The sequence below is a fragment of the Ascidiella aspersa genome, chromosome 4 (genome assembly GCF_963924565.1).
Source record: "Ascidiella aspersa chromosome 4, kaAscAspe10.2, whole genome shotgun sequence".
Taxonomy (NCBI): Eukaryota; Metazoa; Chordata; class Ascidiacea; order Phlebobranchia; family Ascidiidae; genus Ascidiella; species Ascidiella aspersa.
The window spans coordinates 7430302-7491678 of record NC_139450.1 but is presented as its reverse complement, the minus strand read 5'-3'; the positions used below and the strand labels follow the sequence as shown (position 1 = coordinate 7491678).

At 38.8% G+C, this 61377-nt stretch overlaps 2 protein-coding genes across 2 annotated transcripts; both read left to right on the top strand.

Moving 5' to 3' along the window:
* The first annotated feature begins 20644 nt into the window (after positions 1 to 20644).
* LOC146146934 (host cell factor 2-like) lies at positions 20645 to 39119 on the top strand. Its single transcript, XM_083387290.1, has 21 exons — positions 20645 to 20804; positions 22037 to 22185; positions 24142 to 24302; positions 24880 to 25085; positions 25445 to 25668; positions 26263 to 26410; positions 26768 to 26932; positions 27662 to 27785; positions 27995 to 28052; positions 28430 to 28517; positions 28737 to 28816; positions 29761 to 29985; positions 30345 to 30438; positions 30836 to 31067; positions 31382 to 31564; positions 33039 to 33245; positions 34497 to 34941; positions 35634 to 35926; positions 36503 to 36657; positions 38022 to 38079; positions 38369 to 39119. The coding sequence occupies exons 1-21, from the start codon at positions 20645 to 20647 to the stop codon at positions 38400 to 38402; spliced, it is 3489 nt and encodes a 1162-aa protein (XP_083243416.1). The 3' UTR covers positions 38403 to 39119.
* An 8520-nt stretch (positions 39120 to 47639) lies between these two features.
* Positions 47640 to 56223, top strand: LOC146146933 (uncharacterized). The gene is made up of 5 exons (XM_083387877.1): positions 47640 to 48447; positions 49239 to 49351; positions 50139 to 50844; positions 53055 to 53073; positions 56136 to 56223. The coding sequence occupies exons 1-5, from the start codon at positions 47640 to 47642 to the stop codon at positions 56221 to 56223; spliced, it is 1734 nt and encodes a 577-aa protein (XP_083244003.1).
* Positions 56224 to 61377: the final 5154 nt, after the last annotated feature.

Genomic DNA, 61377 nt, shown 5'->3' with positions numbered 1-61377 from the left:
AACAACCTGACTGACGTGAATTGGTTCGGCATGGTTTTCTTAGCTGCCCGTTCGACAGTTTAAAAGTTAAACCTGACCAGTCAAGTAATTTTCGATGAGCGACGATTCAACTCTTCAAAATTATATGTCAAATACTGAAATTGGTAAACATATAGGGTACTATTTTAATCAAACAACCCTTGTAGCGAACAACTGTTCCACAAGCAGAAATAGGGAAAAAATAACCAAATTTGACAAAAAATATTTAATGAAAACACTCTAATGACTTGGGGCCAAGCCAGATAATTTGACCAAAATACTTAAACTGACGTATTTAGAAACGGCAACTTAAATGTTTACAACACTGGTGTTCGTCGTAAACAACGCTTATATTAAACCAACTCCAAAAGCGTTTAGGCCTTTACTACTTCCTTTTCGATGTCTGCTGACTATTTCCCGCATCCTACTGCAAGTTGCGCGCGGCAAACCAGTGTTTATTTCTATTGTTGTCCAGTCGTGCTGTCGGAACTAGGTATGTTTTGAATTACAAACAAAGCGTAAGCTCCGACACCTTGCAGGTTTTGCTGCGCGATTCGTCAATTGAAAACAACAGGCATCAGCTAAAATATAATTTGTTGCAGGCGTTTCCTACACGAACTGTCTGGTCGTTTATTTCATGCCACAAAACCTAATTTCAAGCCACAACAACACAACTCCTTTTCCACAGGTTTAAAAGTACAATAAAAATCCTAAACACCTCAGTTTAAATACAGTATTACTACGGGGAAAACCATGCTCTTAAAGCTGATATATTCAAACATAAAGTACATTGATACAAAATGCTGTGAAATTCAAAGATGAATGCCAACGATAAAACTCTCAAGAAAAAAAAAATACGAAATAATGTGTTTTGCCGCGTTAACCTCTGTAAAACAATAAAGCTTTTCCTGCGTATTTAAAAAAAAACACGAAACACAGTGACCTGCGAACGCAACGTGCGCCGCTACTGGTACATTATCAATCTGTCGCAAAAAGCAACAAAAATCACCCAAACGCGATTACACAAACAAACACCGGACTTTTGTTGTCGCCGCCCAAAATAAGCGAACATCGTCCGATAAAAATCTGCATTCACCGGGAAAAATACGCCGGGCTTCCAGCCTTCAACAATTCGCAAATCGGCGACATGCGACGGCACGTTCACTTGCGCGCGCAAATATTTGCCGAAAGAGCGGGCGGAAAGTCTTATATCGACTCCAAAGCCAGACCCCAGCCTTTTTTCCCCGGCCCAGACCCGAAATGAGAATATAAAGCTGCCTTTTTTCCCCGGCCTCACTTTGCCCAGTTCGCCCGCTCGCCTTTTTTCACCCATATACACATGGCCAGGTGGAATTACTATAGGTCCGAGTATTGGATTTTCGGCCTATAGAAAGAGTAAAAAGGGTTGGAAGCATTGCATTGCTTATACACAAAGAGCGTTCTCAATACCAGGTGCGAAAATGGCGAAAAAGAAGCCCAGGGTTGGTTTGAACTTCATTCGCACTGATATAGGTCTGTCTGTACGATAATATCGGGTCGAAGCCGATAACCGATGATAAGTTGTATAGTATCGGTACCCGTCCGTTGTATTTGTGTATATCTGATCTCAAATTAATTGAATCATCCAGTATTGATTTCGGACTGTGCTTATGTTACTTAGTTTCTTTAAAATTAGTAGGACACCAATCTAATTAAACTAAACTACTCAACGGTACAGCAAATTATGGTTTAACAAAACGCCTTTGAACTTTTAATTTCGTCTAGTGACAACAGTAACGACGTTATTAGGTATCGGATCAAACGAGCTATACGTCTTTATTTGCGGGCGAGAGTTCGAGCCCCACCGAAGCACGGTTTTATGAAACATCTTCTGCATAAAAATCTAGATTTAAGAATATGAGCTTTCATTCTGAATGGAGTTTGTGAATAGAATGAAGTAATTTAGATAAATTACTGAACTTTACAAAGAACCAATCGCGCTTTTGTTTGAAACAAGGGAAAAGTATTTACTTTTTTTCTCAATGTATGTAATATCACTTTTACGAGATTAACGTATGCTTTTTACACCTGTCATGGTATAATAGTTTGGATTGGTGCAGGTGGAACTGAAAAACAACTTATCTTGAATTGTAGTAGTGCTAATCAACAACTGGCTTAGAATTGCCATTGCAGATATATCTCGCCTGGGGCCAATTAACGCCTCAAATTAACAACGCCGCGAGGGAATTTTGCCTGCTGGAAATTCGCTGCATCGTTAGCATTGCGGATTAGCGCGTGTTGCTACCTCATTAAAGCAGTGGTTTTCGTTTTTTTCCTTGCAACGCACCGAATGAAAAAAGTTTTTTTTACTGATATTTATTGACTAATTTTGTTTGTATCACAAACAAATATAATCCAAGCTCCAATTTTTCGTAATCATGGGTTTGAATGCACATGTCAGGGGATAACAAAACTGGTAAGAATTTCAATACCGAAATTAAGTTGAGGTATAACGAGACGAAATCATTGAGCTATACGCCCTATGGAAGGAACACCTATGCGTCGCGACGTACCTACGGTTTGAGACTCTTTGCATTGAAGATATGAGGACACAGAAGTATTGTCGAGCTTTTACTACAACTGTTAGCCACTTGGTTAATTGTAATATGTGCGAAATACCACATATTGTTAAGACATTTATTTTGCTTTTATTTTCTTCAAATGAACATATCCTTATTCATGCGCAGTATTCTTGTTAAGTTCATGCGCAGTATTTTCATTCATGCGCAGTATTTCTTGTTACAAGGGCATATAATTTTAATTTCTTATATGTTATTATTATTAAACACAAGGCAAGCTGAAATGGGCATTTGGCCATGTTTTGCCATGAAAGTAGAATTTTCCAACTGAAAATGTTAATTTCTCAGAAAAAAAGGAAAAACAACAATCAAAGATGAATAATCACACACCAAAGCAAAACAGACCTAATAACCTGGAAAACATGACCTTTGCACGTTAAAATGACTTATCTGACGAAATAGTAATGACGCCATTTAGTGTCAGATCAAATCGGCGTAGTTTTACTAACAAATGGGGTAACGATATCGGAATTCAACACCAAGTATCAGACATCCATATACTCCGACATATACCTCGCGACAATATCGGTAATTAGAATTGCAATGAAATATAAAGTGACGGACATCTCCTACCTTGGCCAACCATACGCGGTGCTTCAACGTGAAATCGGCGTTCGACGAGTGGACGGCGGTAAACCACTTTAAGGCGAAAGCGCAAACAAATGATAAGAAGAGGAAACTGTGGGGGGTGCAGCACCAATTATGTCAACTCGACTGAACCAATTCTTCCCCGAAAAGGGAAAACGCGCGACCGCTGTATGCGGTGACTACCTGTGTAGGTTCCTTTGTCCGTTTCGGAAAGAAGCTCCATTGCAACTACGCTTTCCACAACAAAAGTACTCAGGTTTGATCAGACCGCATTTTATCAACTTTTTTCGCGTCGACCCAAAAGTTAAATGTAGGCTAAGTATAACCGCAAGACTACCTGTGTGAGTTTCTTTGTTCATTTCGGAAAGATGAATCTCTCAGGTACGTCCAGACCGCACTTTTTCAACCTTTTTTCGCGTCGAACCAAAAGTTAAATGTAGGCTAAGTATAACCGCGAAGATTCGGCGACTCATTTATCTTGCACTATGAACTTGTTGTATGCAAACAAAACGTAAGACATCGGCATAAAAAAGTTTAAATTTATTATATATGAGTCACCTCTTCGTAATGCGACCGCAATTTTCTCAAGTATTAGAGGAATCTTGTTAAGATTCGCCTCAAGAAATACAATTTCAGGGGAAACTTTTTTTGCCGCGGACCCCTAAAATTTTCTTTGGCCTCGCGTGGACCACAATAGGCAAAACAAAATTAAAATGGCGTCATTAATTTACGTCACAATACAAATAGACTTCATAAGTCTGCTGATTTCGATCCAAAAATGTGAACGGGAAACGGAGTTTATTGCATTGAGTGCAATACCGTTTTATTTTTAATTAAACTGTTGTTGTTTGATAAATTGAACTTTTTAAATATACACTAATATTTCAATTAGGCCTTCATGAACCCCCTAAAACTAGGTGACGGACCCCTAAGGGGTCCATGGACCCCAGTTTAAGAACCCCTGAATTAGGTGAACTTCTGCAGTCGGCGACCCAACCAAACCAAACGGCGACCCAATTTGAGGTCGAGCCCTAAGCTGAGAAAACTAAATTAGACCTTGCAGGAAACAGAGTTGCCACACCCTTTTGTTGCATTGTGTAAGCGTCAATGACAAAAAGTAAACTATACACTAAATAAAACAATATAGGCCTACGCCTTTACACAATCCAGGGAAACGGTATCCGGTGAAAATTAATTTTTCAAAATTAGCAAAGAAATAGACTACACTATAAGTAAAATGAGTATTTAATGAAGGGCCAGGTGTATCGTTGTGAAAAGAGTTTGCATATGTTTACCGGCTTTTCTCGTTGTTAAATCATCCAAAGACTTGGCAACGCCGTTTTAATACCCAATACACAAGAAGAGGCCGTAGCCCGTAAAATTAGCTGCGGATGTCGTTGTGATATATTAAAAACATCGCCCTTCACTTAATTTAATAGCAAGATCCGCGCAAAGTTGTAAAAATCGTTGCCATGCCATCTTTTTTGTTCGCGTTAATAGCAATACGGTTTTATTGCCTTCGCGATTCAATAACGCAGGGGTAACAGTACCCCGTAAGAGTGTCGCAAAACAGGAAGATAACAGATGTAAAACTAAAATTAGGCTGTTAAAAACATAAAAAGGTGATTTCGAAATGATGGCAAGTTCAAAGTTGTACAACGAAGTTCCCATGTCAGCTTGTTTTTTCCCGGATTTGTTACTATCATTCAAAAATGGTTTATAGTTTAAACTTTCAAGCCTTGTTAAATTAAGTAAACTGGCTGTGGAATGTAAGCAAAACGAAGCTCCACCTAAAAATAGGGTTTAGGTATATTAAAACCGAGCTTGAATGATTACAAGACAAAGTGGTTAGCAAACAAACGGCACGTTTAATCTTGGAATGCATACTTGGGTGCGGTCTAATAGCGAAAAGTCAAGGGGCTTGGCTCAAGCAAGGCCAAATTTATAATTTTTTTAAATGGTTACAATTTGAGCGATCGCAGACAAGCGTCGCAATTTTGACCTTATTCGCTTTTTTAATCGCCGAATTGATTTACAATTGTTTCCTTTCTCATGTTGCAATCGATCGTAGCCAAAACTGATCGCGACATTTCTTTCATATTTCGACCACCAAGACACATAATTAAAACGTTGCGTGCCGGTAAGGCATTAAACATTGAATATTGTAGATTTGGAGTCGCCGTTTGAACTTGACCTTTACGTGAACTCGGTCTGATGACGTCACGCAACCTCTCCAGCACTCGTAACGCGATAAAATATTTTGTCCAAGGCGCACAACTCGGCAACGTCGCTCGGCCCTAATCTGCCTAAGTTTGAGTGCTGTGTGACGCCCATGAAATTGGCAAACAAATGTGCACGACTGGTGCGTCTCGACGCCCTTTCCAATAAAAGTGGGTAAAGGCCGCGCGTCAAAGGTCAGAATTTCTCGAGCGCTTGCCATGGCCAAGTGCCAGAGTCACGGCCCTACTTGGCCGCGCCCCTTTTTCGCTTAGCTCCCTATTTTTGAAGTTCGAGACAAAAAAGCGGCACTAAGTTTCATAAACCACACTTGGGATCAAAACGAAACTACAAAAAATATATAATGGACCAATATAACTTACAGGGACCAAGGGTATCGATTGGGAACCCCTGACTAGGCTGTTCGTCTGGCAAATAGGTACCCAACTTCTTAAACAAAAAATACACAACAAATAGTGCTCCCCGTGTCAAAAAAATTACGCCACAGAATGTCACAAAAGGAGCGGTACCCAAATTTATATTGAAAAATGGCATAACGAACGAAAAATTCAAATTGAAAACTGCTCAGGGCCCCGGGAATGCAATGATTAACAAACAGTCTGTGAAGCAATTTGGCGTTCCACAGATTCACTAGACTTACAAACTCACTGTAAGAAACACCTGAAACTTTGTTTTGTCGCTTGTAAATTGGTTTTAAATAAAATTTCATGAAATTCAATTAGATTTTTTGCCGTTTTTAAATAAAAAGGGAATCAAATAAATTATAAAACCGTCTACTCTTTATGTGCAATGGGCATCCACTTTTCGGCAGCTGCCTAAAATGTCATTTTTATTAATGCTGTATTACACTTCTCATTAGTTGATCACTTCGCTGTACCTCACTATACTTGCCTGGCTTTTATTCATTATCTTCCAACCTTTTTCGATTTTGCTAATTGCTTTTGGCACTCGTACCTTTTTCTCTTCGCAATTCGCAGGGGAAGCGTAGACCCCTAATGTTGTCATTCGAGCTAGGAAATGCTGAATTACCCAATCAAATTTGACATATATATGGTTAAATCCGGCTCTAGACGCCAATCCAATGAATTTACCTTTATGGCTGAGAACAGTTACCTTAATTTTAAGACTTTCGTTGATGTTAGAAAACCAAAGCCAACTCGTTATAGGCTGTAAGGAAGGCGACACAACGTTATTTTCTATATATAAATTAACTTTGACGTGGATTTAAGATTTTCTTTGAAATAAAAAAATACGCTGTATTCGGCTACTACATCAACACGAATTGTTATTCACAATTAGCATTTGTCGAAGAAATGTAAAGCAATCAAGCCTCCGATTATGCCCTACAAAAAAACGGTTACTGGACCAAATCAAAAACTCGGCCAAAGTAGACTTAGGCGAGCTACACTGCACCTTATAAAAGTAAATAAAATATATCAACTTAAGAGCCACAAAAATCTTGGTATATCGGTTAGCCAGCACCCCTGAATTCTGTAAAGTTGTCGAGCACCCCGCAAAATACAATACGGCTTATAGTGGGCGCATCTCAATGACCGCGCAATTAGCCTATCCGCAGCTAACCTGACACTGCATGTCTGTCTTCTGTCCGTGTCCATCTGTGTGTGCATTAACGTATCACGAGCATTGCCCCTCTTTATCGATTTCAAATCCTTTTTCTGCTCAACCGGTATCGCCGCAGCGGCCTTGCTTTGCAAGATGCGACAGCACCTTTATAGGCGAATCGAGACGCCACATTGAAAGATAAGACTGGGGATTGCTGGGTGCTGGTAAGCTGCTACTGTCGCAATGCCGATCGCAAGCGGAAGCCAAAAGTGGAGCGCTCAAATAAAGAGCTTGCTTTCGCGCGTAGCGGGTTACAAGTTGTGTTTTGTTCGAGCTATCGCATCAGTGCAATAGGCACTTGTCTTCGTCAGTTTGTCAGAGCTATTCAACCGGCGTACCGCGGGCATTTAAAGTGGTAAATGTGGACCTTAATTTGTTGTCCAGTTTGTCACACTAAATTAACTAACATGTACAGGTGAGACGTAGTAAGAATACCTACTAGGTAGCCACTTTTGTATGGACCTTGATACTCTTACTACGTCTTACCACAACTTAAACCAGTGGTCGGCAAACTTTTTTGTCGCGGCCCAAAGTACTCTTTTCAGAGCTCTTTTAACGCCCACTACATAAAACCACGAAAAACAGTGGCGGATACAGGATATTTGTTTTTAAGGTGAAATATTACACGGCGCCTTGATGCCCGAAACACTGCCATACAACAATGTAAAACATAGTATAAAACTTAAAATATACGCGCAAAGCGCGACAAATGTTGCGTTTACAGAAAGTTAAAGTTGGGAAAGAATAAAGTTCGACAGGCTCTCAGGGCCATATTTGGCATGTGGGTCTTTCCAAGCTGAGCCAATTTAAAAATTCTATGCCACACCAATTTTTAAAAAAGTGCAATAAATGTACAGCTATCACGCGGCCCACAACAACATGATAACCATAAGCTATTTAAAAGTAACTCGCGGCCCACTAAAAATAGCTCCGCGGCCCACAGTTTGCCGACCACTGAGTTAAACCATTATGCTTGAAAATTATAGCATACATTTTAAAGGAACTGAAAACGAGCAGATTCTGCCACCGCAAGCTGGCTAGCAGAACAAGAAAAACGAGTTGCGTTTCCGTATATTTGACCTAAAGGACCGCACTGGGATGTACTTTTGTATCTGAACTTTGCTTAAAAGGAGTAAACCTGGAAAAGCCAAAACAGTTTGCTGCCTTCGCCGGAACACTTTTGCCAATTGGGACAATGTTTTTTTGTTTTTTTTGTATTTAAGGTAAAAGCACGGCAACGAATTTGCAACAAACGTATTTCCCCCAAGTATCTTTTTCTCGATCAGCTAGTATATCTACTCCCATGTTAAATACAAAGCAGCGGGGCTTGGATTTTTTAAATCCACAGTATATCAAAAAGCACGTACAACTTTTTATACAATAAAATGGTAAAACATTCCTAAAACTTATACGGAATTTCCTACTCTATTCGTGTCTGTTACCAATTCTTTATTTTTATTTCATACGCTTGTACTATTTTTCACACCCAAAGGAATATACTTTTATTACGTCTTGAAAAAGTTTTTTTTTTTTTTATGGTATAAAAATCGTACTGAGAGATAAACGTCTTCGATTTTTTCTGCGAGTCAGAAGCGGCAATAAAAAAGGGCGACAACTATCTCGTGGACTCCAGCTAAGACCAAAATAAGAACAACACAAACGTCGGAATAAAACACAATTCGGAATAAGACCAAAATAGCACTAATACCAATAACAGTAGTAACACAAAAAAATCGTATTAAGACCTAAACCAGCCGGAATAACACCTAAATGGCCGGATCGGGGCCTATACAACATTCAAGCCATCCATTACCTATCAATAACCCAAAACAGCCAAAAAAATCTGGTGCCAAACAACCATCCAAATTAGGGCGCCCAAACTTTGACACCATAGCGGCCGATGCCAGACCCATGCCCCCCGATCGTCTCATACCCTCTCCCTACAGTTTTGGGCGTTACTTTGGCCTACTCGGCCTTATTCCGATAAATTTAGAACTTATTCCGACAGGTTTATGTCTTAATCAGACGATTAAGTTCTTATTCTGTTGCGGATATTACGGCGTATTTGGCTTTATATTTAAAAAAAAATTATAATTGTGTGTGAAGTTAAGATGTTTGCAAGTCGTCATTTAAACTCGCCTTCGTAAGTGACTAACGTTCGAAGAACCGTTTTATGTCGAATTGGGAATGTATCTGCGGAACTTCCCCGCCCTAATTTTTGTGCTGTTTATATATCAATTCATGAGTAGTAGGATTATTCTGTAGACTAGAATTTTGATAGTTTAGCCCTTATGTTTCGATAAAGATGAGTTAACTTGAGAAACTCATAAAATGACTTGCCATGCATTGCAAAACACTTAAACTTCGTGTCATCGCCTTTGTCTCGTTTTTTTTTTAATATTGGTGTACAGCAGGGGCGGGCAACGTGCGGCCCTTTGCCATTTTTTGTGCGACCCTTCGCCTTCTTCCAGATATTTTTCCCTTAATAAGGGTATTTTGTGTGCACCAATGTTGTAACTTTGGCTCTTTCAGTTTCCTGTTTAAAAGTGCAATGTAACTCATAGGCTACACCGCTACACTAATGCAGTTGTTGAACTCGAATGGGAAGCATCTATTACAAAACAATCTTTATTCATAAAGTTTTACTTGCGTCACGTTGGTATGATAAAGAATTGTTTTGCAACAATTACACTTGTCTGCTACGACTTCCGCGCATATTGACTGTGATGTTATGTTTAACAGCTGGTTTTGAATTATTGCTGTTAAATAGTTTGCGTCTATGCACATCTGGCCTGGAAGCAAACATTAACAAGTTGGTTAAAAATATCCAACATTAGCCTTCTCACTAAGTTCTATTTGAACATCCACATGTGTGTCTGCTATGATATTTCATATTCGCTTGTACTTGTGTTTTTCTAGTAATAGCTGAAAATGTCAATTAGTGTTTATTTGGTGTGCGGCCCTCCTGTAAGCATTAAATTCCTAACTGGCCCTTGTGTTGAAAGGTTGCCCGCCCCTGGTGTACAGTATAACACCGTTTTCTTGTCTACGGTAAAGCGTTTGTAAAAAACGGCCCAATAAACAGGGTTCGTAGCGGGGGTCCAAGCCTTCTGGCGCCAAAATATCGAATCGATGTCCTTTTGCCCGTAAAGTCGTCGATCAAAGTTGTTTTGGCCTGCTCTGTGATCTAATGCTGATTTAGAAACCTAAATGCTATTGCCCAGCGTAGCATCTGCGTTAGACTGAAATAGTTTTTAGCGGATGTATGCAGGATGTGTGATTGATCGTGGCAAACCTATTACGGTACAAGCTTCGAAGGGCAATCGCTCCGTATACGTAATTTGGAAAGGGAAACTGAAATTGCAATTTTGTTTTAGGCTTCTAAAAAATAATTGCGAATTTGAGTGATGGCGACTCGGGCTTCGCTTTGATTGATAATTGCGCCAGCCCCAAAATGAAAAGAACCAAAGAACAGATGTTTTTCCTCCAAGTGGGGCAGATGTATTTTGTTCGCAAGAGATTAGTATGATCCATCATAAGATGTTATTAAAGTCCTGTTTACGCACCTACAAAAATAGACAACCTGTGTTTCGTGCTATGTGGTTTCCTTAAGTACTTTTTTTGGCCGTAAGTTTACTTTATTTATAGAGCTTAAATAGTAATCGTCGCACAAAAAGCGTGCAACATGAATGCCGTTTCTTTATTCCTTTGAACAGGGGTTCTTAAACTGGGTTGCATGGACTCCCGGGGGTACGCTACGGAGGCCTAAACTATGGAGGCCTAATTAAAATCCTAGTGTATACTTAAAAATATTCTATCTAACTTCAGCAGGTTTTATAAGACTAGTTTTATGGCGTCATCTTAAAAAGTATCAGGCCGACCGATGGTCCACTTACCCACAAAATATTCTTTAGTGGTCTGTCTTAAAAGTTTAAAAACCTATCTTAAAATACATTTGCACAAGCCGCCTGTTTCTCAAAAGCGTATTAAAACTCAACTGACTAGCCCAACGCTGTTTTGGCACCCTGTGATCGTCATTCGACAAATAGCAATAATACTGGTTTTGCGATCTAAGGCGTCATCGGTGCCGCATATAAGTGCGACATTCCACATATTTAAGTGAGTATAGAATGACGAGGCATACATTTTTAAGTTCAACCTACCATTTATCCAATTTGTCAACTCAGTACAGTTCCAAGGAAGTACCAATTCATTCCATATACAATCGAAGCGAGATTTTTGGAGTAGAGTTATGGGTACACCGCAAAACCGTTTTAATACAATTTAATGCCCACATTTGTATTTATTTTAGGAATAAATGTCCGTTTGTTTAAACCGGGGTGCGCAACATTTGAACTAATAACGGCCGCCTCTACGTATTTTTTTCACGATCCCCAGTAGGAAAGACCAATAATATAGGATCGGAGTATAAAAATATATTACGATATATTAACAGTAACTCAACTTTGCCTTATAACCTTGAACACCACTCTTAGCTTTTCAATGTTTGCTACTTTGAATAATTCTTTCAGCTATATGACGTCACAAGTTACGTCGTAAATAAGGTCATTTTAAGAATCTTGATGTTTGGTTACGTTAATCTATTCTATAGCGAAGCGCGAAAAAATATTTTGTTTCAAAATCTTTTCTCAGAAGAAGACTTGAATTGGGCACATAAACAAATTGGCATTCACTTCACAAATAAGAAAAATCACACTATGACTGTATTGTTTTAAAAGTAGGATATGTGTTACTCAGGTAGCACTAATACCAATAACATTAGTAACACAAAAAATCGTATTAAGACCTAAACCAGTTGGAATAACACCTAAATGGCCGGATCGGGGCCTATACAACATTTAAGCCATCTATTACCCATCAATAACCCAAAACAGCCAAAAAAATCTCGTGCCAAAACAACCATCCAAACTAGGGCGCCCAAACTTCGACACCATAACGGCCGATGCCGAACCCATGGCCCCCCAATCGTCTCAAACCCTCTCCCGACAGTTTTAGGCGTTATTTGGGCCTCTAGCAATAATTTGGTAATTTTTGGTAAAACCTATATCCAAACGGCGAAATGGCTTACAAAAAATAAAGCTAAATAAAGTTGTTTGTCTGTCCATTTTTATCAGCATAGATTGGTGCTGCACAACAAAAACTATCCTAAAACGCGTTCTTGTAATAATCCTGGTTGTAAAAACGTTTTATTACTAACTGTGTAGTAACCTGTAAAAAGCGATACCCCTGGGCCAATTAAGAATTTTTTAATTGTGTGTGTAGTTAAGCTGTTTGCAAGTCTTCATTTAAACTCGCCTTCATAATAGACTAACGTTCGAAGAACCGTTTTATGTCGAATTGGGAATGTATCTGCGGAACTTCCCCGTCCTAATTTTTGTGCTGTTTATATATCAATTCATGAGTAGTAGGATTATTCTGTAGACTAAAATTTTGATAGTTTAGCCCTTATGTTTCGATAAAGATGAGTTAACTTGAGAAACTCATAAAATGACTTGCCATGCATTGCAAAACACTTAAACTTCGTGTCATCGCCTTTGTCTTGTTTTTTAAATTATTTCATTAGTGTACAGTATAACACCGTTTTCTTGTCTACGGTTAAAAACGGCCAAACATGCAGGTTTCGCACCGGGGGTCCAAGCCTTCTGGCGCCAAAATATTGAATCGATGTCCTTTTGCCCGTAAAGTCGTCGATCAAAGTTGTTTTGGCCTGCTATGTGATCTAATGCTGATTTAGAAACCTAAATGCTATTGCCCAGCGTAGCATCTGCGTTAGACTGAAATAGTTTTTAGCGGATTTATGCAGGATGTGTGATTGATCGTGGCAAACCTATTACGGTACAAGCTTCGAAGGGCAATCGCTCCGTATACGTAATTTGGAAAGGGAAACTGAAATTGCAATTTTGTTTTAGGCTACTAAAAAATAATTGCGAATTTGAGTGATGGCGACTCGGGCTTCGCTTTGATTGATAATTGCGCCAGCCCCAAAATGAAAAGAACCAAAGAACAGATGTTTTTCCTCCAAGTGGGGCAGATGTATTTTGTTCGCAAGAAATTAGTATGATCCATCATAAGATGTTATTAAAGTCCTGTTTACGCACCTACAAAAATAGACAACCTGTGTTTCGTGCTATGTGGTTTCCTTAAGTACTTTTTTTGGCCGTAAGTTTACTTTATTTATAGAGCTTAAATAGTAATCGTCGCACAAAAAGCGTGTAACATGGATGCCGTTTCTTTATTCCTTTGAACAGGGGTTCTTAAACTGGGTTGCATGGACTCCCGGGGGTACGCTACGGAGGCCTAAACTATGGAGGCCTAATTAAAATCCTAGTGTATACTTAAAAATATTCTATGTAACTTCAGCAGGTTTTATAAGACTAGTTTTATGGCGTCATCTTAAATAGTTTCAGGCCGACCGATGGTCCACTTAACCACAAAATATTCTTTAGTGGTCTGTCTTAAAAGTTTAAAAACCTATCTTAAAATACATTTGCACAAGCCGCCTGTTTCGCAAACGCGTATTACAACGCGACTGAGGGGCCCAACGCTGTTTTGGCACCCTGTGATCGTCATTCGACAAATAGCAATAATACTGGTTTTGCGATCTAAGGCGTCATCGGTGCCGCATATAAGTGCGACATTCCACATATTTAAGTGAGTATAGAATGACGAGGCATACATTTCTAAGTTCAACCTACCATTTATCCAATTTGTCAACTCAGTACAGTTCCAAGGAAGTACCAATTCATTCCAAATATAATTGAGATTTTTGGAGTTAAATTATGGGTACACCGCAATCCCTTTTATATATAAGTAATGCCCACATTTGTATTCATTTTAAGAGAATAAATATCTGTTTGTCTTGACCAGGGGTCCAAATTCAGCCTTTCAACTAATCACGGCCGCCTAAACAGTCTGTATTTTTTTCGCGGTCCCCTGTAGAGATGTCCAATATATAGGATCGAAGTATAAAAATATATTACATTATTAACTGTAGGTTAACTGTTGGTTACTCAACTTTGCCTAACAACCTGGAACATCACGTTTTAGCTTTTCAATGTTTGCTACTATGACCATTTTTTTTGGTACGACGTCAAAAGTTAAGTCATAAATTGGGCAATTTTCAGAATCATGATGTTCTTGAACAAACTGGTTTGCAATTTTGCAATAAGTTACGTTAATTAATCTATAGCGAAGCGCAAAAAAAAACATTGTGTTAAGTTTTAAAATCTTTTCTTAGAAGAAGGCTTGAATTGGGCACAAGTTGCTTAGGTGTTACTCGGGTTGTTCACAATTAAATTGCCTTCCGCAAAGACGTTAGAGATTTGATCAAACAGCAAGAAACAAAAAGTTTGTTCAATATACGACCGTCAACACTTGTGTTTTCTCAACATGTCAACTGTAGCATAAGTACTGTAAATGGCCGCATGTTGTGAGCCCTTATTTTGACCATGAACTTCACATACACGCGACGAATCAAAAAATCGCATCAAAGGTGGTTACAAATTCCGCAAAGGTCCTAAATATATAGTGTCCTGTTTACTTTGTGACAGTTTCCTATTTGAACCCTTGCGAACATTGTAAGGAATTTAGCGCCTGTGTTCATCTACAGATTGAAGACCAGTTTGTTCCTGACGTGACTCGCAAATTCAAGATAACATGAAACATTAAAGAACCGAGATATTTAGATCAGCAAGCGAACGCTCGAACTCAAATCATCTCAAAGTACAGGTTGGTCTAAATATATTGCTAGGCAGAAATCCCAAGTATTACCCACTAAGATACCGATGTAATAAAACCAAGCATGCGTAAAACTAAAAATCTGTAAATATAATTTATTATTAGTGTTTATTGCCAAAATTGCAAAATATCAACAATAACAATTTTTAACTTCGTTTTTAATAATCCTACCTTTTTTGGTCGGGAAATTTCACTTGCTTCACTTTTAAGTCACGGCGTGACTCGCTCAAATGATTTTAAACACTAGATTATAGTATAACAACCTTACATGACAGTTTTGCTCTTCGCGCGCCAATCCTTCAGTTGAGATTGGTGTGCAGTATTACGTCGTTTTAAAGAGTTGCCAAAGACCCAAAGCTCGGTAGTATACATAAGCTCACACTTGCCAAGCCTATAGGCCGCTAAATCCGTGGCTGATGCATAAAACATGAGTCGATCATCTTCGCGACTGTGTGTCGGCTGCGCATACACTGTAAAGGATCGAATATCACGGGACAAGTCTATGCGTTCGCTTAAATCGAAATTTGGACAATTGTTTTGCTCTCTGACTTGGCCAAGCAACTTTTCAAGCAAAGAAATCTTCCCCTGTGAGACACACCTTCTTAAAGACGCATTCTGGTTCTTGTTTTGCGAGTTGACACTCCCCGAGACTTAAGAATAACGTGAGCCAGACGATGTCACCGCAACGCAATAGGCTGGCTTCAATGTTTTGAGCATATATCCAAGCATATTAGGATCGTGGTTTTCAGCAATAATTATTATATACACTTAAGTGGCTTAAAAAAAAGAACATTAAAATCACACTGCACTTGAAAGCCATACATTATATGAATAATATATATGAATAATGTAACTTTAAAGTGTATAACTGTATATATTTTATTCATGCTTTTCACCCATACTTGAATCTGCATCTGGAATTTGATACACCACGGCAAACGTTTGCAAGCTCCCATCATTACATTATGCATCGACTGCATGGAATTTATTTAACTAAAAGTTGTTTAACTTTAGCGCACTATACGTTTTGGAACATCACATGTTCGTGAGGTCAGCACCGTCCCACCAGCAAAAATTTTTGACATCATGAAAGCAAAGTTTGGAACAATCGTAACGCTTAAATCGAACAGGTAAAATTCATCGACTTACAAAATTTCCTGGCTGTAACGTTGTGTTGTTAAACTACTCCTTCTATAGTACGATCGAGTTTGCGCCAGTTGAAACAATCCCACCGTTGGATTAGGCAGAGGAAGGCTGTGCTTTCTTTTTAAGAGACGTCGTTTGTCAACAGTTCCGAATGAAAAGAGCGGCCAAATTGACAGCGGCTTTTACACAACACGTGAAGGTGTTCAGTTTCTTGTTTGTGAGGACGTGCGGGCCGGCACGACCTCGACCACATTACTTTGTATCATTAGGCCAACCCCGGGCCCGCACACCACATGTGGCCCACTACATAATTTGTGACCGGTAGCACATTGTTTACTTTTGTGATAAAAAACGTTTTTTCGAATCGCGTACCATCTGCGGGATTTATACAACGTTTGGTACCACGTTTAGCCAGCAAACCTCACGAAAGAACAATACAACCTATATACTAAGTAAATTTAATAACAATATTTCAATATCAGTAAGGAAGTTCATGTATACCGCTTGGACACTGACATTCCTAAACTATACTGATGGGCAACCAATATTTAACAAAATTCTCACCCCTCTAACGTACTCCCTAATCCCAAACCCAGCGCCAGCACCCCGTACTGAAAGGCGTCCACTTCAATATGCTTAACCAATGTTCCATAATCTTCGTCAATCTTATATAATCTTTTACGTGCCCCTAATCTTATACGAGCCATAACCTAACACTCTTTACCGAACGCCATCTAAAAGAGTGGCTGTCAAACTTTTCACATGGATCGGTCTCCGTGAGTAACTACTGGCCTAGTTTTACCCCCATCTTATAGTTAAACATTTGCGCACGATTTTGGCCGTAAAGATGGGTTTCTTGTTTTATGATGCCGCGCAAAAAATACTTTTTTTTATCTGGCCCCGTCCAAATAAAAAACAAAGGATCCATCCAACTGGATCCATCCAAACTCACGTTGTTAAAATTTTATCATAATAAAACATCAAAAAAAAAAAAAACTATTAAAAACTGTAATCTGCCCCTTTAGTATTTGTTGTTTAAAAAGTTGGGCGGGCCTCTAAACCCAGTGGCACGTTCGGCACATACCGCCGCATTAAACGAGTGCTTCTGTTTTTCCATCAAACCGTGCCAATTCGGTGTTGATTGATCCGTTAAGGTCGTGCGTTGCACAGCTATATACAGCGGCACAACCAGGGGCGTTAAATATGCTCTTATTTGCGTTTGTACAGCTTGGGTTGCGTTAAACGACTATTGCCTCGCGCGTGAAAATGTTACGCCCTTTAAAAATATATCATTTCCAAGAAACAATTGTTTTGTTTTTGATTGAATGTATTGGACCAATGCCAACGTGCAAATAAATTATTGACATTTTGTTGATTTTTTTCTGAAAATCGGTAGCTTATAGCAATGCGCACTTTTAAATTTCGCAAAATACAAATCCTTGGCTAAAATTTTTATATTAATTTGGTATCGAATCGGCACCGATACGACCTTTGTCGGACAAGAACCAATACTACTACTACTTATAAGCTCCGATCTGATATTTTCGGGACCCTAATTGGAACCATACTAAAGCGCACCGACCTTTTCATTAGTTATCTTGTGTTTTTTGGATGCTTTTACCTGTTCCAAGTTTGATATTCTTTATAAACGGTAACTTAGTATTCGGTAGGAGATACATCGGATAGTAGCAGGGAGACAATAAACCAAAATCCATATTTTTTAGTTGCGTGCGTTTTTTACATTAGATCACCAAATTTTTCAGAGTTCAGTGCCACTTTAAGCGCTGTGTCTCAAGTTGCTGAGGTTTGCGGTTCGCGCCCCGACCCATCATCGCCGCATTTTGACATCGTCGTATAAAAGTTTTTTGGCTTCCTGCAAGGCCTGCTGCCGAAATATTTGCGCCATATTCTAACACCGACTTGGCAAGTTTCAAGTTTCAAGTTTATTTTTGTCCCCATCCACGCTTAATACAATACACACACAAATAGAAAAGTAAATAACGTTACCGGATTTGGGGAAGGATCAGCCTTGAACCACAAGTGGTAATACAAAGAGACAGACCCTTTCTATTTTAGCAATTTATAAGTTTGATTTAGCGAAGAAAAAAAAGTTGCGAGGAAATAATCATAGAAACACAATTACGGCTTTTGCAAGAAACTAAATAAATAAAGCACAGCTACGCACATAGCAATAAATAATACATACATGTCATAAATTGAAAAAAAACCATATTATTTAAAAAAACATCAGTATTAACGAGGCGTTGTGAAATTACCGAAATAACCATGCGTTGAATATCGCCCTATACAAGGGGCCCCCTGGCAAGGTTCGACACCTGAAAGATTAAAGCAAGTATTCTCAACTCTGAAACCTCGACCTCCGTGAGGCCACGAGTATACAATATTTTATTTATTTTGCTGGTTAAACTCGAATTTGTGGCTTTCCCTATGGCTTCAGAGATCCCTTGTGACTTTTCTTTTCTGTGACGTCTTAGTTTTAAACGTGAGCAGAAAGGCCACAAGTTGTTAAAAGCCTATTCGGAAGGGCGCAAACCAGTCTCGGTTGGGAACAGCTGGTTTGGGTGACGTGGTGCGAAGGACTATTTCTGTATGATACGTCAAGTTGAAGCCTCAATGACGTTACGCAACGCGTCAAAGCAGTGCATCATGACGTCAAAGCCACCAAGTCGGGTGTGAAATCGATTTTAAAGATCCTCGCATAAAACACTTTGGGACTCTGATTTCTTTTTTAGCCGATTTTGAAATGAAACCCCGAATTAAAATATGTAATGGGCCGTAGTTTTCCCACGTCTGCCTTAGCCCCCTTTCCATTTAGTCTTCTTTTCACAGCCGTGAGGCGAATAGAGTTTCATCCGGTGACAACTCGTGACATGCTCAGCTGACATTTAAAGCGCTGTTCACAGGAGTGAGTAATGCCGATCGATCGGTCCCTTATACCAAGTCTCCGGAGCTACGCATCAGTAATGTTGTACTCTCTCCAAACCACTACTGGTCGTCGAACTGTACAAGGCTGTCCTGCAGCTGGCTGTGCCGTTTGGTGTCGAGGCCAGAAATGTCATCAAAACAGTCGCTCGCATGCGCTGGCATTGTGCTAGCATCGAACAATTGCTTTCTCCCCTGCGTCGCATTTCGGCAATCCCATCCGCTTCTTCTCATTCAGATGCCTCAAATTGAATTCCAAAGGTGCGTGGCGTCTGGCTAGTTGCTGGTGCGGCGATAAGAAGATCCGTCGCCTGGTTTTCAAATCTAATATCAAAATAGTTATGCGGGCATTCGTCTGGACTGTTTTTTGTCTTGTTTTTGTTCCCAGCCGTCACCGTCGCCGACATATCGACCCAGTTTCCTGATGGTTTTGGCGCGATGGTAAACTTCTGAATCTCGGTACAGCACGAAATTTAAATGAAACAAGCCTGTAACTTTTTTTCGGATTTTCGGCCCTGTTTGGGGCTATTGGTGGGTAATGGGTGGAGTTAGAAAAAAGTTTAGGGTTGAAATTATTTGTGGGGGTTAGTAATGTACTTAGGCCTTAGGGTTAGGGTTTGGGATTAGGTATTTTTGAATACACCTGATTCTGGCCATTCAGGTCTTATTCCGACCGGTTTAGGGCTTCCGATATAGACGTTATAACGACTATTAGGTATTAGCCTGTTATGGTATTATTCCGAACTGTGCTTTATTGTTTCTTATTTCGGTCTTATGCCTGGAGTCCCCCTAAACTTCAACAAACTGTGAGTAAAATTAGCCGAAAAGTGCATTTTTTATGAGTACTTTGACCTCACAGTAACTTGTGGGTTGATTTAGATTCTACTCTCTTGCTCACTCCAGCGGCTAACCGACAGGATTGTTTTTAAACTGAAATGTCCGAAATGCTGGTCATAGCAGTCATAATGCGTAGCGTGTTACAGTAGCGGGTTTTGAGTTGAAACCAAGGCCCTTGGCCAAAAAACTTTATTTTTTTAAATTATCAAGCCTAATGACATGTTGCGCCGTGTGACTTCAAAACCCGTGCTTTTAATAAAAATTAGGCATCTACTACTATACTATAAATGTCTTTATTTGAGAAAATATGTGCGTCAAGCCTCCTTTTTAATTGCAGTTTGCTAATTTTAATCCAAAAACAACAACAGTTTATTAGGTATTAGTTGTTTTCTGTCGTCTCTCGTCTCGCTATGACGTAACTTTTTGACGTCATAATTAAAGTGTTTATGTCAGTTTTTTGTAAATTAAAAGTAACAACATATAATGATATTTATTGTACAACGAACAGCTGGCTTCTCATGATACAATAGTATAGTATTAATGTTGTCACCTCAAATTAATGAGTGTAAATTGATTAAATATGCCCACCAACTTAAAAGTTTAGAAACTCGTAAAATACTTTTACGAAATTATCCAACCCTACTCCGTTTGTAGAAAATCTTCGCAATAGAATATTAGTTTAGCGATGACTAAAAATTCGACCACGAACAAAGTCCAGCGGCTTTTTTGCAGTGCTGTCAACAACAAAATTCCAACTAAAAGGCTCTGACGTGTTTGATTTCTGTTTTTGTTTACAGCCCGTTACATCCGGGCCTTCTGTAGTGACGCGTTGTGATTGGTTACATGTGTTCATTCTCTCAGTGTGCATTTTCAAGATGGCCGCGCCCTGTGTGAAATGGAACCGAGTCGTAAATTCCAGCGGACCGATCCCAAGGCCCCGCCATGGACATAGGGCAGTGGCGATTAAGGAGCTTATGGTCGTATTCGGCGGTGGAAACGAAGGAATCGTCGACGAATTGCACGTTTACAACACAGGTAACATTATTGCGCAACTGCTCTGGCAATTTTGCTTTGTTTGTAAACACGGCCGATTTTTTTCGAGGCAATCTTCAAAGTTTCGTCGTTTATCTTTATTTTTTTAATGCTGAGCTCCAAAGTTGGTAAACAATTGTGGTTCTAATCCTTAAATACGCGTTGTAAATTTTTGTTGTTTATTTAAAATGCATTGCAGTATGTTTTTTGGGCGCTCTTTTACTTATGTACGTGAAAATTAAAAAAAAACTTTCTTCAAATGCCGCATACCACAACGCATATTGTTTGGGTTAGGATGCGGGTTAGCGTTTGGTTGAGGGTGGGTCAAGTTATTATTAATAATAAACATAATATTACTTGACTCACCCAAACGCTAACCCTAACCCAAACAATATGCGTTGTGGTATGCGGTATTATTTTGTTTTGTTTTTTGCATAACTTTTCACGTACATAAGTAAAAGAGCGCCATTTTTTGCATAAAGTGTTTTTGAGTTGATTAAATTGCCTATGTTTTTGTTAATTTAAAAGTTGGTATTTGTGTGAAGTGTAAATTAAATAACTTGTGTCTTCGTATTTAATTAAGTTTTAAATTTGTGTCAAAAACATGACATGCACGAGTTTTTTGGGCTCTGGTCTTATTGAAACGTATACCATTTTTTGCCTGGGGCTTGAGGTGTGAGTTTGGGTCCGGGTGAATAAAGAATTATTGATATATGTATTCTCCGACGTTTAATTCTTCCTTGCAATTTCTATTTTGAAAACTCCTTTTGTTAATACCAAAAAAATTGTCTATTCACTAGGCAGGCGATATAAACACCAAATCATATCACTGTCATGTATTTTGGCAAGCATTCCATATCCGATTTTTTTAATGAAGTGCAAACAATATTGCAAGACATTGACAAAAAATAGCTACAAACAATTTGGGATGTCCGATACTGGACATTTCAATGCGAAAGTTTGATTTAAATCCATATCCTATAAAAAATTTTAAAAATAATTTAATGTCGGATTGTCACCAATTCCACCTTGGTATCTGACAAGTGCCGTTGGTCATTCACACAAATGTTAGACTGGTAGTTGCTTTTGCCCCTTCTATACTGCTAAACTTTTAGTTCATATTGCTTATTTCTTATGACATTTTTCTTTATCAAACACTACAAAAATAGTCCCCTTGGGGGTAATGATCCTAAAGGTTGGGAACCACCGGTTTAAAAAATGTGCTTGAATTACAGTTACAAACCAGTGGTTTATTCCTGCTGTGCGGGGTGATATCCCTCCTGGCTGTGCAGCATATGGATTTGTTTGCGATGGAACTCGCCTTCTTGTTTTTGGCGGAATGATTGAATATGGAAGATATTCTGATGACCTTTATGAGCTGCAGGTACAGGCTGTACTATTTGTAATGTTTTAATTTTGAACAAATTAATGTGGTTTAGTATGTACATGTAAACATTCAGGTAATTCCAAATAGAGTTTGCACTTTTTTGGTTGGCCTAATTATTATGAAAGTTTGTTTCAATTTTCCACCAGAAAATTCATAATTATGATAATTATTTTGAATTAGATGTTTAATTATAAATCTAATCTTTCTGGTGGATAGTTTGAAAACCGAAAACAATGTGTGCTAGTTGTTCATTTTATGGTGGTATAATAAAATGCTTAATAACAATCTACACTACACTAAATGCCTTCATTGGCAGAAATCAGTCGTCCTTACCACAGCAAAGTTAGTTTAAAATAAAATGACTTGTTTATTACATTTTTAGAAAGTAAGTGCATTTATTCGTTGATTAATGGCTGTATTGGTTATTGACGTAAAGAAGTAAAACAAGTGAAAATACTTTAAATACAATGCTTGGTATTTTTATAAGCAGGGGGCCACGAACCATAAAAGGTTGAGAGCCACTGCACTAGCGCATAGCCCCTGGTCCAAAACCTTAATTCATTGACAGAAATCAGTCGTCCTTACCACAGCATTGCATGGCTTGGTCAAGAGAGCAACTAGCTTTGCCTTGCTTGCACAATAACCCTGATTGAGCCAACTGGTTTCTGTACACGTTTTCAAATGCATCTGTGCTATATATGTAGTGTATGCAGGGGCGTAGCGTGGGGGGGTATTTAGGAGTCTTGACACCCCCCCCCCCCTTTGAAAATCTCAGTAAACAATGATCACAAAAATAAAATCGTAATTGCTGCGATGTTACATCGGAAACATTGCACCTGGCAATGAAAACACGTCGGCCGCCTAATCAGGTCGGTGCTTATCGCCGTTAATCACCGCTTGTTATCGTTGTTTCATTTGTCATTTCGCCTGTCACCGACTCAAGTAATCTGAAACAGGCCTTTTAACGCATTTGTATTTTATCGGTAAAACGAACAGACTTCTCAACGACGTAGAGAAAACAGACGTGTAAACTAAAGCAATGTGGCCACGTTTCATACAATCGGCGAAACTAAACTACAAATATCACCAAAATTGTTGATAAGCAGTGTTAATTTTGCTGACAACGAAGTGCAACAGTTTGTGATTGACACGTCACAGAGCCTGTTCTGACACCACAATCTAATAATTTTCGTGCACAATTGAAATCACGTGCCAATCGGACGTGAATGAGTCAACGGAGTGTTGTACTTTTCAAACGTCAAATAGACAAATTTAAAGAGCCGTAAGCTCCTAATAATTGCCGTTTTTAGCGTCTAGAATACACGGAACGTAAAATTTTTCAAGCTCCGCCCGTACCCGCTAAGGGTGTTCATACGACGCACGTGTTCGCTTTTGCTGGACGTTAAGTGTTTCTGCTTATTTTTTATGACGTCATTATTCATTACAGTCAGACAGAAAATAGGGGAATTCCCTAAGATGAAATTGCGGGACACCCCCCTTTGAAATGGTCACGCTACGCGCCTGAGTGTATGTAAGAAATGTCCAATACTTTTTGGCAGAAATTATCCGATCGGATAACAATAAAGTCATTACTATGCTCTAACAAAACAAATTAAACTGTTTAAGGATAATTTTTGCGAGGTTTTCAGGCCAAAATTTTCTTTGGCATTAAAAACCATCAGTTGTTGATCTACTATTTTTAAGTAATTTAAACTTAGAAATTTATTCAATGAATGGCATCTCATGGCTGAAATGTCTGTATAAATTTGGTATCAGAATAGCGATACTACAACTTTACATCAGGTATAGGCTGTCATCCGCTATCGTTGGACATCCCTAGTGTATGCATTATCATTGGTCATTACGACTCTAGAGGACTTGATCACAGAATATGGACATTGTGTATACGAATGTTTCAGTAAAAGTAGGTCATCTATCTCTATGGTTTTGTAGGCTAGTCGATGGGAGTGGAAGAAACTGTCACCTCGCCCTCCCAACAATGGACCTCCTCCTTGTGCAAGATTGGGCCACACCTTTACCCTCATTTCGCACAAAGTCTTCCTGTTCGGAGGTTTGGCCAATGACAGCGATGACCCCAAAACTAATATTCCGAGGTGAGAAACATCTCCTTTGTTCTAAACCTTGCTTTGTTTGTTTTGTCAAGCTTTTTAATAGTGTATATATTGCCTCAGTAGTAAAAATACCTTTTAGTCAACAACTGCTTTTAATATTTGTGTGTGACTGCCATATTTAAGCGAGGTATTTCCAAACATTTTAAATTATTTTTTTGTATACATTTTTTTTAAAAGGATGAGGCCCATGCAATTAAAGCAGTTTGAAACACATAAACATCACTCATAAAACTGTTGAAAATTCGAAAATACAAACATAATAAAAGTAACTAATAGATACAAAAAATAGCCAAAATAGATAGCCAGAAAAAAAGCAGTAGATAGAAAGAAGTAGCAAAATTCATTAAAAACCTGTTCATTTTTTATTTGTCAGTTACCAACTTTTCAATGTGTTTCAGAATAGTAGATTTTTATTGTCTGACCCACTAAAAACTGATTTTTAAGCACAAATGTTCTACTAACCACATTTGAGAACCACCTCCTACATTATAGGCATTTCCAAATGCAGTAGAAAAAATATTATATTTGTTTATAAGTATTAACGTTTTTTAATTCGCAGGTATCTAAATGACTTGTACACCCTTGAGCTGCGCACAACAACCGGTGTGATTGGTTGGACAATCCCAGCCACCTATGGATCCCCACCACCCCCTAGGGAGTCCCACACCGCTGTTTCGTGGACCGACAGCTCTGGCAGCGAAAAGCTGGTGGTTTATGGTGGAATGAATGGATGCAGACTTGGTGATCTCTGGATATTGGACATAGGTAGGAATGATCTAATAAACAAACTCTTAACACACAAACTGCTTTGTGATTGATTTTCAAAAGTTTGTTTTTTCATCTCTATTTGTGTACATAAAGTCTTGAAATTGCCTTGTTTAATTGGATGCAAATAATCTGAAGACTTACAAACAATGTGAATTGTGTTTGTCTTGATTTTTGAAAAGGTGCCATAAAACAACCAACATTTTTTATGTAGTCCTTCTTTTTATTTTGAATATTTTTGTAATGCTTTTTTTTAATTATTTTCATGTGTACCGTAAACAACTCTTTTTTTCTTAAAGCACTAAAACAATTTTAGGATATTTTCATAATAACCTTTTTTTAAACCACCTGTATCGCAGAAATCATGTCCTGGAGCTGTCCAACTGCCTCTGCATTGTCGCCGTTGCCGCGCAGTTTGCACAGCGCCACTGCCATTGACGACCGTATGTATGTGTTCGGTGGCTGGGTGCCACTCGTCATAGACGATAGCAAAGTGGCAAGTCACGAAAAGGAGTGGAAATGCAGCGACACGCTGGCTTGCTACAATCTCAAAAAATCAGCCTGGGAAGCTTTATCTTTAGAGGTATTATTTGCTGCACTAATATATGACAATATTAAGCTGTGTGATGCAGAAGGCTGAGCAATTAGGCAATTTTGTACATTCAACATTTATCAGAAATTGTGTATTGGATTTTGTACTTGCATAATACATTTGTTTTTAATTTATGGGCAATTGCCCAAACGTGTATTGCCAGCAACTTTTACAATAATTGCCCTCCAGTAAAAGTCTAGTAATAATGATAAAACAACCAATTTTCCCTATAGGAAGTCACCAGTCAGGTGAGAGTGCTGATTGACAGCCTGCAAAATGCACTTGCATATAGAGTGGGTTATCGTGTTGTGAAATTATGCATTTCACGGAGTAAACCAGGTTAATACAGGATTCTGTGAAAAACAATCAGGATTTTATTATATAGAGATTTTCACAACCCACTATAATTACTGTGAACAAGAGCAGTTGTTTTTCATAACTCCGCAATATTCTGTTCGAGTATATAACATATGCCCGTTACAATGGTTAACTCAACTGCAATACACTTCCCCTGTACCATATTAAGTTGTGCAGGCCAAGTCTACTCTACATAATGCAAGTAGTTAGTTATCAGCTTGTCTTCAGGTTTACGATGAAACATGTCCTCGAGCGCGAGCTGGCCATTCTTCAGTCAACATCAACTCACGACTTTACTTGTGGAGTGGCAGGGATGGATACAGGAAAGCTTGGAATAACCAAGTATGCTGCAAGGACCTTTGGTTTCTTGAAACGAGTAAGTAAATAATAATTTTGAGGGATTTATATTGTTTGGTACCAACTTTATTTAAACATTATAAGACCTAGCTGCTTTGAAATAATTTGTCAAGACCACACAATAAATTCCTTTTGAAATCTTTGCATTGAAAGTTCTTAATCCTAATTTGTTTATAAACATAACTATTTTTGTTGATTTTAGTAATCATTTTATGCAGAATAAGTGATTTGTCTTGTATGCTTACAAATGCTAATAACTAAATAGGTTTTCTTAATTTACAATTTTGTTATTACCTGTCTCCGTTTTTGAAAAGCAATTTATAGTTTATTATTCATTTGCCTTGAGTTTGACTGACATATACCTATCATTTTCCAGAGAAACCACCTGCCCCGTCTCGTGTACAACTGGTCAGAGCCTCGACTACCACCTTAGAAGTATCCTGGGGTAGCGTGGCGATCGCTGATGCGTACTTGCTGCAAGTTCAAAAATATGAGATCACCCCTAAACCAATCCCAGCATCAACTGCAGTTACCGCCACTTGTAAGCTATTTCTAAGTTTCAATACTCTATATTGCTTTTACGGCGGTTATAAGCTGCACAAACCAGTTCTAGGTAAAAAATATCAAGCCTTAGATAAAGCCTATAATGGCAAAAGCGATTAATCTATATAAACAATAGTTTATTTTAAAAATCCCCAACCCATAGAAGGTATATAGCATAGTTGGGAAATTTGCTCTGATCAACATGTTTCCACGGTAATTATCACTTAAATAATTTGTATTGCCACACGCTTTTGCGACTCTTTTTGTTTTTTGTTTTTTTACTAACAACTTAATTGTTGTGTCAGTTCCAGCGGTTCCCAACTGTGGTCTGTACAGCAGTTTCAGAGGGCCCGCAAGGAGAATTAATCTTCAAGTTTTTGAACATTAGGCTTTAGCAAATGTTTTTAAACATTGGTCTATGTTTTAAACTTTATCTGTCATCATTATTGTGTTTAGTTATGCTTTATTATTCAATCGTATAGTTGTTTTATGATGTCTCTTGTGACATCATGAAGCATCTATTATGTTGTACCACCTGCTATCAGCGAATCGTTCGCATTAGTTAGAAATTGTTACAAATAGAAAGAAATCGTGACTGCAGTAGTGTACTACAAGAAACATGGCTCAAGTGACATTTGAAGTTTTATAGGACTGCACCAGTCAAAATGTTGCTGTTGGTTCCTAATTAGTTTGATTTGTATAATGATGGTATGATGACGTTTTTCAGTGGGAGCACCAGTATCGAACCTTGTAAACACTACACCACGCCTCTCCACCTCACAAACCCACATGGAAGGCATTACTGCCCTGGCTGCTGCAGCTGCTGCCAAGATCAAACTGCCAGAAAAAAGGTAGGCAAAGTTGTTGATCCCAAAAACTCAGTAAAGCTAATTTCATCATTTGGCATAGGGTTGTGGTGGTAGATCACAGGATTTTTTTAACTCAACACAAGACTATTAGTATACTTTTTGCTATTTAACAAGGTTAAGTTAAAAGTAATATTGGGCGTGTGCCTGTAGTTTAAACATGATCTCTAATCTCATTGTTCTGTCCATTTTAGTAACATACCCTTTTCCGGAAGTGACAAGACAGCATCCATTTTGCCAGCCAACCTCTCTGTAAGTGATTACTTGCAAGCACATAACCTAGTAATTAATCAAGTGCCTCCGATATCCAATTTTCATAAATCATCATATCCTGATAATGTTCAAGTCAGATAAACGATAGTTTTTTCTACTTGAGAAGCCGTATGTCTGTACCTACGAATATTTCCTTCAAATTTTATGAAAAAAATTACTACCTTAAATCACTCAGTACTATGTACCGAACTCAATTACACTACCATATGTTGTGTGATTGAACTATCCCTGTATGTCAGTTTCCATTGCTGTGAGAATAAGTCAACCAACTTTATGATAGTGGTAAAATTATTGTCTTTAAAATTTGATATATCAACCATTAACCTTATATAATATTTTAACTGCCAATTTACCAGGTGGTGTCAAAGAGCAGTCCCCAACTTACCTTCATCAAATCTTCAACAGCTGTCACCCATCCCAGACAACTTATTACTATGACTAAAGGTGTTATAAAATGTATAATCAGAGCATGTTACATAATTATTGAACTAAGCTATGTAAGTAAACTAAGCATTACATTATACATGTATAATGCGCTGGAAATTTAAAATTATTTACATATAGAACCTGATGTGTAACATGCTTATTTGTCTGTATACAGCTACATTCACACCATCTCAAATCAAGAATGCACAAAAAACTAATAACCTTTAATATGTCTAGGTCCAGTAACCCAAGTAGTAACTACTGTGATTGGGGGAGTCACCAAAACAATCACCTTGGTCAAGACGTCTGGTCCAAAGGTAAGTTCTTGTGATGTGGACGTGCAAACCTTTATTTGTTAAACCTTTATTGGTTATTAATGATATAGAATTGTTGATATTAGTGTAACTCGAAATAAAAAATAAAAATGCCTTTTTTTCACTCGGCTAAAAAACGATAAATGAGGTATTGTATTGTAAATTTGTAATAGAGGATATGAAATGGATTGCCAAATTTTCGTATTGTAAAATTACCTTAGCATTTATACTGCCTGCGTCACACATAGACACCAACTTGGGTGCTCACTGCTCAATTATCTATTTATCTGTAAATACTGAATATTTTTATTTCTTTCGCACGATTTTGGCTCCTATTCTCGCATATAAATTAAAACAATAACCAAATGTGTATGTAGCATTTTGACGAAATTAATCTTTTTGCCATACTTATTTTAATATTCAATATAAATATTCGGCAGAAAGAGCAAAATAAAAGCTTTTTTCCCATAATGCCTTTTCAATGCTAAACTTATCTTTATCTTTAAACGCCTCTGTAGCTTTACGAGTTACCAAATTTAAAACAATACATATTAACAGTGCATAATGAAAGTGAAACAATGTTTTTTTATTTAGTAATCTTTAAATTAAGCCAAACAAGTGTCCCTACTAGCTTCCCAAAAGCGAAAAATAAAAATCCTAAACAATCCCTTTTCCTAGTTGAACGATTTCCTACGAAAAATACCTTGAATTTTATGTATAACAATGACTTAGTGGCCTGATGACCAAATAATATTATCTTTTCATATCAAAGTCATTAAAAGCTTTACGACTTTGCCCTAGATAAAGTCACCCAGTGTTCTACAAAAAGGCTACCAAAGTTGTAATATGCTTTGTCAAGCCTTATGACTTTGGCCTAGATAAAATCACCCAAGGTTCTACAAAAAGTCCTTAGTAAAAGGCGAATCATTTTTGTTTTACTTATCTAGACCAGCGGATCTGTGGTAAAACTGGTCTCCAGCGGTGGAGCTGCCACCAACAAGCCTATTTCCATAATGACAACGCAAACTGGCGGCGTCACTGGTCAGGGGTCCATCATCAAGACAATCCCGCTCATCAACAAAACTGGTGGCAGTGCTCCCAAGATTGTCTCACTCTCCACTAAGGTTTTGACCAGCGGAACTTCGACCAAACTCATCTCCACAGCGCAACAGGTAACTCCTGGCCTGCTATTTACCACTATTAAGGAGTGTCCGATGTTTTGTCATTTAACCTTACGTCGATACCGTGCATATTGGAACAAGCAAGGTATTTTTCTCCGATCCTACATTTAATGACGTCATTACTATAAACAAAATTGACGAATTTTTTTATTGTCAAAAAAACGCGAATTCTTTAATCAGTGTTGATGGCAGCAAATGAAACAACAATTACACGCATTGGTGTTAAACCTAGTCGGTTATCCTTCATCAGCCATTAGGATATACATGCACTTTAGATGTCTGTAAAAAACGTGTAGTGTAACATTACACTCGAAAAAAAATGCTCCAATTTTTCCTTTTTTTTCTTCCAGGGAGTCAAGTTAATTTCCACCGGGCCTGGAATGCAAAGAATAATTGTGGCTTCCAAACCTAAACCGGTTGAAGCGGCACCTGCAGCAGTTTCAGGTTGGTAAAGTTACTTTAAAAAAAATTGTCACAAATGCTTGCGTGTTCAGTTCAATACAGCGAAACCCATTTATTTTAGTTTTACTCTATTTTATTATTTTTTAGTTATAGAAATGTATTGTCACTTAGTGCAAGATAAGTATCTAATGAATGGCAACATTGTGCATTGTATTTATAAGTACATTAACATGTCAGTAGCAATAGCGGCAAGTCAATTGTGGGGCCCGCATGAGTAATAGTTAATGATAAGTCAATTTACCTTTATTACAAAATTTAAGGCAAAAATATTACGAAAAAAACGACATAACTCTGCAAAAAAACATAAAACACTTTCAAACTTAGTTTTTGTCCGAACCTCGCTATCGCACTCTAACAACAATAGCTTCTCCAATTCCAGTCGTTGCCAATGCTCAAGCCCCCGGCGCGACTGCCGTTGCCCCGGCCCCCGTAACGACCCCCGAAGCCGCCCAAAGCAGCGACCCCACTACCCCTGTAACTACTACTACGCCTGTTGATGCCGAAGTCAAACTTGCCGAGGCAACGACAGCCAGTTCTCCAACGCCTGCCGTCACCACGGACGCCCCGGCCGAAAATTCACATGCTCAAAATGACGTCACTCCTACTTCGAGGTAAATTTAAACGCTTTTTCTGAAAAACAATTTTTGTATTATTGTGTTTGACTTTGGCTAATTGTATGATTGTTCTTGCGGACTCGCTTAGTGCAATCTGAAAACTTGCTCTGTGGTAATTGATGCATTGGTTTGAAAATTATAGCAAGAATTACAATATCAACACAGTACCCTAGAATCGATACCGTCCGATACTGGAGTACGAAATTGACATTCCATTTGGCATCGCTTTGGATCCGATCCGATCTTGTTAAACACTTTGAAAACATAGGTTAAGCTTGAGCACTGTAGTTTAAATCCTCTTTTTGTGACAGTGCTGCCCCAGAGGTAGACAAGGCACCAGTGGAAGAGCCCAAGCAAACCGAAGCTAAGGAAGCAGCCAGCACCCCGAAAACCCCCGAAAAAACTCCGGAGACGGAAGGAACGAAACCTGAAGTTCCTGCAGATTCGAACCAGCCCGAAGCTAAACCTATGGATACAACCCCCGAAAGTGAAAGGTAAAATAATACACATTTATTTTCATGCATATTAAGATTAAGATGTGCAATCAGATCTAATTGCATTGCACCCAACTTCCATTTAATCGCTTTTATGTATTAGCAAAACCTTCGGACGATCCAGTTAAACACGTAAGTTAAGGTACATTATTTTCATTATATGAAATTCAGTCGAAGAACGGCTGACATAATGGAGAACATCGGAGACCTTTTTTCTTTTAAACACCGAATTTCTACTTTGAGACGTCAAATTTCTTCTCAAAAATTACTTGACTTTTCTTAATCCTGTGAAGAAATCAATTTTTTGTTATAATTGAAGTGTTTTTAATGCAATCTCTGGTTGTCTAAAACGGTTGGAATAAAAACTTTTAGGAAAGCAACGGTGTTTTATTTTGGTGGGCAAAGAGGTTACGCGCATCAAATATGGCGCTTGTTGTGTACAGTAACGTGTGGTGCAATATGCAAGAGAGACTTTACGGGGTTAAAGCACTTCACCTCAACAACGTTGTTTCACCGTGTTACATAAAGTTGCGCTTTACTAGAAGCGTTTTTAGCGGGCCGATCCGAAATCTGTGCAAAAAGATCGCGCTAAAAGTGATGTTCGTACTCACGCAATCGCACAAACCGGAACCGTCGCTCTGCCAACTGAGCTATGCAGGCTAAAAGAAGCAACAAACATGACACCATTGCCTGCTCCATCATGTTTGTAATACAACTTCAATTGGAGGTGGTCTACAGCAGTACTTCTTAAACTTTTTTTATTTTTGTTCACCCCTAGCATCTATCTCCAGATTTCATTCACTCTTGTGAAAATAATTAGAATTTGTTTTGTTTTTGGAAATTCTCACCTGTTCACTAAACAGGTTGAACATCCGAAATATCCGCCCTGCTCGCAAGCTATCATCCATTTCTGACTGTTCACCCTTATTCCCCCCTTTTGGTTGGTTCACCCCTGCAAAAATTTTATTCACCCGACTGAGAAACACTGGTCTAAAATTATGCAGAGTGGGGCGAATAGGAAAGAGTAGGAAATCTTGGTGTATAATTAAAAAAAGAAATGAATGTTTAGGAAAATGGTTCACTAAAAACAAACGCTTTTGCGACTTTTCCTTCATAGTATTTAGACGCATTTCAGTTCTACATTTGTTGGATCAAAAACACCAGGTTTCTTAAAGTTAAATATACTTGTTTTATGACGTCAATTATTATGACGCCGTCTAAAACATTCCATGCCGACTCTGGTCCACGCAAACCAAAAACATTTTTTAGGTTGCGGCGTTACAAAAAAGTTTCTGCCTTTAGATCTCGCACTAATCAACGATAAAATAGCTTACACTACTCAGTAATCAATTATTTGGTTTCAGTGACTTTTCAAACCAAATTTCAATATACAAATCCCATCAAAGAAAGAGTTTCAATCAACTTATCAATCCTTCCCAGCCAGTCTTCGACTTAACCAGCTCCTGTGTTTTAGTATCCAACAACCAGGCAATGTTTCGCCACCTCACGAGACGACAGAAACGAACCAGAGTGCGTCAACCGTGACGGCCACAGCTGATAGCAACCAGTCCACCTCGACTACGCCATCTGGCGGCGGCGAAACAAGCTCTCCTGTCGATGGTGAAACGACGCAAAACGCCGATCAGCAAGATGTGCCCACGTCAACGTCCGACGCCCCAATGTATGTTAAGTTAGAGTAGCATAATGCTTACAGCAGGGATGTCCAACCCGTGGCTCACCACTTATTCTCACTTTCAGTAGCCTTTATTTAAAACAAGTGTTTTTACTATTATCAAAACGCGTAGAACTCGCAGTGTTTGTAGGCCCAATCTTATATTTTTTAAGACTATAATCGAGTCTCATGTCGCATTTCAACATCCGTCGAGCACTTTAGTATACCATTATTGCTAAGCAAGATTGGTGTTTTTTTAAATGTGTGTTTTTGCGGACCTTTTTAAGGAAATATATCAGCCCAAAGGTGTGTTACCATGACATGATAGGCATGTAAACGCGAAGACCAATATTTACTTGCATATTTACGCACGAGTTCACTCTCAAAGAGCGGGTGACTATAAGTTAAGATGTTTTATGACGTCAAGATATGCGTAACTTATGACGTCACCCATTTAATAGGTTTTGTCGCCTATCGAATTTTTTTAAAGTGGCAATGCGGCCTAATCTGCTAAAAGGTTAGACATCCCTGGCTTAGGTTGTAGTAGGACGTAATAAGAATATCAAAGCCCATAGACAAGTAGGTATCATTTTGAACACCATGATATTGAAAATGAATAAACAGCTATTCGAAACGTTCGAAATGATACTTACTTCTGTATGGGCTTTGATCTTCTTATTACGTCTTACTACAATTCTTATTATATGTTAGGTTGGTTTGATGAAGTGATGATCACATATGAGTGCAGCGACTCTGATCTAACCCTTCTAAACATGTCCGATAATATCGGATCGGAGCTGTAAGCCTGTAACACGATATTAAGTAGTAGTACTCATTCAAACTAGGGTGGTATCGGTGCCCGCCGATTCAGATACCGAACGCATATTGGAGTTTCAGCCATGGTTTGTGATCCAATGCAGCGATTTTAGCTTGCAAAATTTAGTTAAGAACGTTTCAATTTAATCTATTTTGCTAGTTTAAGCATTGTAATGACGTATTTCACTAACCAACTGGTCGGATCGCTAAACTTTTTGCATAAAATATTGGATATCGGTATCGTGATGAAATGTCTGATAGGCCAGCTAAAAAAAAACTAGCCTGTGATGAGGTTCGAACTCACAACCTCAACCATACCGGGACCGTCGCTCCGCCGACTGAGCTATACAGGCTCTAAACGGGAGCAAGTTTGATATTAGTAAACTATTTTTCAAGACTCGACTTTTTATGACCAACTGTTTTAGCAAGCCTTCTGCATTTCAGGGACGTTGACGTTCCACACGAAACGCTCACCACAAACCAGACGAACAGCACAAGCACTGTGTCGGCCGGCGAGAGGTCATCTTCCGCCACCAGCACCACCACCTCCCTTCCTCCGGTCGCCATGGCAACCGACAGCGCCTCGGCTCCAGAAGAGGCCAAGTCCTTAGAGCAGGAGAAAAAAGACGCGGAACCCAAAGAAGAGCCGAAGACCCCTTCGATCAAAGAGGAAGATCAAGAGAAGGATGTTGGATCTGTTGCTGGGGGTGATTCTGGCATCTCCAATCCTCCACCAGCTCTTCCTGCCTCCGTCCTCCCCAAGCCGGAGCACGTATGGCATGACGTGGCAATCGTCAAGGCGACCAACATCACAGTGAGCCAGTACCTGGAGAAGATCGTCACAACTGGAGAGGTGGACGCCTTGGATGTTGTAAACATTCCCGACCAGGTGGGGGCAACGTTTCGGTTGTTTTTATGGATGTCCGATAATATCGGATCGGAGCCGATATACGCCGTCAAATGTTAGTATCAGTACTCATCCGATACTAGGGTAGGTGTCAGTGCCGATCCGATACTAGGGTAGGTGTCAGTGCCGATCCGATACTAGGGTAGGTGTCAGTGCCGATCCGATACTAGGGTAGGTGTCAGTGCCGATCCGATACTAGGGTAGGTGTCAGTGCCGATCCGATACTAGGGTAGGTGTCAGTGCCGATCCGATACTAGGGTAGGTGTCAGTGCCGATCCGATACTAGGGTAGGTGTCAGTGCCGATCCGATACTATTAAATTTATAAATCAGCAATTATTTGCGACGAAGCGCAACAATTTTTAACTTTTAAAAAGTGAACAAAAAATACTTCGCTAAACTTTAACTATAACAATTTTTTTCTTTTTAACAAATAAAATAACCTGCTCTATGATTGTTTTGCAAAAACCTGGTCCCTAAGATCAAAGCTGCTAAGCCCCAAACCCTAAAAATTTAGGTTGCTAGGTTGGTTAAAAACAACCAGACTCCGATTCCAGGAACACAAACCGAATCCCGATTCCGACTCCAGCAAAAACAGACCGACTCTGTAGCCTTGTCTAAAAATACCTCCCCATAAAAAAACACCTAGTATACAATTAAAAACTTTCCTTCGCAGAACGCCGGCCTTAAAAAGGTTCCACTCGACCCTGGCACCGCTTACAAGTTCCGCGTGGCCGCCATCAACGAGTGCGGGCGGGGGCCCTTTTCCGAGGTTTCGGCCTTCAAGACCTGCCTGCCGGGATTCCCCGGCGCCCCGTCGGCCATTAAGATCAGCAAAACTCTGGAGGGGGCGTCCATTTCCTGGGAACCCCCCAGCAGCACCAACGGCACCATCATCGAGTACTCGGTCTACCTCGCCGTCAAAAGCGCCCATGCGCGCCAGAACCCATCTAACATGCAGTTTGTAAGGTGAGCCGCATTACAACATAGGTTGTGGTTTCAGAACTGCACCATTTTTAATACACGTGTGTTTTGTAACGAACCCCTAACATGCAGTTTGTAAGGTGAGGCCGCATTTCGAGGATTCCGTTTTTGATTTAAGTCAAAAAACTGGCGAAGAACATGGGTTCTTGTTTGAGAAATCTAGCACTTTTTAGTGTCGTGTGTTTTTTATCGCACCCGCCAACATTCTGCTGGTAAGGTTGGTCGCCCTTTGTAGATGCCATTGTTTATACCTGAACCATATTTTACGCACTAATGTTTTCTGTGTTTAAGCCCAAAACTTATGACCGGAACTGAATAAACATTAGACTTAGATTATGGACCTAATAGGCTCTTTACAAAACGAGACAATCATTATAGTTAAAATTTTTATTCCATATAGCCGATTAAATAACCTATTTTTTATCCATATTTCCTCCCCAATTCCTCCTTAGAAAAAATTTCCTCCTCAAATTAAAAAATCCTCCCTATGTGAGCCAAGTGGCTCTTTGTGAACCACTGGTGTAGTGCAAAATTTCCAATCCTGCGCTCTTCTCTTTACAGGGTTTACCTCGGCCAGTTTCCGCGCTGTGTCGTGCTCCACTCGCACCTCGCCTCGGCTCACATCGACTGCACCACCAAGCCCGCCATCATCTTTCGCATCGCAGCTAAGAACCAGAAGGGGTACGGCCCGGCCACACAAGTCCGGTGGCTGCAAGGTGCTCATTTCGATGTTATGTTTGTGCTTTTTTAATCCAGGTGTAAATGCCACCACACTGCACAAGATGAGCCAAATTTAGCCGAATGAGTTGATCTCCGATGCTCAAGCAAGGCAGGCTAGAAAATCAAAAAGCCCTGTGATTTGAACTCACGATCTCCGGCCATACCGGGACTGTCGCTCTACCAATTTAACTACACTAGCTCAGATGGGTGCGAGTCGAGAAACAACCATGACGCCAATGCTTGCTGCATTCTGTTAGTACAAATAACTTCAGGGGATCTACATTGCCACAGCACATCCGAGTCAATGTATGATACATACACATTACACATTACACATGCGTGTACGACAATTGTGATTTAGGACTTCTTCAGTCGCTTTTTGACCAACGATGGCGTCAACGAAAATGTTAACATCATGGTCATCCTTTATATTAGGGTTGTTTAAAAAACACTTTTTTCCTGTTTAGTGTGGAACCCCCTGGAATTGTTAGGTTTCGTCTAAAAAACCCACATGAGCACGTTTGGTTCAGTATTGACCGTGCTACGTCAATTTAAAAACTCGTATTTGTGTGAAAAATTTTTGAAAAAATAATTTGTTCTCCCCCTAAAAATATTTTTTTTCACTTTTTTGCAATACTTGCAATGGAATAGCTATAAATAAACCTGTTTCACAGTTTTGAACAACCCTACTGCATATGTAGTTGCCGCGTTGAATAAGTTACACATGTTACTTTGGTATAAGTTTGTATAATTGTAACAGATAAAGACTTTACGATAAAACTGGATTAACACCTGTATTGTTATGTTAATCCAGTTTTTACAATGTCGTCATGCTTGCAAGATCATTAATGACTCGGGTAACAATCAATTTGCCTAATGTTGCGTCGGATTGGCGTCCTTGATCAATGATTATATTGCTTTGGCAATTTGAGAATTAGATCACCACTGCTACTGTTGTTTTATATCTGCACCCGTAGTGCAGTGGTTCTTAATTATTTTAATAGACGGCAAAGTAAGTCAATATTATATTGTTCTTATCAGTTATGAAATGCATATAGCGTACATTCTAGTCGTGTATGCTTACCTAAATGCCTATGTTTTTTGGCATACGAATCGGTTATTTTCAAAAATTACAAAACTTTTCGCGGTCGACTTGAGAATCTCTTGAGACACACAGTTTGAAAATCACTGTATTGTACACTTAGTCATTTATTTTTCCAAATCTAATAACCTAATTTTCCCCATAGGGCAAAATAAAAATCATAATGTTGGACAAATCCTTGTGAACTGTTCTAGAAAACGCATGCTTTATACCGGGTAAATATACCTCAGCAAATTACTTTATTTTATAATTTTTTAGACGCTTCAAAGGTTGACACACAGAGACAAGCTTTCAAGCGAGGCGCTATTGCAGACAGGTAAATATTAACCTCGCCAATTCAACTTTACGCCAACTTACCTCATCCTATAAGCAGTATTTATTGATATTTTTATGAGTTAATTTGCCGAAATAGTTCGATTTCAGGTAGCCAATCTATCAAAACACAAAATTTACTACATTGAATCCTGTCTGAAAGATTAAGTACTCTCGTGTAAAATTAGTAATAAAGTCTGTTTTATGAAGGTCACACACTAAAAAAAGCTAATTACGAAGAAACAAACTTTCTCTTATCATTACAAATTTGATTAACATTTGAACACATTTAGCGTAACAAACAAAAAGGCCAAGGTGGACGTCTAGCCGTCAAAAGAATCTACTACGTCAAAAGAGAGGATTTCTTAAAGCGTCGCTCCCCGTCGCCACCTAACCATATATTTTGCCGGCCGCTTTGTGACGTGAGATGTCGCCCGAGAGCAGGAGGCGGTAAAACGATGGTTGTTTGGTGTATAAGCGACGACCGACAAGACTCATTGCATACTTTTTAATAAAATTTATTTTGTTTTTGTTTGTTCAGGGATCGCTTGCCTTCGTTTTTCGCCAAACGCGCAAAATGCTTTCAATTACAAGTTTTCAATTTTTTTTTTGATACAGCCAAAGTTTAAAAGTTTTTTAATCTTGAATTTTTGCATCGATCTATATATACAATTTATTCACTCGAGCGAGCCCATTTAGCCCCGTTTTCAGCGAAAACCCAGTTGCTTCACCTCGGCTATTTATTGACCCTTTATTAGGAAGACATTTGTAAGTAAAACTGCGCGAAAAAAATGTACGAGATTTTACGAAAAATCAAACGATTTTTGTTCTCATCTCGCTTCTGTTACTATCTGCGCCAAACCCCTTATTTAGCAGTGAATAAAATATTCCTTCTGCAGTAAGCAACGGTTAGGAGCCCATTCGCCACGATTTTCTCATCATTTATTCCAGCTTTTTTCACTCGTATCATTGTATATTAGAATTTGCGCGCTGTGCTGCCACCTTGCGGCCGGCGCTAGCGCCACTTACGCACATTTTGTTGCGCGCGGCATCGGCATTTTCAATACACGTGTACAGAGAACTTTCGACTGCTGAGTTTGAGTCAGAAGAGATAAGTTCTACAAAGAATGATCTGCATGACCGATTAACTGACTTTTCATTTCAAACTCCGATATTTTGTACAAAAAGTCGCGGATCCGCACCAAGCTTTCTCTGCCGCTATTATCCCTTGCTACGGATGTGATACGACCAGTGACGTGCGGTAAGGTTCCTAGATGGTGAGGCACAATTTTTTTCGAGTCACGTTTTTCTTTAACAACCACAACACAAACACGGTATAGTACTAATAAAAAAAAAGTTTGAGCTTTTGCCATTCTATTAACTGCGTATCGAACAGAAATAAATGTGCTAGCAAACCGTTTCGAGAAGCAACTGACTGAGTTTTAGCGCAATACTCCATTCAGAGACCAAGAAGAACATGACTAAATAGTAGTAACACTGCATTAATATAACAAAAATAATATTGACTACATCGTTTATGACGTAACTGTGCATGGCGATTGAAGGTTTTGCATGCCTGTGATCGACTGTTGTGGGCTACTGCTCATAAATGCTACAAAAGAAATTGTTATTAAGAGTACAATATTTATAAATTATTTGGTGGGGGTCCATGGCTCCCCTGGCTACGCCCATGACATCCACACAGTCACTATTTTTTTTATCAATCTCCTTGAAAGTTGCGTGTCATTTTTTTGTCCAGTCGTCTGATGCAAAACTTTTAAATTTGCACAGGTCTGCCTTTATTTATGAATTCAACTTTAGAGCTTTACACTACAAGAAGTCAATGTACACGCACTATGCGGGAACTCAAGAATTCAAGCTGGACAAAGAAAGGTTTCATAGCTTGGGCGTCACAATTGAGGCATGCCTCAAATCATAGCTTAATTGTTCATCATGTTTTCCGAGAGAATTCGCAAAAGAAAAAGGCACGCCTAATGCAATACATAGAACTTTTTTGATCTGAACAGAGTCACGGCTTGGCGCTGCCTCACTTTGCGTATTTCAACGATTTTGACCACGTGAACGCTTGATATGAATAACGCAACAGAAATAGAAGAAAAAATAAAGCACGCTTTAGGTATATACGGTCCAGTTATACAAAATAACCAGCTAAAATTTACCAAAAAAAAAACACTCAAGTGTATATATTTTGCCCTGCAGCACATGCAGTAATTTTATCTTAAACTCGTGCTTATTGCAGTGCACATGTCGACTGCGAAAACACGCCACGTTTTGCAAAAGTGCAAGAGTCACTAAATAATACTCTGATACTCTGGCCAAAGACTGTTTTGTCTTTTCAAGCTCCTGGAAAATTAACCCCAAAATCTTGTGACTACTGCTTTTATTTATTAAAGGTATTTGATTTCATTTGAAAAAAAAATGCAGTCAAAGCTTTCAAAAGACTAAAATTGCCGGAGTCATGCAAATATCTAGCGCATCGTGACAGTATATGAAAATAGATTCTTGACTGATGCATATGGGTGGCCTTAGCTAACCACAGTATAGTGCTTAACTTCTAAGCGAAATGTTGGCGAACGACCAACTTTACTCCGGGAATATATCGATCAGTGTCACATCAAAAGTGGTCCTTGCTCGCAAAAGCAAGATTGCTTATTTTTGATTTAACGTACATTCTTGATTTTAAAAGGGAACGTTGAATAGAATTAACTGGTTGAATTCCACACTAAAATCACGCTTTAACGTAAAGCTTCTCCCGTTTTTTTGTGAAGTAAAACTTTCAAAAGGTCTTTTCGTACATGTATTTTGACGAATTTGTTTTCAGAAAGCCAATAAGTTCCCTATCAGAAAACCAATGTAACCAGTAAGTTAGTTTTTGTTTGCCATATCAAAAATAGGCCTCTTATTTGTTGAAATACAGTATACGGTTTATGCGAGCCAACTTTGCCTTTCAGTTGGTTAACATTTGGAATGTCTGATAGAGAACTGTGCCTGGCATTGTTTGGGGTGTAAGGAAGGGGAATAAATTCGCTGTTGTTCGAATCAAAGCTATTACGATGGCCGGACGAGTTGGTATAGTAAAGCGTATGAAAAATATAAAGCAGTTGATGCACGGCCGACCCCTATACTTTTTATATTAATGCAAAGCTCTTTACGCATAGTGCTATTTTGGTTTTCTAGTCTGTTTTGACCTACTCTAATTAAATATTTCCAGCTAATACCATTGCCTGAAATATAACGTCACGCTGTTATCCAAATTGTGACAGTGTCTTTGAACAATTGTATGCTTAAACACAAATTCTTGATCCGGCACTTCCACGTACCAAAGCAATTAAATTATCTTTTATTCGTGGGGTCCGTTTTTATCCGTGCAAAACTCCGGCAAAATTGGTCAATTTATTCAGAAGCTATGCTTCTTTTGAGTTGACCTTTTCAGCAGAGACATGACCCACAAGGAAACCTTTCATTTGCTACCCTGAATATCAAAAAGGCTATCCTATAAACTCAGAAAATGGGATGTACTGTATTCATTGAAAGGGGTCTGTTTTTCCCCACCTTCCCCTAATCTTTGCTCAAAATATCGGGTGAAGTATACGACATAAAATTCGAAGTACTTAAATTAATAATTAAAGGAGAATAGCGTCCAGGCTATCGCACAAACAAATTGTACTTTCTTCAGGCACCATTAGAGGAAATTTATTTTAAAACCGCTAATTTCTCACTTACGTACCAGCCAATTTCACACCGATGCGTAACCTGTTAAATGAATTTTATGAAAGTTATTTTAGCCGACTTTAAACTTTGATTGCATTCAAACTCAAAAGTTTGAATGAGGAGAACTTTGAAAGCCTGAATGAGGGAAATTATAAGGTAAACAATTTTGGTTTAAACATTTAAATGCTCGCTTAGTAACGCCACACACCGACCATTAGCCTTGTTTATACTTGTTCACACTTACACAGATAATAATAAAGCGCGGTATTTTAGATCTACCACTCCCGATATTTCAACAAACATCGCGACCAGGAACTTTCCCGCAAAGCAAAGCGCAGTTAATTTGTTACGAATTTCTGCCACCCGCCGCCCACGCCGCCTTCCAAACGTGACTCACAAGCGCGTGACGTCATGTTGACGTCACGTTTAGCCAGCTTGACGCGCTGCGGCGGGCCGGCTTTCGAGTTGTGTCCAGATGTCCTCGGCCGTGCTTTGGCGACTTCAAAAGCCCGCTGCCTGCGTGGTCGTTCGAATTAATGCCTAATGTTGCTTTTTAAATTAACGCTTTCTACGCCTGACGGTGACAAGACAGCTTTTCTGATGCCGACTCATTGTTATGGCATGCCACTTTTCTTTAATTCCGTCTTGTCTCTGGAACCTTGTAGTTTTTAGACGGCGGAGAAATTAGCGACCGCCGCGAATGAAATAGCGATTTTGGTTTGCGTTTAGCCGAGTAGTAGCGTATGACTGATGTTCTTAGCGGAACGACTGAAAACTTGCTTAACCAAACGCATGAAATTGTCCAGAAATGATTCCACTAAATCCATCAATTTTGACCATCATGGAACCAGTAATCCTAAGAGACCTGGGCTTTTTGTAAAATGGTGCGCACAAAGGCTATCTGCAATTAAAATAGACAAATATAATTTTGGCACATGATATCGTGAAAACAACTTATATTTTCTACCGGTACAGCATACCGGCAATTAATATTGTACCGTAACGCCAACGTTCACCACTTGTTTTGGCTGCAATGTGTTAAATGTGGAGTTCTCGAATATTTGTGACGAACTAGGATTGGTTAGGCCTTAAGCCAGCAGCTAGTTCTTTAACTTTTTCATCACGCACCCCTAAATCTTTTTTTTGGTTCACATCTACCAGAGTCGGCATGAAATGTTTCAGAGATGACGTCATAAAACAAATAGATTTGTCGTTTCCGGTCAAATTCATGCGAAAATCGAGTCTAAATTCAAATAAGAGACCAAACGTGTATTTTTAATTAATCTCCTTTTTTGGATAAAGTCATAACATTTTGAATTATTCTTTCATTCTAAGGTTTTATTCTTAAAGGTTTAATTGAGTCTTCATAGACCCCTAAAATAGTCTACGTACCCACCTCAAGGAGTTCACGGACCCGGGTTAGAAACCACTGCCTTATAACGTACATTTTACGTTTTACTTAAACGATATATCAGAAATAACGTTCATATAAATTGCAACAGTCTTATGGTCAAGCATTGGGGACATTTGTTAAACAAACGATTACGTCAATGTGATACCAAATGTATCAAGAAAGATGAAAGTTACGGTCAAGTGACACTGAATTAAAGGTTCATAACTAGCTCTGGCCTAGCCTAAATTTTTAATGAAAATTCACTCTATATTTTATTGTTTTTGTAAGTTTGGTTAACCCGCCTTGGACGATTTAAACCAGGTTTCTTTAACCCTTGGGTCACGAGCCAAAATTATCGCCATTTTATTTGGTTGTGTCACCGACGGCAATATAGTTCACATAGTTTCGGTAAAGATATTTCTAAAAAATATTTCTCCCACTTTTAGTAAATTGCCAAAGTAATATGACATGGCTCATATAAATCAAATTTGAACAAGTACCAGTTTAAACATTAGGCTAATGAGGCTATGTAGCCCTAAGCCCTGGAAAAATTCGGCCGCCAGTAAACAATTTACATTTTTTTGTTAAATTTTTTTTTAATTTTTTATGTATGTATTTTTTAAGCTTCGCTGGTAAATACATAAAAAAGGAGAAGAAAGCATTGATGTACACAAATTTGACTTAGGAGAAGCATTGATGTACACAAATTTAACTTAGGCTTATTTTGTCTAAATTGTGTACACACTTTTGGTTAGTTTTGAAAATGATATAATTTTTAAATAGGACGAAATTTTTTTAATTTTCCTTTTATATGTACTTTTTCATATAAATACGACCTAATCAAATTTTAATTGCAATTTATATAAACTTGACTTAAGATTGGATTTAATTGGGTTAACTTGTTGTTTGTTAACACGACTTAACTGCAGTAGAACGTATCACCTTAAAATAAGTTGTTTTCAACTTTGCGCATTGCTAGCCTTTCTACATAACCGATAAACAGCAGTGAAAAAATGCTGTAAGGCACAGCACTGGACGACGCCACCGAAATGGCCGAAGTCTGTAAAGGCTGAAAACGCTTCCAAAAATTGATTGGTCACGGTTTATTGTAAGTCGGGCATTGTGCGAAACCGCAAGCCTGTTTTTTTATGGTTGCTGTTGCTGATTTTCAAGTTGACCATCACGCCAAAACACAACGCAACTGAACACACTGTTTAGTGTAGTAAAACAAATGTCATTGTACTTGACTCAAGCAGCAGTTATAAATAAAACAAGTCAAACTTTATTCATTGGATCGAAAAACAATGGTTGATGAATTTAGACAAGGTCCCTCAGTTTTAAAACTGCACCATCACAGTACAAAATTAACCTTTATCAAAAATAATTTCTACAGGCGTGACGTATATAGATTTTTTCAAGCAATAACTGTAAAAATGTAACAGTTTTATGACCTCGATGAAGCCCCAATTTGTTTGACTTTTGTATTATAGCAGCCGACGGCCGCAGTGCTGAATAAGCACACATAACAGTTTTCTCAGCGCTGCACTTTCCTAGGCCACACCGAACCATTGCTCCTATTGCAGGTTTTTACAAGCTTTTTTTACATCATAAATAATTAATTTTTATTCACCTGGATAAGTAATAACTAATTCTGGCATAAAACAATTAGCTAGTTTTAAGAATAACTATTAAAGCTGAACGAAAAATGCATCGGAGCCGTGTAATATGTTTCATACGGTTTCTGGTATGTTGAACTGGCAATAATAAAATTACTTTTTATTCAACATCTTATAGATTTTCTGTCAAAAAATGATTAGAGAACAGCCGAATAGCGAAAACTGTCTCCCCTCCTTTAAATTTAACAAGGCCTTTATAGCTTCAATGGGCATATGGATAAATTTTTTTCGAATCAATTTAATTTAATTAGGTTTTCAAGATTTGGCATTTTGATATGCGTGTTTCGCTTATAACTTTTGCTAGGTCCCATGACAATTACAACTTCAAAACAAAATGTGTTTATATTTGATTTACGTTAATATTATGATTTCACAGTAATACATTTATATTTTTACGTTATCATTATGTATCGATATAAGTGAATTAGTATATTCATTGGCGAAAAAACGATTAAATATCGCTGAGCTAAATAATCCGATAAAGTCAGGTTTAAAAAATCCGAGTTGGCGTATACAGATTACAAGGGTATTTAATAAAAGTTAAATGAGATCCAGCAGAAATGGGTCATCGGTCGTGTAAACTTTTACCGTGTATCACGAAACAGTATTATGCCAGAAAATTTTTTCGTCAAACAAAAAAATGCAAAACATCATAGGGCTATTTTGTTACCCTGAGTTGTCTTATGTGTTATTTATCCCGCAATTTCTAAACATTTTTAGAAAAAGACACCAAAAATTATTCTCGTCGTAAAAAAATGTTGCTAAATTATACTTAACGATTAACTTTTTATATAATTTTGTTACTCAAACTATTTCTATTGGCAAGTTGACAATGCATATGTATTTCATAAATCAGTGATATTATCATATATTTGGCACTGACTCGGTTTACGATACGAATAATACGAAAAAAAGAATAAAAGTCTCGACATGCAAATAGAATTTTATTCCAAACATAGAACACAAGATAAACAGAACCTTTAACATTTTAAAAAGTGGCGTAATGTAAATTACCAATCCCCGATCGAATTTAACACATTTTTCCGTTTTAAAACACCAACACCAAAAAACTTGATCAAAATCCGCCAGTTAACTGTAAAAAATTATTTTAAACAAAATGTGGCAACGCTATGAATTGCTCAAAGTATTGGAATGACAAATAATGTAGCTATCACTTGCTGCGAAATACACAGGTGTGCAACCAATGATAGTATCATTGGTGCAACTGCGCGTAGATTACAGGGAGATGCCAAAATCGCGAAATACACACCATTTCGCGAAATCAAATTGGCAACCTTTGGTGTCAAAGCGTTTACAGGGCGCGCGCAAAATTCCCAGCGGATTGTTTACGCGTCGAAAACAGCACCAGCATTATTGTGACGACACAAACAAAAAAATAGGGAGAGAATTTCTAGCGAGCCGCATTCGTTTTAGCTGACAGCAGCGGCAATGCGTTGAGCATAGTTTGGTCAGAGGCTCTACTGCGAAGAGAGAGGCTGTTCTTCAAGCAGAATTTCTCGAGGCATTAGGTCAGCAGTGCTGTTATTATTGTGGCTGGCGCAGCTACGCCGCTGGATAGTTTTGTGCACTGTGCAAGCCGCCTTGTATCAAAGAGAAACGGCGGACAAGATTATTGCTGTTGTTGTGTTTAGCATAGCACAGCGTTGCGTGGTAAAAGTGGTAGCTACATTGGTTTCAGTTTGAGATATGTGACGTTAACGTTTGGTGTATAGTTTAGGGTAAAAATAAAAAATAAACATTTTTGGGTTAAAAAAAAACTTAGTCAGCTTAGTTCTGCTGCCTATACCAAATCATTTTACAAAGTCGCTAAATGTCAAAATTAGATGTACTTAATCGAGACTTGCGTTTAATATTTTGCAGTCTGAGCGGATAAGAGTAATTCGACCAGTTGTAACTGCTCTACGTACGTTAAACGTAATTTGGAAAACTATTGCACAATACCACATAATAATTTTTTAGTTATTTATTTAAAAGCCGTTGAAAGCGTTGTTTTGTTAGAGCAGACGAAATTTAAACGAAGAAAATATGTTTAGTTTCGACAAAATGGCCACTTTCGGGAGAAAGTAATTTACAGTCAGTCCTGAGTTGATCACTAGAGATTTTGGTCAAGTTTTATTTCAAAATGTGGAATCTTGTATATTTAACTTAGATATTTAAACAGTGCCAGATGTCGACATTTTAAATTTAGCGGCCGCCAATATTTAGCGAAAGGTTATGCGCATTCCAATATGAGATTATTTGTTTCTTTCTTTGACGAAAAAAACGTGTGTTTGTGCCAACCAGACTGCAAAAGAGTTCCGAAATACTCGAGTAGTAAAGCAAAGCAACTGTTTGTTCTGTTTGTTTTGAGTGTAAAGTGCAATTTTTTCATTTTTTATTTAACACATTTTTCAAAAATGTCTAAAAAATGTATTTTAAACATTTTAATAAACAATGAGATCTTGATCAATTCATTATACCAACAAATATATATATATTTTTTTTTTGCTGTAATGCGGATAAACTTTAAACTTGAAACAGATAAAAATATAAAAGTGGGGAAGTGTTTACAGTGGTTTTTAAAATACAGTTTGTACAATAAATTGACCGAATTTTCGTAGCTTGAAGCTATCGACGAGAAATAACTTCGTTTTCGTTACCTCGCAGCGGTTGGCTGTAGGGCAATGTCAAGCGTATAAAATCAGCCTGCCAAGAAAAAATACCATCACAACAAACAACATCGACAAGCAGCAAAACCGAAAGATGGCCTTTGCGACGACTCTGAGCTACGAAAATTCGCCAATGTTTTCGCGCGGCTACCACCACCATCACCATAACAGCCACAGCAGCTACGACCCGAAAGACGCGGCTCCTCTGGGCCAAGAAGTCTTCCTCTCGCCGCCTTTCGGCGCCATTTCACGCACGGGCGCCGAGCCGCATCACCAGCTGCCTGCGGGAAACCAGGTCGCGATTTTCCGCCAAAACGGCGACGCTTCGCCCAACTGGCCGCAACCGGCCGTCGCCGGTGGCACGAGCGCGTCCTACAAGTTCCAGTACGGCGATCTGGGCCTCCCCTGGCAGAGCCACCCAAGCCCGCTAAACTTTAACTTGCCTGTGAACTTCGCGCACAACTTCCACGCGGCCGGTCAGGGCTTCTTCTCGGCGTACGGGGCCTTCCAGCACCCTCAGGCCGAAATCCACCAGGAGCTGGTTTGCAAGTGGACACGACCGATGGCCGGGCTCTACGACGACGTTTGCGGCTACCAGTGCAACAACAACAACAACAAGTCGGCCTACTTTGGCGACGAAGTGTGCAATGTCGTTTTCCACAACATGGTCGAGCTGGTGGCCCATGTCACTCGCGATCACGTCGGCGGCCCAGAGCAGAGCGACCACACTTGTTACTGGCAGGACTGCGTGCGAAAGGACCGGCCCTTCAAGGCTAAGTACAAGCTTATCAACCATATTCGCGTGCATACCGGCGAGAAGCCCTTCATGTGCCCCTATCCCGGATGCGGCAAGGTCTTCGCGCGAAGCGAGAACCTCAAGATACACAAGAGGACTCATACAGGTAAGGACTTTTTTTGCTCTATTTGCGGTTCGTAGTATAGGAAAATTTAAGCGTTTATATTTGGGTCGCGAAGCAGGCCTTGTGGCCTTGCTGTGCTGTGTTCGGTTTTGCTGGTTGGCTCCCTACTTTAAGTCCATTTTTGTGATCTTCTTTTAGTAATATTTTTCTTTGGTGTAGTAATAAGAGACAAATTTGCCGTACTTTAATATCGCTTTGAAAAGGGTAAAAAAATAACCAGAGTAGGCAAAATAACTGTAATCTCTGTAAATGTTGCCAGGCGTATTTCACAGTACGTTTACTTTTTTGTAAATCAATCCATGGGCAACACTGACATTTCGACGAGCCGTATTAAACGTTTTATTTTGGACAACAATATCAGATTGAGGCATTTTGTTTACTGTTGGTCGTAAAATTTGTGTTACTATCAACGACTAAATTAAAGTGGTAAAAAATGAAGTGTTTGTCTAAACCTTATTTTAAATTCAAATTTTGAAGTTGACAATAATTCGGACGATGGTATTTCTCAAAATTTTTCTGGTGTAATTACAGTCAGTCATTTTTATAAGATGTAAAGCAAAAAAAAATGGATACTTCGAATGCAGAGATAGAAGATGGCACTTTAGGCAAAATTTATTTCTCTTTACATCTCATAAGTTGACTAAAATGCCAGAAATCTTACAAGAATTCCTGTTTCTATTTGAAGCCTTTGTCGTCAGTATTAACCTTACGAAGAGACATGTGTTTCAATTTTACATGCAAGAACTAAACAAAACCCTTGTTCCGATTTTTAGGAGAAAAGCCGTTTTGCTGCGAACACTCGGGCTGCAATCGAAGATTCGCCAACAGCTCTGACCGCAAGAAACACACACACGTTCACACCACCGACAAGCCATACTTGTGCAAGGTAAAAAGTTGTGCCCTTGGGTAAAATTTAGACTTGTTAAAAAGGGCACAAGGTAAAAATTTGTGCCCAAGATAAAGTTTAAACTTGTTAAAAAGTTTCGAGCAAAGGCGTGGGTCAAATACCTAAATAGTTCGATTTTTACTAAAACAGAGGGGCGTTCAGTCAGTATTTTAGCATAAACGTAAGTTAAAGCACACCATTAAGTAAAATGATTTTCAAACATACAGTAGGCTGCTTGATTTACAAGACTTTGTCGTAACACTGGTAAATCCAACAATTCCTTAGTGTGATTTTATTGAAGCATGTTTTTTGTGTCGTAGAGTTGAGAAAAACTACTAGGCCTTGGACTCGTTTTCGAGTTAAAGCGAGAAATTTGCAATGCTAAAAAATACGCTTTCGACAAATAAGGTATCGACCAAAAAACTGCCTACTTAAATACTTTACCACCTAAACAAAAACTGAGGCTTTTGCTAAACAACGCGGCTGTTACATTTAACGTGCAAAGGATATTTTGCGTGTTTCAGTTGTATAGTCGATAAGCGAAAAATTTGTTTGCCAGTAAACGGTTTCCTAGGTGGTATAACTTTTCGGTTGTCATGTTGCCAACCGTTTTTCTTTACGACGATGCCAATCGAAGTACACAAGCCGGACAGCAAAAAATTACAATCTTTTAAAAAGTTGACCGGGCGAACTAGCATTACATACTGTTGAAACATACCCATCTTGTTTTAATTTAAAACCTCACAAAAAATAAAATGGCGTATAAGCGGAAACGTTCCCCTTGTAGGTAATCGGCTGTGAGAAGAGCTACACGCATCCCAGCTCACTTCGCAAGCACATGAAGCTGCACGAGGCGCAGGGTGACGTATCATCCGACGACTACAAACCACCTTCCGTGGCGTCATCACCGACGCTGCCCGACGGCAACAACAATGACGTCATCAACGCTCAAGTCAGCTTCGACCCTTGCCCGTCGCCGCGCCTTTCGCCCACCGGATCCTCGCCTACGTCATCATCGTCTACGTCAGTGCTCGAGAATACGTCAGCACTCGAGCCTACGTCATCACTCGATCTGACACCGGCGACGTCAATAGCCTACGAGGTCGCGATGCAGGGGAACCACCACGACATAAAGTGCGTAATGGAGGAAACCGGCTTCGGACGATTGCCCGAGAACTGGCAGTGTGCGCCACCCAGTGACGGCACCATAACGGCCCCCGGGGGATTACCCTCGATGAGGCCCGCCTTCTATACGAACCCGAGGGCGCAGTACACCCCTGGAGCCGTCTCGATGACTAACCCCCATCACGCCAACTACTTCTACTCTCAGAATAACCCTCAACCCCATTCTCAGGACATTGCCCAACCCCAGCTTCACCCCTATTATAACCCCCTTCCCGAGTACCCCCAGCACCGCACCCTGCACGTCACATCCTCACCCGAATTTGTGCCGCCTCCCTACGAGCTCAGCGCAGCTCCCGCCATTAGCCCAAGCTCCTCACCCACCGATCCCTCATTTTAACCCACCCTGCCCACACGTGTGCCACATTTTCAGTAACCTACCGACACATCACTAGACGAATTTGACAAATTCCGAAGGTTGAGGGATCGGTTCTTGTTTGAGACCACTCGCACTCCTGATATGTTTGCAGTGAAATTAGGCGCTTTCCGAGCCAAGTTTTTACCGCCTGTCGGTCTTCGGCGAACCCAAACTCAAATGTCGTATTTTGGGCGGCGACATCGTCCGCCATTTTGTTTCGCCTTTATCGCCACCGACGTTTCGCTTCGCGTCGCCGCGTAGAACTTTATTCAGAGCGAGCGTACTTTTCGCGTTTGTGCCATATTTTTATGCTGTACACCGCACCAGGCGCTCAGTGCCTTTGCATTTATGATATACACTTATTATTATATTCGTTTGTCTTGCCCACGTATTCTTGTTTGCCTTTTCACGCGTCTTTTCGGGTAAATTTTAAGTTAAAAACACTCGCGCGCTTGCCTTGCCGTGTAGTTGCCTTAACGCTGTTTTCTCGCTGTTTTCTTGTTGTATTTTTATCTGAAGTGCTTGTACATCTTTTGAGAGGCATTTACCAACTATTTCTGCGGTGCCTTCTTGACCACACATTCACCCCGTGCTTTCGGCGCGCCAAACCGTTTTCTGGCGTCGTTTCAATTTATACGCGTTTTATATAATTTGAATAAAGATCGTACTTTCCTTGTAAGTTTTGTTGGCTGATTTCTGCTGGGAGTCTTTGAAACACGGTTACTTACGCCCCGAATAGAACGAGGTGTATATACTTTACCATACAAACAATGACTAACAAATGTTACTGTAACATACAAATTGGAAATAATTTACTTACATCTAACATCGTATTCGTCACCGATATAAATAGTTTCTATTACGCAGACAATTAGACTTGCGTATAAATAGTTGTTTTATTTTTCATATTTTTAAATGCTAGATGTGTTAACCGGTTATGTTTGTTATATTCCAGATAAAAAATTGGCAAATAACTATGCTTTTGTTTTGAGCTTTCCTACAAGGTATAGCCTTAATGTTCCAAATTTTTAATTTACCTTTTTTATTATTTAAGTTTGACATGAACAGCCAGCATGTAAGTTTGAAAGCATGAATGTTTTTTGACTATCCTAAATTACTAAGAGATAGTAAATCAACTTTGTTTTAAGTTGACTTGTGGTTTAATTTGGCGATCTTTTATTTTATTTTGTTTGCAAAGAATGAGGGCATTTTACATCAGACCTTCTCCTCCTTTTATAAAGACAGTCTCCTTTATTTGCGAGCCAATGTTTTTTGCTGAACATCTACGCTAGCCAAATTTGTTATAATGACAACAAACAGTGTTTCGATAGACACTTAGTTTATTTACTGTTATGCATTAATGGCCCGATTGAACAATAGTTTAGAACAGGGGTGCACAACTGTTCTATCCGACGGCTAAAATATTTGTATGCGGATAAGACCACAGACCAAACGCTATTCTTATCGAACGGTTTGACTTTACCTGAAGTGTATGCAAACTAAAGTTTTTCAGGTGTTTAGTGGTCAGTACTGCGCGATGACGGTACCCTAACGTTTGGCAAAAACTTAACGACTTACGCCGTACTTTGTACAAATGCCCATTTTAAAGCCAGGAAAGTTGCTGAGGCCAGAGACCAGTTAGTCAAGTGGAGCAATTCAATTGAAACACAACATATCAAACAAAAAGAGTGCTACTTTTCTTGGAAGATGGGCTGACCAATAACTTGGAAAATTGATTTACAATTACCACGTTCCATATAGAGTTAAAGCGTTCGTGTTGTAGGCCTAAAACTTAAGCCTGCAGCGGGCCAAATGTTTCCGCTCTGCGGACTGCAGGTTGAACAAATCTGTTTTTGAACATGGCTTTGTTACGCTATAGTTGTTGTATTTACGGCTATGTTCACAGTGCATTTAAAAATGCCCTAGCCTACGTTTAACTCATTATGGCTCTGACCTGCCAAACACAGCATATTGATATATTACAAAAAGCTAGTTATAAACTAGGAAGGCTTTGTGGGTATTACTTCGCTTAAAGCGGCCACTGCTAACAATAAGGCTTTCGTGGAGAAAAGGAGAAAAGTATTCCTCCATACTTCGTCAGTTTGAAAAGCAGGCGCTTTAACGGCTGACGGAGTAATTTACGAAAGTCGTCACGGCTGTTAGGGTTCGCCGCTTCTTCCGTGACCGAAACGAAACGGTGGCATTGCGAGGCTCGTTGTAAGCTTGTACAATGTACACTGTATAGTCACCGACCGCAGCGTAGGGTTTTTGCTGGCAGTGACTGGATACAAACCGACATTTCCTTAAATACTGAACTGCATATTCTACTTGTGAGTAGGGATGTCTGATACTTGGCATGTTATTCCAATAACGATACGCGATATTTTAGATCAGTGTTTCTTAACTTTTTTTACTTGGGGGCGCACTTAGAGACATATGAAAACGTTGCGGCGCACCTTGCGAGCGGAGCGAGCGGGAAATTTTTTAGGTGTACCGATATTTCTTTTCAATTGCCTGCATTTTTGTTAGGGGACTTCAGCCTTTAAGATTAAAAACGTTATTTTGTCATTTAAGTCTTATTCCGATTAATTTTAAACTTATTTCAACATGTTTAGGTCTTATCTGGACTATTTTAGATCTTATTATGTCGTGGTTATTATTGCGAATTTGGCGTTGTTATGTCGGTTATTTTTTCCTTTTGCTCGCGGCGCATCTGGCAGCCTTCCATGGCGCACCGGTTGAGAAACGCTGTTTTAGATAGCAACGCGATCCGATCCAATACCAAATATTGTCCTTAATATGGTCAAACATGCAAAGGTGAAATAAAACTTTTAAATGTAATGTTTTATCAGATTATCAAGAAAGAACTTGATTTCAGCGTGCGCAAATTACCACTGAAACGCCACTTATCACTATATCGTATACGCACCATCATAGTTTTTCGTTCGGGCCAAATTTGCTATCAGGCCTGTACCGATACTATCTTTAAAATTTTTATTACCGACCATTTTGTGAGAAATAAATTAAAATGACTTCGTTTTGAATTAGGTAGAATTTAACGTACTCCAAAGAACACTGCGACCATTGGAAGTTAAAGAAAAGTTAAAGTTTCGAATAAAGATTGGTTTTGCTGTTAAATTAAAAAATATATAAAATAATGTTCATAACACTGAATCCAATTCTCCTTAAATGGTAGAAAACTTCCAACCGAGTTGGGTGTTCCCCAAATTCCTCAAAAGCTTTGTCATCAAAATTGATTGAGAGGGTATGACGTAAAAACATTTTTTGGTTTAGGGCAGGCCCCTAAACTAGGGTTGGTTCGGATATTTTTAATTTTTTAGTATACGGATAACGGATATGTTTACTTGGATATTTGTACTTTAACTTAACTGATTAACCGGTTAATAAAAATCAATTGTCGGACTATCGATCTTTTTTACGTTAATAGACTGATAGACGAATAGAAAATCACCCAACAGTAACACAGTTTATTATAAACAATCATACATGCTTCAGAATAGAAAAAATAGAAAACATTTTGGATATCTTCATATACGTTACTATACTTATTAAACTAAACTATTCGCAGTAAAATTACGCCGATGCCATTGTCCATTGACTAGTAGTTTGAAACGCAAAATGTTGGAGAATTTATTTTGATTCTTATGTTTAAAACAACCCAAAGACATTTGTTTTTCACACGAAAAATAGATTTTTGTTTCATTTTTCATAAACCGCAAAATCGCAAAGCCTTTTATTTGCACCGCGCTAAATGTATAAGTTCGTTTCAATGCGAAGTTAATGCCTTCGACGAAAAAACTTGTTTTTCCTTCCTTTGCGCGCAATCGATTAAAAGTTGAGCAGCTTTTTTAATGGTCGTGTGAATGTGCGGGCGTCAGGCCTAGCGGGAATTGAGCCAACAATTCGCCTGGAAAAATTATCGATTTCTTTTCTCTGAACCCCGCGTTAATAACCCTGGGAAATGCACCTAAGACGCTTCGTCGGTGACAAACGTTTTTACGATTCTTTTGTACTTCGTTGTAAAAGGAATTCGGTTAAGTTTGCACACCAGTTGATTATATCGAATCATAAATAACAGGTCCACCTAATGAGTTTAAATGCAAATTGGGGATTTAGCGTTGTCAAGAAAGACATCCGTTGAAAATATCAATGTTATTTTAACATATGTCTTTACAACTTACGTGTTTTCATTGTGGGTTTAAAACAATACCAGGGTTTTAATATTTAAAGATCGATTTTATTTGACTAATAGTCACCCAAAAAGTTTTTTAAATAATTGATTAGACTTGACACTCTTAAAAGTTGACAGAATTTACTGTTAATCAGCTATTTCTCAATACGGTTTGTTTAATCAGCCTTGCGTTTCTGGATAACGTACACGGAGCAAAGCACACATTCTATATAGATCGGTTTTTAGCAATGCAAATAATTGCCTTGAATCGAATCAGTTCTGGGTGTCAATGGGTAAATTCTTTTTCTTCCAATTAAAATGTCTGATCTTGCGCTAAAGTAGACATGAACCGAAAGCTATTAAAAACAAAAAATACACTTCGACTTAAATTTTTGATTTTTTTGCGAACGAATTGACTCGGAGGAATTTGAAAATCTCAAAGTCAAAAAATCGAAATAATATAAAATTGCTGGTTTACCAAGACTAAAAAATTGAAATCTTTATCAGATATTTTTTTCAGCGTACTGTGGACCGATTCCGAGTTTAAAGTTCGTGAAAAGCTTAGATTTTTTAACGAGGATTCAATGGATTTTCCAGTGCACAAAAGCCGATTTAACAACGGCAACAACAACAACACCAAGAATAGTAATCGCGTCTCGGGATTAGCGCATGCTTATTAAAAATATTTCTAGATTAAGGTCAGGCGGTCGCGATAGCGGCCCGAAAAAAAAGAAAAACCAAATTCAAATAAAGCAATCTCATTAAACTGCGACCGAGCGGGTCCCGTCCCCCCTCCAATATTTCTTCCCTCGTTTCGGGGCTTTTATCGCGAGGGCGAATCCAATAATTCCGCCCAACTGCGTCAGATGAATGAGCGCGGCGAAATTTATTAGCCCGGCCGAGCGCATTTCGCCCGCCGCGGGGAGCCCTGGCCTTTTTGTATGACTCGTCAGCATTGCCCTCTTGTTGTTGTGTGCGTATGCGACGGCGAGCACTCCGCCGCTATCTCTTTGCATTGCCCCTTGACGTCATCGCTTGGCCATTGTCCCCGGCAATTATTACGCCACAGTGACCCCTCCCGCGTATTGGCGGAACGGGAACGGCCACTGTCCGCTTGTTTGTGTTTTTCCTGGGGATTAATGCGCCGTGGCATGCCAGCGCTGGTTTATCTTTTTTAATAGGGATTTTAATCGCGCCAAAGGCCCGTATATCTGCCTTTGTTGGTTTAGCCGCCGAGGATAGAACAAAAAAATGCTTGAAAAACGGCCGAAGCGATAGTGGCGTTTGATTGGTGCGGAGCAGGAGAGACTCCCTTGAACACGACAAAATACCTTTCAGTGTTTTGTTGCCATACTTTCAATTAAAATACATTCGCTCACTTTAACGATTAAAAACGAACTCAAAAAGCTTCTCCCATATGGCTAGTTCAGTGGTTTCCAAACTTTTTATGCATTATGGAACCCTTGCACTTTTTTACGATTGAAACGACAATTTAAAAATAAATGTTAAAGCTAAACAGGGCGAGAACTTCGACGTCATCCTAAAAACAAGCAAGCTATATTACATTTCCGTGTATAGTATACTAACGTTTTTTGTTATCCATTGCGGTATATTATCTTTTTTAGGATGATGTCGACTTGCTCGACCTATTAGGCTTTGACATTCATTTTAAGCTTCATTGCAGATTCGTGCATATAGTGTCCTTAAAAAGACAATAACCTTTAATAAATAAATGACTTTGCTGATATAAAAATGACTTTGCTTCAGCCCGGAATCAATTCGCGTATTTAGGTAACCACTACTTAAATGTTACGTAAGTATTGCTACTACTCAACGTCCATTTATTTTTCCAAGCTGGCATTGCATTTACGATTTCAATATTTTGATATTTACAAAGTTAAATTTTGGCAATAGGTATTTTAGGTAAAATATCTGAAAATTAAACAATTCTCGCCTTGACCTATGTAGAATGAAATTGCAGAAAAATAAATTTTATTGAATCACTTTGAGTAGCCCAAAGCTTTATTTTGTCGCGCTCTTTTAATTTGCGGCTTATACATCCCCCAATCAGTATATTTTTTTGTGAAATTTTGCGTTAGATTGGGTGAAAAACTCGGTTTAACCGATATCGAAACGACATTACATTAACTGCGACATATATATGGTACACTCAAAAGGTTAAAATTTACGAAAAAGTTTTAAAATTAATGCTGCGCAAAATTTCTCCTACGTCAGGAAAAATTACTTGCAATTCACTGTCAATGCAAAACAAAAACAAAAACAAGAAACAATGATCAACAGAAACTAATATTTGGACACTCCCTACTAAACTAAGCTACTTTTCTCCTAAAATTGATACAATTCAGTTATTGGTTTTGTAATCCCGTAACAAATCAATTAAGGCAGAAAAATACAGAAAAAAAAATGTCTTTGCCATCACGCAATTTATGTTATATCTGCTGAATATTAATTTTTCCGGTAAACATGAAAAAAATATGTCAGATAGAATCTTCGTACGACAACCTAATTTCCGGAGCGCTAAGTTGTTAACAGACGAAGAGGCGGATATATCTACAACAGACGTAGATAACAACGCTCTTTATTAGGCGGCCGCTAAATAGACAAGCCAAGCAAACGGATATTCATTTTTTACTCAGCTTAGAACCATCTGACACCGCTTTTCGGAGCATAATGGTGGGAAGTTGTAGTGAGACGTAATAAGAAGCTCAAAGCCCGTACAGAAGTAGGTATCCTGTTAAACGTTTCATATAACTCTTCATGCATTTTCAACATCGTTTGGAGCATAATTGTTGTAGGTTGTAGTAAGACGTAATAAGAATATCAAAGCCCATACAGAAGTAGGTATCATTTGAACGTTTTCAATAAAAACTACCTACCTCTGTAATGGCTAGTTACACCGCCATTCGTTTGCAAAGAAAGCGCTGGCTGTTGCTGTTGCGGAGGTAGCGGTCGGGCCTTAATAGGAGCGGGGCTGAGGCACAAAAGGACTGCATTTTCGGCGTCCCATGGTGCCGGTCCGGGGAGTCTTTCACGTCCAAGTGACAGAAGGAACAATGAAACTAGCTTATTCCTCGTTCGCTTCGTTATTTCAACTCGCTCTATCATTTCCCTTCCTCCACTAGACTTAGCTCTCTCACCCTTTCTTCTCTCGCCCTTTTCCTCTGTTTCTTTTCTCTCTCTTTCTCTTTATCTCTATAAGCTAAGGCTTTCAGTTCTTCCTTTCCGTTTTTGCGGCAAAGTGTTTTTGTTGTAGACCTACGATTCATTGATCTTCTACACACAACCTCGCGCTGTTGGTCGTGTTACTGTCGCTATAAGGTTGAATCCAGGCGGGGAATCAAGCCAAATTTCCCAAGCTTTATTTTTTGTCAACTTTTACTCGCATAGCAAAACATTTTTACGCATAGCGTGAACTGCCTTCTGTTTTTTGTGTATATTTCACATTTATGGTAATCTATTAAGCACAAAGGGGGCATGCATACTTAAGCATGTTGTGAAGTGTTATTTTTTGTTATCTGAGTGCATTTTTTTTCAAACTAGAACAAAAAATGCCTTTACGTCGAGCAAAATTTAATCTCTGTATTGTGTCCGTAGCGTCACGTGTCCTTCAAATTGGTAATTTTGCTAATTTAATAGACAAATAGACAATTGATTCGCGCTTCGCGCTACTGGACTGGATTCCAGCTGCCTGTTTTGGTACCTGAGTTCTCCAGTATTGTATACAAGTCATTTTGAAAATGATATAAGTCCCAGTCAAGTCATTTGTAAATTAACTTAAGTCCAAGTAAAGTCTCAATCTAAGTCATCAGTTGCCCAAGTCAAGTCTAAGTCCAGTTATAACTACATCACGGCAAATTTATGTCAAGTCATGGTGTTAAAAATAGAAAAAACTATTAAAACTGGTAAACTCGTCCGACTGTGAGCAATAACTCAAGTAAAAATAACATAAATGCAACAAATAGCAAGAAAATTGTTCGATGTGCAAAAATTAAGATAAATACCCCAATTTTTAAAAACAATTGCTGAATGATAACGCCTAATTTCAACCAAAGTCAGTCAATTCAAGTCATTTGTCCAAGGACTTAAGTCAAGTCAAGTCATTTTTCCCAAAAGACTTAATTCAAGCCAAGGCATTGAAAAATAATGACTTAAGTGCACTTAAGCCAAGTCATTGACTTAAGTCATTACAAGCACTATAAGCTTGCTTGTTTTAAGGCGTAACTTTTGGCGCCATCTCTCAAAATTCCCATGCCCCTGCAAACAAAAATCCTGGATCAGCCCTGACGTTGCGATATGCAAAACGGCATCGTGCAATTCTTTTCCACAAAAAAGGGTTAACGTCAGACTTTATTGGTCAGTATTACGAAGGCGCTAAATTACCAAGAGATTCGCGACAAGCGGAGAAGAAAAAAAATAATGGTTGTCCGAAACTTCTGTTGTTTTTCGATACCATCTTCTGTTTTTCTTTTTTGCAAAAGACTGATCCGTTACCAAGCTTTTATTTTCCTATCTGCAATAATCGTAACATACAAAGTTTGTAACAGACGTTATTAAATCGCCACCACTCGTTTGGTGTTAGACGAGATCTGTTGGTTAATATACCGTGACTTGTTCGTTGCCACTGTGTTCCCAATTGTCACAATTCTACGGCCCAATTTTTTGCCGGCTTACGAGAGCGAACAACAGTCTTGGAAAATACTTTATAAAACTCTTATCGCATTGACAATTTGCTATACGCGCCAACCCAGCAATAAACTTAGTTCAATGCACTGTTGTGAAAAAAGCTAAAAACATTGTACAAAATCAAGCAACGGAGCACCAGGGTTGAGCTTTTCCGATTTTTTGTATAACATATAAGTTTTTGACAGCAATTAAATTAAGTGTGGTCAGTTGCCAATTGAGAGTTAATAATAGGTTTACCAGTGGATTGACGTGTTTTGATGTTTTGATTTTCAAAAAGTTTTTCCACTGTAGAAAGCTCTTTTGCGCCACACGCGGTTGAAATATTTTTTGTGTTTACTAGGCGTAAGTATTTCGTGGCCACGTCCTGCAAAAGTAGCCGAACATTTATGTTAAAATTGCATACAGGAGTTTAACTGATACCCGAGAGTCCCTCGTTTGCTTACAAAGCCTTCGCGGCAATATTTGATCGGTTTTATTAAACCCATGTTGAAAAAATTAAGTAAAAAAAAAGAATTCGAGGCCACTCTAGAAGACTAAACATGTTAATGCAATAAAAAATATTTCTAAATGTAAATTAATTTAATTTCAACTGATGGACATTGGTTGGACTTACATTTAAAGCCAGTCAAGCCCGGTATTCGGGTTTTAATAGTGTAAGAATTGAATCTGTCGTATAGATAGAGTATAGACGTACACGTGCTTCATAAATTATTAAATCAAATTGTTTGTTTCCAATTTGTTATTGACTTTACCGCTTTCTCGTGGAGCCTACAGGTATGTTAGGCTTATGCATTAATTTACACGTCGTGGTATTTATATAGCTTTAAAATGCAATAGATTAAAGTCCCAAATTTCTAAATCTTGACCGCCTGCGATTATTTAAAGAAACCTGTGTGCTTATCTAATTTGGTAAATTGCGCGCCTAAATCTTTCTTCCCTGAACGAAAATCATAAAAAATAACATACGTGTGCATAAACCATGCTTGGACAGCACCTGCAATTTAGCGCAGTTTGTTTTAGCATGTTCAAAACTCCATTTCAGCTATTAATCGTTTACTAATTTTTTTAAACCAGATCACTGGAATGTGGACACAATAAAATTGCATTATCGACAAATACTTTACTTGCAAGAACAAGGTTTCTGGCAACGTTGTTGACAATCTGCGGGTTTGTCACCAGATGGCGAGCAGCGAACGAAGCTAGGCCTTTTGTAGCTTGTTTTTAAAAATGTAATTTTTGACATCTTATTTTTTACATTTTGTCCATGATATATGGTTTAGATTTTAAAACTGTTTAACTGCTGATCAGCCCCAATCTATTCCCTTGTATAGCGTCGTTACAAGGGCTTTAGCCAATGGATTGCCAGGGTGCAATTAGCCTCACACTAATTTAGGTGTGTAAGCCAAGCGCTTTGCTCGTTTTAAACCTCTGTAAAGTATTCGGCAGTTAAAATATCCACTTCGTTTCAAGGACTTTTTACGGTACATTCGCTTTGCCGTAAACAATAAAAACAACGTTTTTTGCCTTTTTGTGCTGCCTAAAAAAAAAAACTGAACGTATTTTTGCCTTTGATTTAAGAAGAAAACTCAG

What these genes read in the sequence shown, in the direction of transcription:
- LOC146146934 (XM_083387290.1), top strand. Translation starts at nt 20,645, where the DNA reads ATGGCCGCGCCCTGTGTGAAATGGAACCGAGTCGTAAATTCCAGCGGA. An exon ending in ATGACCTTTATGAGCTGCAG is followed by an intron (nt 22,186 to 24,141) that starts GTACAGGCTGTA and finishes ATGGTTTTGTAG; the next exon opens with GCTAGTCGATGGGAGTGGAA. An exon ending in GACGTCACTCCTACTTCGAG is followed by an intron (nt 31,068 to 31,381) that starts GTAAATTTAAAC and finishes TTTTTGTGACAG; the next exon opens with TGCTGCCCCAGAGGTAGACA.
- LOC146146933 (XM_083387877.1), top strand. Translation starts at nt 47,640, where the DNA reads ATGGCCTTTGCGACGACTCTGAGCTACGAAAATTCGCCAATGTTTTCG. An exon ending in ACACAAGAGGACTCATACAG is followed by an intron (nt 48,448 to 49,238) that starts GTAAGGACTTTT and finishes TCCGATTTTTAG; the next exon opens with GAGAAAAGCCGTTTTGCTGC. An exon ending in ACAAGCCATACTTGTGCAAG is followed by an intron (nt 49,352 to 50,138) that starts GTAAAAAGTTGT and finishes TTCCCCTTGTAG; the next exon opens with GTAATCGGCTGTGAGAAGAG.